The sequence below is a fragment of the Bos javanicus genome, chromosome 11 (assembly GCF_032452875.1).
Source record: "Bos javanicus breed banteng chromosome 11, ARS-OSU_banteng_1.0, whole genome shotgun sequence".
Taxonomy (NCBI): Eukaryota; Metazoa; Chordata; class Mammalia; order Artiodactyla; family Bovidae; genus Bos; species Bos javanicus.
This window is the reverse complement of record NC_083878.1, coordinates 1,951,689-2,020,087: the sequence shown is the minus strand read 5'-3', so window position 1 is coordinate 2,020,087 and position 68,399 is coordinate 1,951,689. Positions and strand designations below refer to the sequence as shown.

General features: G+C 49.6%; 1 protein-coding gene across 2 annotated transcripts; it reads right to left on the bottom strand.

Moving 5' to 3' along the window:
• Positions 1 to 29,734: 29,734 nt before the first annotated feature.
• On the bottom strand, positions 29,735 to 63,201 carry LOC133256658 (MAL-like protein). 2 transcript variants are annotated; one of them, XM_061431464.1, is made up of 5 exons: positions 63,039 to 63,201; positions 62,209 to 62,406; positions 39,069 to 39,236; positions 34,244 to 34,445; positions 29,735 to 31,281 (listed from the first exon to the last, which is right to left on the bottom strand). In XM_061431464.1, exons 2-5 carry the CDS (start codon positions 62,311 to 62,313, stop codon positions 31,070 to 31,072), a joined length of 687 nt encoding a protein of 228 aa, XP_061287448.1. In that variant the 5' UTR covers positions 62,314 to 62,406; positions 63,039 to 63,201; the 3' UTR covers positions 29,735 to 31,069. The 2 variants fall into 2 exon arrangements, with proteins under 2 accessions (XP_061287448.1, XP_061287449.1); XM_061431465.1 differs by lacking the exon at positions 63,039 to 63,201 and having other exon boundaries at positions 34,244 to 34,366; positions 62,209 to 62,576.
• Positions 63,202 to 68,399: the final 5,198 nt, after the last annotated feature.

The window sequence follows — 68,399 nt, the reverse complement described above, 5'->3', positions numbered from 1 at the left end:
CTTGATTTCTGGGTCTTGATTTGCTTGTCTATAGAATGAGAGTAATCCCCTCCCACAGGGATATTTGTGAGTTAAATGAGATAATGGGTGTCGTGTGCCCTTTGTGGTGCCTGCCACGTGGTCACCTTCGGGACTTGGAAGCCCGAATGAACCAGCGCTCACCAGAGTCCCCTGGGATGCGTCACTGTCACCGTGTGCCCTCTCACACACCTTCATTCTCAGCGGAGACGTCCTCTCCCTTACTGGACCCAGATTCCATTACAGAACATTCTGGCTGTTACTCACATACCTGCAGCCCCACCCCTGTTCCTGGCTGTCACCTCCAGTGCCTGAGGCTGTTTTTGTCCCTTCCTCTTTCTGCAAGTGGGGGTTTCTGTACTCATCGCTTGGGAGACGCCAGCTGTGAATTCCTGTCACTCAGAAGATGCCAAAGCTATGGAAGTCCATCCACACCGACCCCGAGACCTAAACCAAAGGGTGATCCGTGGGCGTCACCACCGCCTAACTTTGTGTTCCTAAAAGGGGTCCTCCTGGCCTTGCAACCCCAGGGAAGGAAACAGGTTCAAAAAGAAACTAGAATTTTCATGAGCAAACAAAATTTCTCAGCCCAGGAGAAACCCACCCTTGATGGACGTGCTTCCCCCGCAGCTCACCCCGTGATGCGCACTGTGCTGTCAGCTGGCGTCTCATCAGGATGTGAACCAGGCGCTCTCCCCCGCCCCCAGGGCTGCAGTGGGCAGATCCTCCTTTCCCTCTCCCCACCACAGTCACCCAGCCAGCCTGCTGTGGACGTTCCACCCTTGGTGGCCTCCTGGGACTGTGGGGTGAGTGAGACCCAGCCAGCTCAGAAGTATGTACAGAGGCAGCAGCCCCTTCGGGCTCAGTCTGGGGTCAGCCTTGGTCACTGGGGTTCTGAGCAGCTGCCTTCAGCCCAGAAGGTTCTATTTCTCCCCCATGAAAAGCTCAGGCCTCGGGTCCAGCTCAGAGGGTCTGGGTTCTCTCCCCCTGCGCACACCTGCATCCAGCTAGTGTCTGAGTCCTGGCCCATGGAGGTGGTGAGGGTGTGACCACCCTCCCCTCTCCTAACCCCTGGGCTCCCCACCCCCGCATTCTCCTCACTCTTTTCCTGCCCCACCCCTGCCGCTGAGCCACTGGGGAAGCCCTGGAGTAAGGTCACCACATCACACTTGTCACCCCATTCACCCCATTTTTTTTCATGGGTTTCAAGTGCTACTATACTTGTGTTAATTAATACAGCATTAGAATAATTTGGTGGAGAAGGCAATGGCACCCCACTCCAGTACTCTTGCCTGGAAAATCCCATGGACGGAGGAGCCTGGTGGGCTACAGTCCATGGGGTCACTAAGAGTCGGACATGACTGAGTGACTTCACTTTCAGTTCTCACTTTCATGCATTGGAGAAGGAAATGGCAACCCACTCCAGTGTTCTTGCCTGGAGAATCCCAGGGACGGGGAGCCTGGTGGGCTGCCGTCTACGGGGTCACACAGAGTCGGACACGACTGAAGTGACTTAGCAGCAGCAGCAGCAGCAGAGTTATTTGGGGCTTCCCTGCTGGCTCAGACAGTAAAGATTCTGCCTGCAATGCGGGAAACCCAGGTTCAATCCCTGAGTCAGGAAGATCCCCTTGGAGAAGGAAATGGTAACTCATTCCAGTATTGTTGCCTGGAGAATCCATGGACAGAGGAGCCTGGCGGGCTACAGTCCATGGGGTTGCAAAGACTTGGACACGACTGAGAGACTAACACACACACACTAGAGTAAGTTAGGTGGCACTAGCGATAAAGAATCTGCCTGCCAGTGCCGGGGATGTAAGAGACATGGGTTCAATCCCTGGGTCAGGAAGATCCCCTAGAGGAGGAAACGGCAACCCACTCAAGTATTCTTGCCTGGAAAATTCCATGAACAGAAGAGCCTGGTGGGCTGTGGTCCATGGGGTCGCACAGAGCCGGACACGACTGAGCGTCCTGAGTGAGTGAACGTGGAGTAATGAACTGCTTCTCCCACTGATTGCTTTGCTCCTGTGCCGATGCATCATTTCCACTGTGTTGTGGTCTTTGTGGCCACCAACTTCTCCCTGCATTGGAAAGCAGGAGGCGGTCTGGTGACTGGCCACTAAAAACTTCACAACTCTTGGTTCAAAAGCCCCCAGGCTGGGGCCAGAAGGGAAGTTGTATGTAATCTTGGCTCCTGGCTCTGGATTCTGTCTGCCAGCACATCCACTGCTGCTGCTGCTGAGTCGCTTCAGTCATGTCCGACTCTGTGTGACCCCACAGACGGCGGCTCACCCGGCTCCCCGTCCCTGGGATTCTCCAGGCAAGAACACTGGAGTGGATCGCCATTTCCTTCTCCAATGCATGAAGGTGAAAAGTGAAAGTGAAGTCACTCAGTCGTGTCTGACCCTCAGCAACCCCATGGACTGCAGCCTTCTAGGCACCTCCATCCATGGGATTTTCCAGGCAAGAGTACTGGAGTGGGGTGCCATTGCCTTCTCTGGCATCCGCTAGGGAAAAGTAGCAATTTGGGTTTGTTTTTATCAGCTGTGGCCTGATGGACAGAGCTAACAATGCAGAGAAGAGAGCTCGGCCCTTGAACAAACTGTAGAACCCTCAGCTTTGGGTGGGGCATGGAGGCAGGGCAGGACCAGTGCATAAATGGGTGGAGGGCATGTAGAGCCCTAGAAAGCAGAAGTGAGACTGAAGCCAGAAGGCACTGCTCTCCTGGTGGAACGCCGGGTCTGTGGACATCCCCTGGGCAGCTTGACTTCCCGCTCATCATCCTGACACCACGACCCATGGAGACTCCAAAAGGTTCCGCCTTCGGTCCTTTTGCTCCCTCTCCCCCACCGCCCTGGTCCGAGCCCGAGGACTCCGTTGCCACTGCCACGATGCGGCCTCCATGCAGGTCTGGAGGTGGTTTTCTCCAGCCATGCTCAGGGCACATCAAGCCTGCGCTTACAGCCTTCTGGTGGGCTCTCCTCCCCAGCGCCGCCCAGCTGCCCTGCCCACCCCACCCTCATCTCAGGGTCTCACCACCCTTCTTTCCACTCCTTGAGCAGAGGAAGTATGTTCCCACGTCCGGGCCTGTGTGCTCTCCCCACCTGATCACTTTTTCCTGGGGGACTCAGGCACCTGATCTCTCAGAGACCTTCCCTGACAAACCCGCCTTCCTACTTCACTTATTTTTTCCCCACATCATTTCTTATGGCACTTTCTTCAGTTGAAAATCAGCCACTTCTTCCCTGGCTGTCCAGTTGTTAAGACTTCACCTTCCAATGCAGGGGCTGTAGGTTCGCTCCCTGGTCAGAGAGTTAAGATCCCACATGCCAAGGGGCCAAAAAAAAAAAAAAAAAAAAAAGCATGAAACAGGAGCAATATTGTAATAAATTCAATAAAGACTTTAAAAAAATGGTACACATGAAAAAAATTTTTCAAAAATAAAATTACTGGTTTAATGAATATGATTACTATTTACAGGGCTTCCTCAGTGGCTCAAATAATCCACCTGTCAAAGCAGGAGCTGCAGGAGATGTGGGCTCGATCTCTGGGTCGGGAAGACCCCTGGAGAATAGAATGGCACCCCACTTCAGCCTTCTTGCTGGGATAATCTCATGGACAGAGAAGCCTGGTGGGCTACAGTCCATGGGGTCAAAAAGAGTTGGACACGACTGAAGCGACTTAGCATGCATGCATTACTAATTACTTGTTTAATGAACATTTGCCCTCTGGAACACCTGCCTTGTTCTCCAAGCCTGCAACACCGTTGGCACGGAGAGGGTCCTCAGTAATAGTTGCTGAGTGAGTAAAGGAATCTCAGCAGGTAGCATGGTGAGATTCTTTGAAAAGCCAGCCTAATTCACAAAGCATCACTGGTCGTTCACGTTTCTACACACAAGTACTGGGCTTCCCCAGTGACTCAGATGGTAAAGGATCTGGCTGCAAAGCAGGAAAACTGGGTTCAGTCCTTAGGTTGGGAAGATCCCCTGAAGCAGGGAATGGCAGCCCACTCCAGTATTCTTGCCTGGAGAATCCCATGGATGGAGGAGCCTGATGGGCTACAGTCCATGGGGTTGCAAAGAGTTGGACATGACTGAGTGATTAACACACACACACACACACACACACACACACATGCACACACACGCGAATTAGTCTGCAGTTAACGCAATCAATGCTGGAGCTGCCTTAGAGCAAGTGCTTGCAGCCACGCCCTGGGTTGGAAACCTTGGGCCTCTGAACAGGATCCGGAAGTGCCACTATCTGAAACATCTGAAGTCTGGGTTATGATGTGCGCTGCCTACATGAGGCTACCCTACTTTCTAAAATCTCCCATGGGCATCCTCATTTTCTCTGTTGATGTACATTTCCTCATCCTTGGAGATCAGCCAGAAATCCATCCACAGGCTCTCATTTTTCCCTTGACGTGATGTCTGATGTGATGCTCACAGGTGGTGAGAAACTTCCCTGCCTTGTCTGTGTCTGTGCATTCACCTTTCGCTTCTTCTCTCATTGGTGCATCTCGACTCCAGGTACACACCTGTGTGGCCCCATCACCTCTCCTTCCTGCACTCTAAGGCCGGCTTCTTCCCAGGGCTCTCCTGGCACCTTATGTCTCCCACAGTAATTATTTATTACCCGTGGAACAGGTCTAGGAGCTTTTCAAGGAAGGAGCAATCTTAATCATCTTTCTATCCTTATGGCCTACAGTGTACATGTTTGATGAACAAGTAGTGAGTCAATGTGTGAATGACCAAGCGTGTGGATAAGTGAGGGAGTGAATGAATGATCCGTCTTCCTGGCTGTCATGATGTCTCTCTGGTGGTTCTGACCCAGGACAAGCAGGGGAATAGTTTCGAGTGGGCAGCAACTTCCTTTGTCCTTTTGGGCTGCCCCTGGAGGCAGCCTACCCACATTCACCCGCACACGCCTTCTTCTTTGCTCAAGACCCAGATTTTGGTCAGGTCCCAGGTCCCTGAAAGCTCCGTGACACCCGCTCAGGCTTAGCGCTTCCCAGTCTTTCCTGAGTCAGAAAGGGTTTGGTCTGCTGGTGTTTTACAAGATTTAAAGATTCTTTTTTAGTATTTATTTATTTGGCTGTGCTGAGTCTTAACTGTGGCATATGGGAGCTTCAGTCTTTGTTGGGGCATGCAGGATTTTTGGCTGTGGCATGCAAACTCTCAGTTGCAGACATGTGGGATCTAGTTCCCTGACTAGGATTCAAACCTGGGCCCCCTGCATTGAGGGCACAGAGTCTTGGCCACTGGATCACCAGGGAAGTCCTTAAAGATTCTTTTGAGAGTGGACACAACACTTGGATGCACATGCGCACACACACACACACACTCGGGTAGATGAAAAGCAGAATTTTTTCTTACTTACAGCTCCAGGTGGGAGAAGGCCTCCAGGCAGGGCCAGTCTGGGGGACCCAGCACCTAGGGGTAGAAAAACAGGCAGCTGGAGCTGTGGGGAGCAGCCTGGGTGTGGCAAGTGGGATGGGGCTAACTAGATTTCACAGGCTCCCCACGGACTGGCTAATCTGAATGACCTGGCATTATAAACCCCAGGGCCTAGGGCCTACCCCTGGTTGTCCCGTACGAGTGGCACCTGGTCACAGGCCATGAAGCAGAACCTGATAAGGGAAGTGGCTGGAGTGTGGACTTGATCAGCTGCTCAAGAAAGGGAAATGACAAGCCTCCAACCGCGGCCTCAAAAGTGGGTCAAGAGAGTGTTCAAAACAAAGCTCTATTGCAACTGAGCCCTTTAATGTGAGTCCCACAGTGAGTTACGCAACCATAAAGCACCCGAGCAGCATGCACAGTGAGACGAGGATCGTTTCTCTACCTCGGGGGGTCCAACCAACAACAGAGAAATCAGGGTCCTGCCCCAAAGGACTACTTAAAACAAATGACTCTGGAGATAGGACGAGGTTCTGGATAAATGCAGGTTCTTCTGGAGACAGAGGAACGACCAACCCAGAGAGTGCTGCTCGATCAGCCACATCTCCCCTGTGGCTCTAGAGAGGGCTGCCCGAAGGCACGTGCGGTCCTGGTGCTTGGCCAGCGAGCACCCTTCACGTGGACATTCTCGCGCTGAGGATGCTCGGGCGAGGGGAGAGTCGCAGTCACGGAGCGGCAGCAAGCCCGACCCAGGAGCCCCATCTCTGTCTCAAGCCCTCTCCTCTCACCGTGGACTAGAACCAACAAATAAATTGAGAGCGGTCTCCCTACAGAGCTGTCCAAGGGCCCGCGGTCACGGCCACGCCATCCTGCTCACAGCACCAATTGTTCTCTGAGACTTAAAGGTCCCTTTGATGGTGCCCAGCACAAAGGTCCTCAGATAGATGAAAGGCAGACTCTTTGTTACTTACAGCTCCAAACCAGAGCAGGCTGCCAGCAGGGCCACGCAGGCGCTCACACCCGCGGACCAGGGACCAGGCAACCGTTGCTGCAGAGGCCACTCGTGTGTGGCAAGTGGGGTGGGGTCAACTAGGTTTCTCAGGCTCCCTGTGGATGTGCTAGCTTGAGTCACTTCTCATTTCTTCTGGAGTCAAATCCTAGGCTTCCCATCACAGTCACGATGACCCCGCCGTCTTGGCTCTCCCACTGCAGAGCATCTCCCCCACCACCATGGCCTCTGACGTGCGGGGACTGGACAGGTACCAACTATGTACACACAAGGGTGTCCACACACCTCTTGCGACCAGCTCCAGGGTGCACGGCTGGATGAGAGACCCTGGAATGTGATTTGGGTTTCCAACACTCCACAGCTGGCGCAGGACTGGCCATTGCCAGCGTGTGCTGGGCTGTGCCACTGGTCACTGGGTGCCCTTAATCCTCCGTCTGGGTGGAGAACTGGAGCCCACGAGCCCACGGCGGGACTGACTCAGGGCGGGCTGGGCCCTCAGCCCTGCAGCTCTGGTTACGGGGAGGTTTGTCCCGGCTCCTGGTCCCTGGACTGGATATTGTCGTAGCTGTGGGGACCTCAGGAAGGGGCCCTCAGCCAGCGCTGGGAGGGCTGCTGGATGTGGGTCACGTATCGTGAGTTCAGGTCTGCTTCTGTCACCAGAGGCTGTGTCGTCATTCCACCTCCCCCCACCCCCAGAAGCCTCAGTCTCCTCACTTGTGAAGTAGACACACTCGTGGTGCCACCTCTTGAGCTGCTACAGGGTTAAGCCAGCCTTTCCTACCTGGAGCCCATCCAGATGCATGTGTGATAAGTCACTTCAGTCGTGTCCAACTCTTTAGTGACCCCACGGACTGTAGCCTGCCAGGCCCCTGCGCCCACGGGATCTTCCCAGACGAGAATACTGGAGGGGGTTGCATGCCCCCCTCCAGGGGACCTTCCCAGACGAGAATACTGGAGGGGGTTGCATGCCCTCCTCCAGGGGACCTTCCCAGACGAGAATACTGGAGGGGGTTGCATGCCCTCCTCCAGGGGACCTTCCCAGACGAGAATACTGGAGGGGGTTGCATGCCCCCCTCCAGGGGACCTTCCCAGACGAGAATACTGGAGGGGGTTGCATGCCCCCCTCCAGGGGACCTTCCCAGACGAGAATACTGGAGGGGGTTGCATGCCCTCCTCCAGGGGATCTTCCCAGCCCCGGGACAGAACCTGTGTCTCTACATCTCCTGGGTTGTTAGCAGGAGGGGCCAAGTGCAACCTAGTGGTGGCTAGAGGCCGGGTTCTGCACTTGACCGAGGGCTTGGAGAATGTTAGGGTGCAACACGCAGCTGCGCGAGATGTTCTAAAAAGTTCAAGAACAGAGACCAGAGTGGAACCAACTTCACGGGAGTGAGCGTGGGACTGTGAGGTCATGGGTACCTGATGGGGAAACCTGGAAAGGGCCCGGAGGTCAGCTTGGCAGCAATGTCATGGCTTTAGGTCACACTAGGGGCGCTTTGGCCGGACAGACAGGGAGGCTCTTGTGGGAACCCCCAGGCGTGCATGTACTACAGCTTGGTGATGCAGTGGTGGAAATCAGTTACAAGACCCTAACTGTGGGGTCACATCTCAGGGAAAAAGGCTGAGATTTGGAAATGAGAAGGAGTTTGGCGGGGGGCGCCTGGAGCTTATCTCCAGGGGAAGGGAGCGGGGACAATCTGCTTCAAGTTCAGGCCTTGGAGCCTGCTTGAAGAGTCTAACCTGTGACTGCACAGTCTGAGGGACACAGGGACTGGAATCAAATTTGAGCCTGAAAAGTCCAGAGAGGGAGGGACTGGCTGGTGGCCTGCTCCCCTGCTGGAGCCCAAGTATGGGTGGTGTGGGGAGTGGGGTGTGGGGGGCAGGGATTTGGGGGGATGGCGGCTAAGGGGGTAGGGGGTGGGGGGTGTCAGCGAGCGAGGGCCCTGGGGTGGTCTTGCCTCTGGTGGGAAGGGGTCACACTGAGGGACTGGAAGGACTGGAGGCCAGGCTGGCTTCCCAGGGTCCCTTAGTAAGCAGAGTAAGCAGCAGGGCGGACAGAAACACAACCTTCCTCATGTAGGGTCTGCGGATCACAGCTGCCCTGCAAAGCCCTTGAATCTGGGGGTGAAGAGTGAACTGAAGGAACAGAGGAAAATTAAAATGCAGCAACCTCCCTGCTGAGTCCAGTGGCTGAGGCTCTGTGCACCCCACACAGAGGCCCCGGGTTCAATTCCAGGTCAGGGAGCTAGAGCCCACACACTGCAACTAAGACCTGACACAGCCAAATAAATAGACAGACATATTAAAAAATTAAAATGCAGCTGCTTTTCAATTGCCTTGCACAAATGCTCATGAACGTCAGTCTATGGGAGGGGCTGGGCTTGCTAGGAGATATAGAAGCTACTTTATTTCCTTCTTCCTCACCCTACCCTTCAAACACCATGCAGAGTCCTTCTTCTCCTGACTCCTGGTTGAAATCTCAGCTTCTCTCCTCACAGCCTTGTTGTCCAACAAAAAGATAACACGAGCAAGCCACATGGCTGCACGTTTAACTCTAACATTCTAGTAGCCAGAGTAGAAAAAGCAAAATGGGATGAGTAGAGTTAATTAATTTTAATAAAGTATTTTATTATAATGTATAACGTATGGGCTACCTGATGTGAAGAGCTGACTCAATGGAAAAGATCCTGATGCTGGGAAAGATTGAGGGCAGGAGGAGAAGGGGATGAGAGGACGAGATGGTTGGATGGCATCACCGACTCAATGGACATGAGTTTGAGCAAACTCTAGGAGATGGTGAAGGACAAGAAAGCCTGGCATGCTGCAGTCCATGCGGTCGCAGAGTCGGACACAGCTTAGTGATCGAACAACAATGATGACAATGTATTTTATTTAACCCAGTATATGTAAAATATTATGATTTAAACAGTTAATGTAAAATAGGAGATATTTTACACTTTTTCCCCATACTAAGCCTTTGAAATGCAGTGTTTTTAAACATTTTATTTTTTTGATGGTTTTCTTGGCTGAACATAAGCTTTTTAGTTTGATGTAGTCCCATCTGTGAATTTTTGCTTTCATTTCCAGTGCCTTTGGAGTCTGATCCAAAAAACTACCGCCAGGAGCAAGGTCAAGGAGCTTACTGCCCATGATTTCTGCCAGAGGTTTTACGGTTTCTGATTTGACATTCAGATCTTCCATCCATTTTGCCTTAGCCTCGTGTGTGTGGTGTGGGGTAGGGATCCAGCTTGGTCCTCTTGCACAAAGCTCTCCAGTTTTCCCAGCACCAGTCATTGAAGACACTGTCCTTGCCCTGGTTTGCATTCTTGCCTCCTTTGTTGTAAATTAACTGACCATAAATTTAGCATTTATGTCAGGGCTTTATGCTATTCCGTTGATCTATGTGTCTGTTGCTAAAGAAAACAGAACAAATGAACAAACAAAACAAAAAACTCATAGCTACAGAAAACAGATGGGTGGCTATCAGAGAGCCCGGGCCTGTGGGGAGGACAGAAGGGTGAAGGGGCCAGTCATGCGGCGACAGATGGGAGCCACACTTTTGTGGTGGCCACTTTGCAGTATACATGAATATGGAATGGTTATGTTGTACACCTGAAGCTAATATACTGTTCGTATCAGTTTTATGTCAATTAACAAAATGAAGTGCAATATGTATTTTATAATTCTAGATTATCTTTATTCAGACGGGCCTCATTTCAAGAGCACAATAGCCTCATGTGACTCTCAGATATCGAGGAATGGTTTTGTTTCCAGGTATTTAAAGAATCCGGTCCAGTCTGGAACTAAAACTGTGATTTATTCAATTCAAAAGTCCCTTCCCCACCCTGGACAGCTCTGGGCTTGGAAACCAGCAGTAGAAGAAGGTATGTGTGTCAGGGATGGGGGGAATAGGTGGTCTTCCACTAATGGGTGGTCTTTCTGCCCCTTTGCTCCATCCCTCTTCCTCTGCCCAGGGCTAGGGGCCAGGGACAATTAGAGGTCAAGGACAGAATCCTGGGCGTGTGTATCTCTCCGATGTTGTACCTGCTGGAGTAACATCCTAGGCCGCCTTCTTCCATCCTGTGCTTCTGTGCTGGGGAACAGTCACCTGCGGTTCCCTGATGCTTGCACTCAGCTCTGGGCTGCTGGCTGTCCTCCACTCCTGGATTCCCTTTGGGGCGGTCACCTTGCCTCTCAAGGCCTCCCGAGCCCTTCAGAGATGCCCATTCCTCTGACTGCCCCAGCGGCCCACCTTCGGGGGCAGTGCACACCCGCCATTCCTCTCCCATTTTGCTCCAGGAGCAGCGCCAGCCCTTTTCTCGCTCTTAGACGCTCCAGGGACAAATCTGGTGCTGCTCCCTGATGCCCACTCCCCCACCCCCAGGGGACCCAGTGACTCCCTTGATGCCCAATTGTTTGGTCTGCGATCACTGTCCTCCCTTACCTTCTACCTTCAAAGTGGATAACAGAGAATAATAGAGGCAGAACCTCCCTTTGCTGAAACCTACGTGATTGGATTTCTTGTCTCTCTATGGGGACGCCAAGACCCCTTATCAGCCTGTGACATTTACAAATACAGTCAGGAAGGGTGCGCCCGCACCAAAATATTAACATTGGCAGTCCCCAGGTATAAACATTCCAAGGGATTTTTATTTTTGCATCTTGGAATTTCTTATTATATAAATGTTTGATATTTATTATTTTTATTATAATTTAAAAATTATAATAATGAGATTATATAATCATAATAATTAAATTATAATTTAAATTTATTATACTTTTTTGAGGAAACCAATGACTCTGGGAGTCAAGTAAGATAAAAATATGAATATTTAAAGAAAGCATACATCAAGAGTGAAGTGCATATCAAGTGTTTGTGTTCCAGGTCTGTGCTCACATGTGTAAACAGGATGCTGTGTATTCGGAGAGGAAAGCTTCTCTGCTCCCCTCCCTGACTCTGTTCTGCGTCATCTCCCAGGCTCCTCGCTGGCTGCTGCTGTTTTATTACCTTTTCTAGTGGCAGAATCTGGCCAGACGTTGGAAGGTGATGCAAGGAAAGAGGAGTTGTTCTTTAACCTCTGCTTGTAGTGGTCGTGTGGCTGCTACTGCTGCAGCCCAGGACTCCAGGGGCCTCGGGGGTCCCCCTGGAGCAGTGGTCCACAGCAATGCCTCCTGGCGTGGCCACCTTCCCTCTCTGCTCCCCTGGCACTTGCCTCCTGCAGTTATAGTCTCTGAGATACCTCTCATTCCCCTTTTTGCTCTTCAGCCCTTCAAACCATGTGTAATGTCAACTACAAATTGGCACTTGCCATCCATCTCTACAAGGATTAAATCATGTGCTGCTGCAGCTGCTGATTTTCAACACCCCTTGAAAGGAGTTCAGGGTGGAGAGCAGGAATGAGGCACTCTGTACTCTGGGAAAAACTGGCAGGACAGGTCTTCAGATAATTAGATGCTTTCAGGAGCTGATTTTATGAGCCCAGTTCTTGTGTCTCCCCATACCTGTTGTTGTTCAGTCGCTAAGTCATGTCCGGCTCTTTGCGACACCATGAACTGCAGCACGCCAGGCTTCCCTGTCCTTCACCATCCCTGTGCCCCATATCTAGAAATGCACTAAATCCTTCATGATGGTGACTGTTTCTCCTGACTAGCAGAAGCTTCATGAGACTAGTAGAAACCTTTTGCAAAAACTTTTGCAAAGTACATGCTTGATTGCATGTACTCCCCCTTCACCAAAATCAGATATGCACTGACATTTCCTCCCTGTCTCTTGGGAGCAGTTTCTTAGAGCTATCTCAGGTGCTGTCTCCTGGGCTGCAGTCCTCATTTAGCCCCAAATAAAAATTAACTTGCAAGTCTTGTGCATTTTTTTAAGTCGACAGAAGAACTTTCCTGAGTTAAATCCCATCTCTTTGAAACACCTAGCATGGCTTCATTTCTCCGCACTGGACTCTGGCTGTTTCACAGTCAGCCGAGTGCTTTCCCATCATCAGCCCATGTAGCTATGTGGATGCAGCATCACGGTCCACTCTGCACCTCCTGGCTGGGTTCTCCACTGCCCGGGGGGATCAGGTGTGTGGTTGTAACATGGCACACTGGCCCTAGGTCAGCCTGGCCCTGGACCTGCAGCAGCAAGTGACCCCTCAGGCCAGGCCTCCTGAGCTCTGTGCCTAAGGTCTTCCCTGGGACACCACCTCTACCCCCAGCGGTAGGGCTCACCTCTGGAGATCTGTCCCATCGACCTGAGGAGCCTTTCACATTTGGCCTCGGGTCACGCTGACACCCCAGCTATGACTCCAGACGGTCTGCACTGAAGGACACCTTTGGGACATTTAAACCTTCATCTTCTGGATAAGGAAATGAAATTGACACAGAAGTGGAGAGAAATGACCTGTCCAGGGTTACACAGGGACTTGATGGAACAGCCACTGCCAGATTCCAGGCCTCCTACTTCTTGATCCAAACCACTTAAAAAAAATAAAAACAAAACTTAATTTTAGATCATTGTAGATTGCTATGCACTTTTAAGAATAACACAAGAGAGACCCTGGTACGCTCTGTGCAGTCTCCCTCTGGAATAACAGGTTGCAAACCATCATGTAGCATCACAACCAGGATGTGACATTGATGCAGACCCCTGGTCATGTTTAGATTTTCCTACTGCTATTTCCTGGAGAAGGAAATGGCAACCCACTCCAGTGTTCTTGCCTTGAGAATCCCAAGACGGGGGAGCCTGATGGGCTGCTGTCTATGGGGTCGCACAGAGTTGGACATGATTGAAGCGACTTAGCAGTAACAGCACTGTTTACTTATTTGTGTGTGTGTGTGTATTTAGTTCTGTGCAGTTTTACCATGTGTATATTAGTGTCTCCACCACCACAGTCAAGATACAGAACGTTTCCGCCACCACAAGGATCCCTTGTGAGTCCTTTTTTTTTTTTATAGCACAGAGAACTGTATTTAATATCTTGTAATCACTGCAGATGGTGACTGCAGCCAAGAAATCAGAAGACATTTGCTTCTTGGCAGGAAAGCTATAACAAACCTAGACAGTGTGTTGAAAAGCCGAGAGAGACTTTACTCTGTCGACAAAGGTCCGTATAGTCAGGCAATTGTCTTCCCAGTGGTCACATACGGTTGTGAGAGCTGGACCGTAAAGAAGGCAGAGTGTGGAAGAATTGATGCCTTCAAACTGTGGTGCTGAAGAAGACTCCTAAAGAGACCCTTGACCCAGGAGATCAAACCAGTCAATCTTAAGAGAACTCAACCCTAAATACTTGTTGGAAGGACTGATGCTAAAGCTGAAACTCCAGTATTTTTGGCATCTGATGCAAACATTAGAAAAATCCCTGATGCTGGGAAAGATTGAGGGCAGAGGAAAAGAGAGAGTCAAAGGATGAGATGGCTGGATGGCATCACCAATGCAATGGACATGAACTTGGGCAAACTTTGGGAGATGGTGAGGCCTGCAGTTCATGGGTTCGAAAGAGTCAGATGGGCGACTAAATAACATCAAGAACAACAAATAACCTATAAGGGCTTCCCAGGTGACGCTAGTGGTAAAGAATCCACCTGCCATTGCAGGAGATGCAAGAGATATGGGTCCAATCCCTGGGTTGGCACAGTCCCCTGGAGGAGAGCACAGCAACCCACTCCAGTATTCTTGTCTTAGAAATCCCTTGGACAGAGGACCCTGATGGGCTACAGTCAAAGGTATGATCATAGTGTCACAAGGAGTCAAACATGACTGAAGCAACTGACTGTGCATGCTTTAAGTTATGATGGAAAAGAATATATAGGTAGGGGCTTCCCTGGTGGCTCAGACAGTAAAGAATCCACCTGCAATGTAGGGCACTCGGGTTCAATTCCTGGGTCAGGAAGCTCCCCTGGAGAAGGGAATGGGTACCCACTCCAGTATTCTTGCCTGGAGAGTTCCATGGACAGAGGAGCCTGGGCTACAGTCCATGCGGTCATGAAAGAGTCAGACATGACTTAGTGACTAAGCAACAACAACAACAACATATATATGTGTATATATACAAAACTGAATCACCCTGCTGTACACCTGAAACCAACACATTTATAAAAATTTATTAAAAATTTATAAAAATTTATTAAAAAACACTATAAAATTTTTTAAAACAAAAAATATGGTTCTCTAATAAATATTTCTAACTGGATCAGTAGAAACTTTGCCTTACTACCTTCTGAATTTAGCACACTCATTTACTATGAAACCAATGGTTTACCTGACTTATGAGTCCTTTATAACCACACTCACTACCCGACTGCCCCACCCTCTCCTCAGCCCCCAGTCCACTGATCTGTTCTTTATTTCCATAATGTCATTTTAAGATTTTTTTTTTATAGAATCATATGTAGTATATGGGAATTTTTTTTAACTCAGCATAATTCTCTGAAAATTTATCCAGGTTGTTATATGTATCAATTATTCCTTCTTTCTAATTACTGAGCAGTGTTCCATGGTATGGATGTACTACTGTTTGTATAACCAGTCACCCGTTGAAGGTATCTGGGTGGTTTCCAGTTTGGGGCTGGTACAAATAAAGCTGCTGTGCGCACTCATGGGCAAAGAGTTGTGTGAATGCAAGTCTTCGTTTCTCTGGCACCAGTGCCCAGGAGTACAATCACTGAATCATAAAGAGGTTGCATGCTTAGTTTCACGGAGTGCTATGTCATTTTACATACACTCCCATCAACAACGTGTAAGTGATCCAGTTTTTCTGTATCCTTGCCAGCATTTGGTGTTAGTCATTGTTTAAAATTTTAGCCATCTTGATAGGTGTACAGGTTTAATGAGCATTTTTCTACTGGTGAAGGAAGAAAAACAACTTCGCATGTGTTTATTGGCCACTTGTATATAATTCTTTCTTTCTTTCAGATCTTCTATCCGCTTTTTAATGCAGTTCTGTCTTTTTACTATTGAGTTGTCAAAGTTCTTTATATAGTCTAGATACGAATCCCTTATGAGATATATAATTTGCAAATACCTTCTCCCATTCTGTGAGTTGTCATTTCACTCTTTCAGAAGCTGTCCTCGGCAACTTCCCTGGAGGCCCAGTGGATAAGAATCTGCCTGCCAGCACAGGGGACACAGGTTCGATACCTGGTCTGAGAAGATCCCACATGCCTTGGGGCAGCTAAGCCCATGTGCCACAGCTATAGAGCTCTTGCTCTAGAGCCCAGACACTGCAACTACTGAGCCCATGAGCTACAATTACTGAAACCGAGCACCTGGAGCCTGTGCTCGGCAACAAGAGAAGTCACTGCAATGAGAAGCCCACGAGCTGCAACTAGAGTGTAGCCCCTGGGCAACAGCAAGGACTTGGGACAGTCAAAAATAAATAAATAAATAAATAATAGAATCCTTTGAAGCCTAAATGTGTTTAATATTTAGCAAAACCAGTTTCTTTCTTTCTTTCTTTTTTTTTGCTTGTAGCTTTGGTAACATATTTAAAATTCCATTGCCTCCTTCAAGGTCATGAAAATTTATTCCTATGTTTTCTTCTAAGACTTTAGCAGTTTTAGCTTTTACATTTAAGTCTTTGATTCATTTTGTGCTAATTTTTGTATCTGGTGCAAAGTAGGGATTCAAGTTCATTCCTTTGCATGTAGATAAAGCACAACATTCAGAAAACTAAGATCACGGCATCTGGTCCCATCACCTCATGGCAAATAGATGGGGAAACAGTGGAAACAGTGGTTGACTTTATTTTTCTGGGCTCCAAAATCACTGCAGATGGTGAATGCAGCCATGAAATTAAAAGACGCTTACTCCTTGGAAGGAAAGTTATGATCAACCTAGACAGTATATTAAAAAGCAGAGATATTACTTTGCCAAGAAAGGTCTGTCTAGTCAAGGCTATGGTTTTTCCAGTAGTCATGTGTGGATGTGAGAGTTGGACTATAAAGAAAGCTGAGTGCTGAAGAATTGATGCTTTTGAACTGCAGTGTTGGAGAAGACTCTTGAGAGTCCCTTGGACTGCAAGGAGATCCAACCAGTCCATCCTAAAGATCAGCCCTGGGATTTCTTTGGAAGGAATGATGCTAAAGCTGAAACTCCAGTACTTCGGCTACCTGATGCGAAAAGCTGACTCATTGGAAAAGACCCTGATGCTGGGAGAGATGGAGGGCAGGAGGAGAAGGGGACGACAGAGGATGAGATGGTTGGATGGCATCACCGACTCAATGGATACGGGTTTGGGTGAACTCCGGGAGTTGGTGATGGACAGGGAGGGCTGGCGTGCTGTGGTTCATGGGGGTCGCAAAGAGGCGGACACGACTGAGCAACTGAACTGAACTGACTGATCCACTTGTCAGCACTGTTTGTTGAAAAGACAATTCTTTCTCCGTTGAATTGTCTTGGCACTCATGTCAAAAAACAATTGACCATAAATGTTAAGAGTTTAATTCTGGATTTTCCATCCTGTTAGTTTGATCTGCTTGTCTAACCTTTTGCCAGATCCACACTGTACTGATTATTATCCTTTGCATTTAGTTTTAAAATTGGGAAACGTAAATCTTCCAGCTTTGGTTTTTCTTTTTCAAAGTTGTTTTGCTTATTCTGGGTCTTTTACATTTTTGTATGAATTTTGGGGTCAGTTTGTCAGTTTCTACAAAACTGCTACTGGGATTTTTGATAACGATTGCACTGAGTCTGCTGGTTAATTGCAGGAATATTGCTATCTTAACAATATTAAGTCTTTTGATCTATAAACATGGAAGTTCTTTTTTTTTTTTCAGGTCTCTTAAAATTTCTTTCAACAATGTTATGTAGTTTCCAGTGTATACAAGTCTTGCAATTTTTAAGTTAAATTTATTCCTAAGTACTTTTTTCCTTTTTTTATACTATTTTACAATGGAATTGTTTTCTTAATTTTATTTTGGATTGTAAACGGCTAGGGTACAGCCAGCAATCACTTTTAATGGGCTTTTGATTAGCATGTGTTTTCAATTGCAAACTTAGTTAAGGAAACATCTTCTGGCATTGAAAACTGCATTTGTAAGTTTAACATGTGTTTTCCTTAAGTATTTCAATGGTCTGATAACAAAGTCATCTTGAATGAATTTGGAATATGATGAAACTTATATTCTCTTAAATGTTCCAGCACTGTTTATAAACTTAGATTTCAGCCTAAACCAGAAATTTAAAGCAACTACACACCAGAGTGTGAATCCCCAGTCTCTACTTGCAGAAAAAAGTTCCAGACCTGAGATCCCTTTCTGACACCCAGACCTTAATACTGAACCATTTCTGAATTCATGCCTAGTCCTTCCGATCTGAGTATCTGGGTGCCTGCTGAGAACAGTTCCTGCCCCAGTTACCTGCAGACCTTAGGGGCAAATGCACTCACTCAACTGAGGAATCAATTAACAGCCTAGATCAGGAGCTGATTGTAGCCAGTTCAAACAAACAAGGTTACCCTGCAAAGCATGCACATAAATGCAAGAGCAAGTTTTTTTTGGAAACATATTTTGATGTTTCATACCAATTCCACACTTAATATCGCCTCCAAACTTTTAAATTTATCTTTATCATAATTGTTTATAAAGATAACGTAATGAATTTTTTTCCACTAAGCCCTATATAGTTATTCAGTTTATCCCAATGTGCAAAAAGTTGTATTATTTTCTGTGTTCTGTCATGTGAGACTCCCCTGGTGGCCCAGTGTTTAGGACCTCGCCTTCCAACTTGGGGAATGCGGTTTTGATCTCTAGTGGGGGAGCTAAGGTCCGACATGCCTCTGGCCCAAAAAGCCAAAGCAAAAGACAGAAACAATATTGTAACAAATTCAATAGAGACTGTACAATTGGTCCACATCAAAAAGTCTTTAAAAAAAAGATTGGGAAGTAAAATGTAAGGATGTTCTGCTGTGTGCCTGTCTGTCAACTCCGGGTTACCTTGCTTCTCACCTGATAGCGGAACACCTGGCTGTCAATATTTGCTAAGGAAGGAATGACCCCTGTCTGTCATTTACACTTTGAGCCAGTCAGGTCAGTCCCCAGTCGTGTCTGACTCTTTTCGACCCCTGGACTGCAGCACGCCAGGCTTCCCTGTCCATCATCAATTCCCGAAGCTTGCTCAAACCCATGTCCATCAAGTCAGTGATGCCATCCAATCATCTCATCCTCTGCCATCCCCTTCTCCTCCTGCTTTCATCCTCCTGCTCTCAATCTTTCCTAGCTTCAGGGTCTTTTCTAATGAGTTAGTTCTTCGAATCAGGTGGCCAAAGTATTGGAGTTTCAGCTTCAGCATCAGTCCTTCCAATGAATATTCAGGACTGATTTCCTTCAGGATGGACTGGTTGGACCTCCTTGCAGTCCAAGGGACTCTCAAGAGTCTTCTCCAACACCACAGTTCAAAAACATCAATTCTTCAGCGCTCAGCTTTCTTTAGTGTGAATTTATTTATAAGGTGGTTATTTCACTTCTCGGTGGGACAGGAAAGGCAAAGGTTCTGTTTACACTGCACCAGTAAGAGATGCCTGTGGGGTTGGATGGTTTCAATCACACAAGTGTTTAGCTTAGACCCAGAGCTGCAGAATACTCTGAACTGATTCAGCACCAAGAACAGAAAGTTTGTCGATTTTGGGCAGATGACTCCACCTTCCTTGGGACTCATGACTGCATTTCAGGCCAGAAGGGAATCAGCAGCTCTGTGTGGGAAGTCCAACGCTTTGCAGACAAGCTTGCTCCTCCCTCACTTTTTTCCCCTTTCTTTCTTTTCTTTAATTGAAGTATTTAGTTGATTTACAATATTATATTAGTTTCAGGTGTACAGCACAGTGATTCAGCATTTTATAGATTTTACTTCATTAAAAGTTATTATAATAAATGTATATTATATAACATAATATATACAGAAGGACTATACAAAAAAGATTTTAATGACCTGGATAACCACGATAGTGTGATCACTCACCTAGAACCAGACATACTGGAATGTGAAGTCAAGTGGGCTTTAGGAAGCATCACTACGAACAAAGCTAGTGGAGGTGATGGAATTCCAGTTGAGCTATTTCAAATCCTAAAAGATGATGCTGTGAAAGTGCTGCACCCAATATGTCAGCAAATTTGGAAAACTCAGCAGTGGCCACAGGACTGGAAAAGGTCAGTTTTCATTCCAATCCTAAAGAAAGGCAATGCCAAAGAATGCTCAAACTACCATACAACTGCACTCATCTCACATGCTTGCAAAGTAATGCTCAAAATTCTCCAAGCCAGGCTTCAACAGGACATGAACCGTGAACTTCCACAGTCAGCTCCTGGTCTTATTTTTGCTGACTGTATAGAGCTTCTCCATCTTTGGCTGCAAGGAACATAATCAATCTGATTTCAGTATTGACCATCTGGTGATGTCCATATGTAGAGTCTTCTCTTGTGTTGTTGGAGGGTGTTTGCTATGACCAGTGTGTTCTCTTGGCAAAACTCTGTTAGCCTTTGCCCTGCTTCATTTTGTACTCCGAGACCAAATTTGCCTGTTACTCCAGGTATCTCTTGACTTCCTACTTTTGCATTCTAGCCCACTGTAATAAAAAGGACATCTTTTTTTGGGTGTTAGTTCTAGAAGGTCTTGTAGGTCTTCATAGAACTGTTCAACTTCAGCTTCTTTGGCATTAGTGTTTGGGGCATAGACTTGGATTACTGTGCTATTGAATGGTTTGCCTTGGAAATAAACAGAGATCATTCTGCCGTTTTTGAGATTGCATCCAAATACTGCATTTCGGACTCTTTTGTTGACTATGATGGCTACTCCATTTCTTCTAAGGGATTCTTGCCCACAGTAGTGGAAGGGGATGACAGAGGATGAGACGGTTGGACGGCATGACCGACACAATGGACATGAGTTTGAGCAATCTTCGGGATTTGGTAATGGACAGGGAAGGCTGGCTTCCTGCAGTCCATGGGGTCACAAAGAGTTGGACACGACTGAGCAACTGAACTGAACTGAATCCCGTACGGTAGTCTGTCCCTCCTCACTCCCCTCTCCCACTGGTAACCACTAGTTTGTTTTCTATTTCTGTGAGTCTGTTTCTATTTTGCTAGATACATCCTTTTTTTTTTTTTAATGTGGACCATTTTTAAAGTCTTTATTGAATTTGTTACAATATTGCTCTTGTTTTATGTTTGGGTTTTTTGGCCCTGAGGTATGTGGGGATCTTAGCTCACCTGCACCTCCTGCATTGGAAAGTGAAGTCCTACCACTAGACCTCCAGGGAAGTTCCTGCATTTGTTATATTTTTTAGATTCTACATCAACACATGGGGACTAAACCACATGCTACTAAAAATCCCAGTGGGTTAACGAAGAAACCAAAGCGGAAATCAGGAAACGCCCTGAGACAATTGAAAATGGACACACAACTTAAAAAATCTAAAATCTGTGGAACTCAGCAAAAGCAATTCACAGAGGGACGTTTATAGTGATACAAGCTGAACTCAAGAAACAAGGAGCATCTCAAACAGACAACATAACCTACGACACCCCGCTCTCTCTTGCCTTTCTGGGATGTATGCGAGGGGCCACCAGCCCGTCACTCACACAAGCTGTCTGAGGTTAGCGGAGGAGTCCTGCGCCTCTCCATCTTCCCCTCAACTGTATGAGCCCTGGTGGGGGGTGGCTACGCTAGTCAGACCCAGGCCTGAACCCCGTGGCCCCACTGGTCATGGGTTGTGGCCTGGCTGTGTCCCTCCTCCCACTTATCCAGGAGGGAAGCAGGTAGGGCACACCTTTAAAGAATGACATAGCCATAGGGTGTGACACAACTCGGTCCAAGATGACGGAAGACACAATTTCCAGTGAACCCTGCGCTTCAGCATACCCTCATTGTAATGCATTGCCATCTAAATGACACACCCACAGGTGCCAACACAGTTCTGAAGCCAACCATCAGAGGCCAAAAAGTGGGCAGTGGCCCAATTCCTGGAAATCCCCACCCCTTCCTGAAATAGTTGGAATAACCCCACCACTCATTAGCCTATGAAATTACCCAGCCCATGAAAAGTAATCACCCCACCTTCTGAGATGACCCATACTTTGTCTGTGGAGTGCATTTCTCTCTAAATAAATCCACTTCTTACCTATCACTTTGTCTCTCACTGAATTCTTTCTGCAATGAGACATCAAGAAACCAAGCTTCATTAAGTCCTGAGACCATGCGTGATCTCTGTTAAAAGACAGTGGGTTCAAGTCCCAATCAGAGTTACCTGCTTTTACTACCACCCATGGGGCTTCCCAGGTGGTGCTAGTGATAAAGACCAACCTGCCAATGCAGGAGACATAAGAGGCTCGAGTTGGATCCCTGGGTCAGGAAGATCCCTGGGGCAGGGCATGGCAACCCACTCTAACATTCTTGTCTGGAAAATTCCATGGACAGAGCCTGGTGGGCCAGTGCCATGGGGTTGTAAAGAGTCAGACACGACTGAAGTGACTTAGCACACACACACACACCACCCATGAGCCCTCAGCGAAAACTGAGTGAGGCCCAACCTCCTTTCCAGCAAAACAGGCGACTGACTTGGCGGGGATCCCGCCGGTGTCCTGGGAACAAGGCTGTATGGAGCAGGGCTGTGCAGGGGGCGGGGCTGTGCTGGGGGTCGTGTGTCCTTTTTTTTTTTTAAATAAATTTATTTATTTTAATTGAAGGCTAATTACTTTACAATATTGTATTGGTTTTGCCATACATCAACATGCATCTGCCATGGGTATATACGTGTTCCCCATCCTGAACCCCTCTCCCACCTCCCTCCCGGTACCATCCCTCTGGGTCATCCCAGTGCACCAGCCCCAAGCATCCTATATCATGTACCGAACCAGGACTGGCAATTTGTTTCATATATGATATTATACATGTTTCAATGCCATTCTCCCAAATCATCCCACTCTCTCTCTCTCCCTCTCCCACAGAGTCCAAAAGACTGTTCTATACATCTGTGTCTCTTTTGCTATCTCGCTTACAGGGTTATCATTACCATCTTTCTAAATTCCATATATATGTGTTAGTATACTGTATTGGTGTTTTTCTTTCTGGCTTACTTCACTCTGTATAATAGGCTCCAGTTTCATCCACCTCATTAGAACTGATTCAAATGTATTCTTTTTAATGGCTGAGTAATACTCCATTGTGTATATGTATCACAGCTTTCTTATCCATTCATCTGCCGATGGACATCTAGGTTGCTTCCATGTCCTGGCTATTATAAACAGTGCTGCGATGAACATTTGGGTACATGTGTCTCTTTCAATTCTGGTTTCCTCGGTGTGTATGCCCAGCAGTGGGATTGCTGGGTCATAAGGCAGTTCTATTTCCAGTTTTTTAAGAAATCTCCATACTGTTCTCCATAGTGGCTGTACTAGTTTGCATTCCCACCAACAGTGTAAGAGGGTTCCCTTTTCTCCACACCCTCTCCAGCATTTATTGCTTGTAGACTTTTGGATAGCAGCCATTCTGACTGGCGTGAAATGGTACCTCATTGTGGTCTTGATTTGCATTTCTCTGATAATGAGTGATGTTGAGCATCTGTTCATGTGTTTGTTAGCCATCTGTATGTCTTCTTTGGAGAAATGTCTATTTAGTTCTTTGGCCCATTTTTTGATTGGGTCATTTATTTTTCTGGAATTGAGCTGCAGGAGTTGCTTGTATATTTTTGAGATTAGTTCTTTGTCAGTTGCTTCATTTGCTATTATTTTCTCCCATTCTGAAGGCTATCTTTTCACCTTGCGTATAGTTTCCTTCGGAGAAGGCGATGGCACCCCACTCCAGTACTCTTGCCTGGAAAATCCCATGGACGGAGGAGCCTGGTGGGCCACAGTCCATGGGGTCGCTAAGAGTCAGACACAACTGAGCGACTTCACTTTGACTTTTCACTTTCATGCATTGGAGAAGGAAATGGCAACCCACTCCAGTGTTCTTGCCTGGAGAATCCCAGGGATGGGGGAGGCTGGTGGGCTGCCGTCTATGGGGTCGCACAGAGTTGGACACAACTGAAGCGACTTAGCAGCAGCATAGTTTCCTTTGTTGTGCAGAAGCTTTTAATTTTAATTAGGTCCCATTTATTTTTACTTTTATTTCCAATATTCTGGGAGGTGGGTCATAGAGGATCCTGCTGTGACGTATGTCGGAGAGTGTTTTGCTTATGTTCTCCTCTAGGAGTTTTATAGTTTCTAGTCTTACATTTAGATCTTTAATCCATTTTGGGTTTATTTTTGTGTATGGTGTTAGAAAGTGTTCTAGTTTCATTCTTTTAAAAGTGGTTGACCAGTTTTCCCAGCACCACTTGTTAAAGAGATTGTCTTTTCTCCGTTGTATATTCTTGCCTCCTTTGTCAAAGATAAGGTGTCCATAGGTGCATGGATTTATCTCTGGGCTTTCTATTTTGTTCCACTGATCTATATTTCTGTCTTTGTGCCAGTACCATACTGTCTTGATGACTGTGGCTTTGTAGTAGAGCCTGAAGTCAGGCAGGTTGATTCCTCCAGTTTCATTCTTCTTTCTCAAGATTGCTTTGGCTATTTGAGGTTTTTAGTATTTCCACACAAGTTGTGAAATTATTTGTTCTAGCTCTGTGAAAAATACCATTGGTGGCTTGATAGGGATTGCATTGAATCTATAGATTGCTTTGGGTAGTATACTCATTTTCACTATATTGATTCTTCCAATCCACGAACATGGTATATTTCTCCATCTATTAGTGTCCTCTTTGATTTCTTTCACCAGTGTTTTATAGTTTTCTATATATAGGTCTTTAGTTTCTTTAGGTAGATACATTCCTAAGTATTTTATTCTTTTCATTGCAATGGTGAATGGAATTGTTTCCTTAATTTCTCTTTCTATTTTCTCAATATTAGTGTATAGGAATGCAAGGGATTTCTGTGTGTTGATTTTGACGTTCTTCCAGGTTTTGCACTGCTCCTCACCTGGCCCACTCGGCCCCTACCTCTCGAACAGATGCTGCCTCAGGTAGAAGCGCTTTCCTTCAGCCCCTGCAGGTGTCCCCTGCAGGTTCCAGCCAGTCCCCACAACACAGCAAGGGGTGACAGCTCTTCTTTGCTTGGGGGCCTTTGTTTGGGGGCTGAACAGAGGAAGAAAGGCAGTTGGTGTCCACAAGTGCAAGTTCAGGCTCAGAGATCTCTCTGTGGGCAGCACCCCATGCTGAGGGTGTGTGTGCATGAGTGTGTGCGTGTGTGTGCGTGTGTGCAGGTGTGTATTTGTGTGCAAGTGTGTGGGCTTCCCAGATGGCACAGTGGTAAAGAATCCACCTGCCAATGTAGGAGACACAAGAGACGTGGGTTTGATTCCTGGGTCAAGAAGGTCCCATGCAGGAGGAAACGCCAATTCACTGCAGTATTCCTACCTGGAAAATTCCATGGACAGAGGAGCCCAGCGGGCTATAGTCCATGGGGTCACAAAGAACCAGACACAACTGAGTGACTGAGCATGCATGCATACACATGTATGTGTACAGGGGTGGGTGTGTGTATGTGTGGGTACATGTGAGCTATGCAGGTTGTAATTTCCAAAACTAAAGTGGACTTTTTCCTCTTGGCACATTGTTTTAGATGAAAAAATTTTACAGAAGCATAAAAATGAAATCATATTTAGCTACAGTTCCAGTGGATTGCCTTTGAAAAAAAAGAAAAAAAAATTACCTTCCATGAAATTAGGGCTCTTCTAAGAAACTCCAACATCCACAGCAGTAAAGATACCAGCTAAAGACAAACTCGGCCGATGGTCAAATGGCTGGAATGGTTACAGGGCTCACTGTGGTCCAGAGCACGTTGGTCAGGGGAAGTTTCCATCCCGGTGCCCTCCTCAGAGCAAACCCCCAGCTCCTTGCTCAGCGTCTTTTCCCTGGTTTCTCAGAGTCTGTGAGCTCCTCAGTAGCAGAGGCCATTTCTTATTCATCTCAGCATCCAGTGCCCAGACTGGATGCCGTAGGTGCCCCCAAATTGTCTAAGAGCATCTGAGACAGTGTCCTGGGTTGGTGGGAACATAGATGGCCCTGACTCAGTGCTTTGACCTTCCTGAGATTCAAACTCTTCTCACTCTGCTCCTTCACATCTCCAGTGACCTCCAATCAGAGCCTGATGTGAAGAGCCGACTCATTAGAAAAGACCCTGATGCTGGGAAAGATGGAGGGCAGGAGGAGAAGGGGACAGCAGAGGATGAGATGGTTGGATGGCATCACCAACTCAATGGACATGAATTTGCACAAACTCCAGGAGATGGTGAAGGACAGGGATGCCTGATGTGCTGTGGTCCATGGGTCACAAAGAGTCAGATACTATTGAGTGAGTGAATAGCACCAAGGCCTCTCAGCCTCCTTGGAGACTCAGGCTCCAAGTGGACTTGGGAGAGGGCCATATTCAGAGCAATCCCCAACCCCCTTCTGAGCTGAAGCCTCCTGGGAGCTCTGATGTGGGGGTGCATCCGGGGGTCTTGATGGTGTGGCCGTGGTGCGAGCCCTCACCCCTGCCTGGAAGCCCCGGGCAGAAGATGATATTTCCCACTCACTTACAGTGAGGGTGGCACTTAATACCTGTCAGGTCTCCTCACAAGTAGACACCCCCATGGCCAAGGGAAAGGTGGCCGTGTGAGGGCTTGGGTCTACCAGCTTCTATGAGAGTGTTGGCCATTATTCTTAATTACTGATAGAAATGACCAATTTATTACTAGTATGAAGAGTGTGATCCTCCTTGTAGTTGTACCATGATGGGGAATCCAAGGTAGTAGTCAGATCAGATCAGATCAGTCGCTCAGTTGTGTCCGACTCTTTGCGACCCCATGAATCACAGCACGCCAGGCCTCCCTGTCCATCACCAACTCCCGGAGTTCACTCAGACTCACGTCCACTGAGTCAGTGATGCCATCCAGTCATCTCATCCTCTGTCGTCCCCTTCTCCTCCTGCCCCCAATCCCTCCCAGCATCAGAGTCTTTTCCAATGAGTCAACTCTTCGCATGAGGTGGCCAAAGTACTGGAGTTTCAGCAGTAGTGTTTTGTTTTTTGGAAAATTCAAAGATACAGATTATTTTTTTGTTTTGGTCACACCTTGCGGCTTGTGGGATCTTAGTTCCCTGCCCAAGATTGAACCCAGGCCCTTGGCAGTGAAAGTGTGACGTCCTAACCACTGGACTGCCAGGGAATTTCCAAGGATGTTGTTGTTGTTTAGTAGCTAAGTCATGTCTGGCTCTGCAACTCCATGGACTGCAGCCCACCAGGCTCCTCTGTCCATGGGATTTCCCAGGTAAGAACACTGGAGTGGGTTGCCATGCCCTTTTCCAGGGGATCTTCCTGACCCAGGGATCGAACCCACGTCTCCTGCACTGGCAGACAGATTCTTTACCACTGAGCCACCAGGGAAGCTCCATTCTCAAGGATGTAGATTCTTAATGAAGACATGTCTCCAAAGATCCTCTGGTCACCTCCTGAGAGGGTGGCCAGTGTGGGCACAAGGATCTGCACTCCTTGCTTAACCCCCAGGTCTCCCCCCAGCTCTTCATCTCGGCGGGAGAACCAAGGTCACAGCTAATATCTGAAAGCCCAGGCTTGCTGATATTACCCGGGACCGGCTGCTGTTGGCTCCTGAACCACGGCCGCTGTTGGACTCAGAGCCCTTCCTTACACTGTTGCCTATCCCGACTGCCCTCTCCACCTAAGACTGCATCTCCCCTTTAGACCCCCAGCCTGTGACTCTAGGCAGGGGAAGGGCAGGTGGCTGATGGTTCTGATAACTTCCTGGAGGTCCCATTTCCTGGGAAGCCTTTTGTAAATCCCTCCCTGCTTCTTCCAGTTTGGGTCAGTGCCCCATTGCCCTAAGACATGAGCCCTCTCCCCCCAACACACCTCACTCCCAGTCCTTGAGAGCAGAGCCCCACCCAGGCACAGAGCAGATGCTCAGCAAACACTCAGGCAACAGAATCAAACCTGTGAGATGCGCTCTGGGCAAACATGGAGGTTGCCCCACAGAAGGCAGGTGCCCTGGCACCAGGCTCTCTGCTGCTCCCACCGGTGTCTGCTGTATCTGCACCAGAGGACCCTGAATCGGAGGGGAGGGCTTTGTGATCTGCCCTCCCACTGCACACAAGTGGCCCGGGGAATCCCTCAATTTTCTCCTCCACCTTCCCTATCTCTCTAGGAGGAAGCAGTGACCCCAGAGGGCCTTCGAGGGCATCTTTGCCACAGAGAAGCAGGCCAAGGCCCAGAGAGCAGGCAGACGTTCAGGGTTGTTGGATGTTAGTGCACTCTGGGGGCCCCTCTTCGGATGCAGCTGTAGAATTTCAACAGAGGTGGGGCTACATAGCAGATGTGTGTGTGTGTTAGTCACTCAGTCGTGTCCGACTCTTTTGCAACCCCATGGACTGTAGCCCACCAGGCTCCTCTATCCATGGAATTTTCCAGGCAAGAATACTGGAGTGGGTTGCCATTTCCTTCTCCAGGGGATCTTCCTGACCCAAGGATCAAACTCATTGGGGCCCAAAACCCCTACATAAAGGTTTGGGGTGCTGGAGGGAGCTGGGGAGCTGGGTGGGCAGGGTCAGGGGTGCCCCTGAAAGCTTCTAGAAACCTGGGCATATACCTGATAGGCAGAAGCTGATGAAAGGAAAGGTTAGGTGTTAACACTGTGCCTTAGTGGGATCCCCCACGCTCTGCCCCACCTCCCTCAGTGGTCCCTGGGAGCAGCCTTGGGTCAGCTCGGGCCAGCGTGGGCCCCTCCCCAGCACAGGTGCATCACTCCAGGGCCCAGGAGTCTGCGTGTCCCGGTGAACTTGGCCAGGCACAGAGGGTACAGTGGGGAGTGACGGCTGTAAGAATATCAGACAGAAGTCCCTCCCCCCGCCCCTACACCCCTTCAGGTGGAGCAGACCTTTCCCCTGGCTCGGGTCCAGCCATCACCTGGCCACATTGATGGTGGATGGACCGAGGGGCCCTCCATGTGACACCTGCCCCCTCACCTTCAGCCTTAACCCAACAGGCAAACTGTGCCAAGGCAGGGCCCCGGGCCTCTTTCTCCACGGAAGCTCCAAGGACAGGGAACATCCCTGTTACCCCCTGTGGCAGGGGCAGCCTTCTCTGGCAAAATCCCCAAGGAAGCCACTGGGGATCGGGATTTTCTGCAGCCTCCCGCCCTGACCGCTTCCCACCACCGGGAAGGCCTTCTGTTTCCTCATGGGAGTGGAGCCCGCGCGCCACCCAGTGGAGGGCTTGGATAACTGCACCGACCTCTCAGTTTTCCACCTCTATCTGGCTCCTTAATTATTTCCCCTTAAAAGGCGTCTTGAGCTTCCCTGGTGGCTCAGTTGGTAAAGAATCTGCCTGCAGCGCAGGAGACTCAGGTTCGATCGTGGGTTGGGAAGATCCCCTGGAGAAGGGAACGGCAACCCACTCCAGTATTCTTGCCTGGGAAATCCCATGGACAGAGGAGCCTGGCGGGCCACAGTTCATGAGGCTGCAAGAGTGGGACACGGCTGAGTGATAAACCACCACCACCGCAAAAGGCGTCTTAACACTGAGAAGAGAAATAATTTCACGACCTTAATGGTGGTGGAGTCATTTCCTATGGTTGCTGGAGAAAAAGCCCTTAACTCAAGGGGGCCCTGGTGCGTTCCTGCGGAGTTTGATGATGCAAGTCTTTAATGATCCCACTCACAGGGATCACAGGTTTCATCCTGCTGGCACCACTGCGTCTACAGGTGCCCCAGAGCTGACCTACACCTTGCAATAACTTGCTCTAAGTACACCTGAACCCAAGTACATCTTAATCCATCAGCACCTTGACATAACCCCTCTTGACATATCTAATCTTGCGTAACTGCTTCTTAACGTGGTGCACCTTAATGTTACCCCACTTCCTCATAGCAACACCTTAGCCCGCCTGTGTGTGTGTTAGTTAGTCGTGTCCGACTCCTTGCGACACGGACTCTAGCCCACCAGGCTCCTCTGTCCATGGAACTTCCCAGGTAAGAATACTGGAGTGGGTTGCCATGCCCTCCTCCAGGGGATCTTCCCCACCCAGGGAATGAACCTGTGTCTCCTGCATTGGCAGACGGGTTCTTTACCGCTGAGCCACCAGGGAAACCATTCTTACTGAAGTGGAAATGATGTCACAAACCCAAACGCTGGAGCCAGATGTGGCATCTCGGGGCAGCTGCCCGTGAAGCAAGGCTGGGTGGGCTGGGCCTTGGACTCTCCACGGGCTGGGGGCGTGGGGTCTCAGTACAGCTGCTGTTGGGACCTGTGCCGTGGTGTCCAGCCCCAGTGGTGAGGCCACAAAAGAGACGAGCTCCAGGTGTCACACTGTAGAAACCACTTTTATTTGGATGTGACTGCTCAGGAAATACTGAACATCCCACACAGATGACGGGCCAGAAAGTCATAGATGAATGGTGACTTTTCAAGCTATGGGGTGATTAGAAGGTGAGCCGTCAAGGCATGAAGCCAATTTTCTCTCTGGTGATCTCCCCGCCTTCCTGACCCTCTCTCCCCCAGGAGCAGAAAAAAGTTGATCCAAAACTGTAAGCCCTCGAACCGGCTCAGACAAATCACTCCCACATAATAACTTATTGCATTTCAAAATGGCAGCAGGTCCACGCAGCTGGGGGCTGAGCACTGACTCTCCTCAGAGACTGAGCCAGACAGACGCCTGGACCCCCAGCACGGGGCCAGAACTGTCAGACAGCACAGCCTTCCTTTGAAAACAGTTCAGCGGGGGATCCAGCACCGTGGTTTACGTTTCTCTGTGTCTTTTCTTTGCGAATGCCCTGGAACACACATGCCTTTGCACATCCCGGCCCCCTGGAAGCCCTCCGCTGCAGGAGGCTGGCTGGACAGTCCAGGCCCCACCCAGCTGGACCACTGTGGGGAGGAGGCTCGCGAAAGAGCAGGGACCCTGGGATGGGGTCCTTTCCAGCCTCCTTGATATCCTCTGTGTGACCGGAGCCCAGAGGAGAATCCTGGCATGTAATGTCCTTCTTGCTTCCTTGATGGTCTTTTCTGAGGGACAAGGAGTGGGTCCCGCAGGCCTGAAGTTCTCTGAGCAGCCTGACTTACTGAGAATCGGAAAAATGGGTTGTAGCCTTCCCTGTCCGACCCCTCCTCCCCTCCCTGGTCTTGGTATATAACAATTTTGCGGTCAGTCCCTTATTTTCCCCACAAATCTACCCTCAGATTTCCCTTGGCTCCTATAACTGTAGAGGAAAGAGGAAGGGGACATGAATTGGAGTCAGGCAGTGTGGGAGGGGGTAGCGGGTTTGTACCACCACTGCACCGAAGAAGCAGGATCCCGGGAAGGAGCAAGGTCTGTGGTTCTTCAGAACCGAAGGCGTTGACAGCACCATTTTGATTTTAAAAAAATAATGAAGGTTCTCATCAGTCAGCTGTGGGGACGCTCGTTGCCGAGGCAGATCCCCAAACAGGCAAGATGGTGGTAGACCTGGAATTTTCCACATGAGATGTTAGTTTTCTAGAAGAGCGAGGGTCATTGTCAGATAATCCCAAGAGACAATTACTTTCCCTGGGCCAAACAAAACAAAATGAAACAGCAACAAAGTCCTCCCCCCACCAGCCTTTTCATATTCATCACAATGAATTAAAATGTCCAAGCAGATCTGCCAGCGTGTGATTTCATCGCTCAGTCTGAAAAGATGGTCTGTGGATCCCGTGATGTCATCGTTGGTAAGCTGTTTATCATCCAGATGGCGAAGGCTGAACACCAGTTTTGGAAGCTGACACTCCTGGTTTTGAAAGAGCATCTTCCACGTCGGCTGGTCCCCTGCTTCTTCAGTGGTAATAGATGCTGAAGGCATGCAGGATGTAGAGCAAGGTGGTGACGAAGGCAAAGAACTGGAAGAGCCAGGGAGTTACTGCCTTAGAGATGCTGGCAGTCACTACCTGCTCCCAACCCCACACAGGCCCATGGCAGCCTGGATGGCCCTTGTTTTGACCCTGCTTCACCCGCTGTCTGCCAGAGCCCTGCCTGGCCTGAGGGCAGCAGCCACGGGGCAGCCCCTCCACCCCCTCGTCCCACGGTGGCTGTGCAGCAGGACTCTCGCCTGCAGACCTGGGCCCCTCTACCTGTCAAAAAGTGGGCCCGTCTCCACGCCCGCCCTGGGTGCCCTCGCCTCTTTCTGGTCACTCTCCCCTTCCTCCACCTTCAGCCACAGTCTGTGCTCAAACGACAGTTGCACTCACAGGTCCAGAACTCAATTCTAAGTACCACCTCTTAGATCTTCAGAGGCTCAGAGGCCCCACAAGCTCTCTGGTCAAACTGAACTCCTGAGATTCCCTCACAAGCCCAGTTGATCCCAGGATCCTCATCTCGTCCAGCTAGTCAAGCCCAAAACCTGTGCTCCCCCGGACCCCTCCCTCCCCCACGGCCATGTCCAAAGATACCCCACTGCACTGTCTAATGATCTCTCAGTCCAGCGGAGGACTCCATCTTCACTTTGCCCCACCCTGTCCAATCACACTCTGTTTCATTCATTCATTCAACACATATCTTGTAAGCATCTGCTATGGGCTTCCTCGGTGGCTCAGTGGTAAAGAATCTGCCTGCAGTGCAGGAGACGCAAGAGAAGCAGAAGACGCAGGTTCAGTCCCTGGGTTGGGAAGATCCCCTGGAGGAAGGCATAGAAGCCCCCTCCAGTATTCTTGCCTGGAGAATCCCATGGAGAGAGGAGCCTGGCGGGCTAGGGTCCATGGGGTCGCAAAGAGTCGAATAAGACTGAAGCGACTTAGCATGAGCATGCGTGCTTCAAGCACAACCATGGATCTAATGGTGAACAAAAATTCAAAAATTCCTATCCTCATGGAACTTGCATTTTAGTGGCACATGCATAAAAGACCCAAGATAAACCAGGAGAGAAGTAGGAGCTTCTACTCTGAGCGGGGCTGAGTGGCGGCCTCACCGAGAGGTGACAAGTGAGAAGAGAACAGAAGGAGGTGAGGGAGCCGGGAGCTGAGGCCCAAGTGAGAGCATCCAGGGACAGCAAGGAGGCTGGTGTGACGGGGCCCCTGAGCAGGGCGAGCAGCACCCCGAGTGGCGGGAGGAAGAGTGGCGCTGGGCTGGGGGGCAAGGAGGCAGACAAGCAGGAAAGGCATCCTGGAGGGTCACTGCGTTGGCCTGGTATCTTTCTGACAAGGACGGCAGCACCCCATATCACACCCCCTCCTGCTGCTGCCCGATCCCTGGGGAGCCCGACTGACACAGGACTTTTCTGGCCACAGAGACTGGAGCTGATGGGCTGGGACCCAGCCTGGGCCTTAGATCTTCCTGAGAAGGAGTGAGGAGGGTTAGGAGCACTTGTGGGCACACAGATGCACACTGCCGGTCATGTGAGCCACCTGCCACCTGAGGGCGCCATCCCCCCAAGAGAGGGAAGCAGCCACACTCGGCCTGGAAAGGCTGTCGGGCAGGCAGGCAGTGAGCCCGAGGTCCAGAAGTCCTGCTCGGCCCACACCTCGTCTGGACCACCTTGCCTTGGATTGCATCGGCCAATATGTAACCTCGTGGATGTCTGTCACTGAAATAGAAGGACGCAGGAACTTGAGCCGTGATGAGCAATTGAGCTCCATTCCATCAGCAAAGGGAGCCACTGAAGGATTTTCTTTCTTCATTTTTAAAATAAATTTTTATGTGGGCCATTTTGAAAAATCTTTAGTTAATTTGTTACAATATTGCTTCTATTGTTTATGTTCTGGTTTTGGGGCCATGAGGTATGATGGTCTTAGCTCCCCGACCAGGGATTGAACCCACGTCCCCTGCCTTGGAAGGTGAAGTCTTAGCCACTGGATTGCCAGGGAAGTCCTAAGGATTTTCAATAAGAGATGTGCATTTTGGAAAATTTATGTTTGGAAAAACATATTCTGAGGGCAGCGTAGTTGGTATGAGTGAAGTGTTAGTCCCTTGGTCATCAACTCTTTGCGATCCCATGGACTGCCAGGCTCCTCTGTCCTGGAATTTTCCAGGCAAGGATACTGGAGTTGATAGACATGCCCTTCTCCAAGGGATCTTCCCGACCCAGGGATTGAACTGCATTGAAGGCAGATTCTTTACTGTCTGAGCCACCAGGAGGAGAGATGACACCTGCACGAGGGCTTGGCACCCTGTGAGCTTGGGTGCCACCCAAGCTGACTGCCAGCACATCTGCGTGCACGCATGCGCTCTCACACACACGCACACAACCCCTCCCATCCCGCAAGACTCCTCCAGTCTGAGGATGTAGGGTCATCTGTTCCAGAGGAGACAGAATCGAGCCCCTGGCTCTCCCCCCCGGTGGCGCCTGCCGTGATCTTTCCCAGCGTTCACGGAGGCCGAGCCCCTGGCTCTCCCCCCCGGTGGCGCCTGCCGTGATCTTTCCCAGCGCTCACCGAGGCCGAGCCCCTGGCTCTCCCCCCCGGTGGCGCCTGCCGTGATCTTTCCCAGCGCTCACCGAGGCCGAGCCCCTGGCTCTCCCCCCCGGTGGCGCCTGCCGTGATCTTTCCCAGCGCTCACCGAGGCCGAGCCCCTGGCTCTCCCCCCCGGTGGCGCCTGCCGTGATCTTTCCCCGCACTCACCGAGGCCGAGCCCCTGGCTCTCCCCCGCTGGTGGCGCCTGCCGTGATCTTTCCCAGCGCTCACCGAGGCCGAGCCCCTGGCTCTCCCCCCCGGTGGCGCCTGCCGTGATCTTTCCCCGCACTCACCGAGGCCGAGCCCCTGGCTCTCCCCCGCTGGTGGCGCCTGCCGTGATCTTTCCCAGCGCTCACCGAGGCCGAGCCCCTGGCTCTCCCCCCCGGTGGCGCCTGCCGTGATCTTTCCCCGCACTCACCGAGGCCGCAGTATTTATATAGTAGTTTTTCAGGTCCTGGGTCTCCGACACGATGGTGGCGTGCACTTGTAACACGGCGGCGCTCATGTACAGGATGCCCGTGGTCCCGTGATACAGGCTGTCCTGGAAAGATGCAGCAGAGGCCATGGCCACTGTCACACGGGCACGCAAGCAGGTAACGCCTTGTCCTCTGACTCAGCCGCTGGGCAGAGGGGGCCAAAGAGACAAGCCTGCTCCCGAAACTCCTGCTTTTTCCTTTCGCAGTGTTTCGAGTGAAATTTCTATGTCGTGAGCAATAGTGGATTAAATAAATGGCAATACCAGTATGAACCAAGATTTATTGAGTGCTTCTTCCCGGTCAAAGTGTAGGCTAAATCTTTTCCTCGTTTATCTCATTTAACCTTGTGAACTATGAGGTCGGTTCTATTTATCGTTAATGCCATTTTGAGGAAATAGAAGTCCAAGGTTAAAGTCAATGACCACAGGCTGAGCCAGGATTTGAAACCAGGCCACATTACCACCAAGCCTGTGCTCCCCAGCTGTTAGTGCTATGAAGGCCTGCTGTTTGCTGGGTGCTTTCCTAACTGTATATACTTGTGTCATTAAATCTTCACAGCTGATTTCATAAGGCAGCTACTAGTAACATGCCCACTTTAAAGATGAGAAAACCGAGGCTTAGCTGACACATGGCAGAGTCAGGCTAATCTGACTCTAGGTTCCATCCATCGTTGAACCTTTATGCTAAACTCTCAGCAGTGTCCTTTAACATCATAAGAATACCATAGTATTCTGGAAGGAATGTCGTAAGGCAAATTGGCATTTTGCAACCCCTAAAGAATATTCATCAGAAGATGAAAGAGGACATTGGAGAAAAGAGTGATGGGGTAAGGTTGTCACAGTGAAAGAAGGACCCCCAGTCACCATGTGTGACGTGACTTGGAGACGCTTACGAAGCATCCTTGCCAGAAAGGTTTAACCCATTTCAGTTTAGCCTTTAGATGCGAACTTCTGGCTTACAGAAAATTCAGGGACCAGAGGAGCAAATCACACCAGGAAGAAGCAAACAAATCAAAATGTGGGCCCTTCTACAGCAGCGGTCCCCAGCCTTTTCGGCAGCAGGGACTGGTTTTGTGAAAGACAATTTCTTTTCATGGACCGTGGGTGGGGTTGGTTTCAAGATAATTCAAGTACATTATATTAACTGTGCAATTTATCTCTATTATTATTACATCAGCTCCACCTTAGATCATCAGACATTAGATCCCAGAGGTGGGGGACCCCTGGTCTACAGGAAAGCTGACCACCCAGTTTTTTCACCAGCAGGGAGAACCATGATAGTAAGAGTGTAATAGGCAGGAAGGCCAGGGGTCTCCAAATGGAGGAAATAAGCTGTAAGTGTCAGACAGTTGAAAGCAATGGCACCCCACTCCAGTACTCTTCCCTGGAAAATCCCATGGATGGAGGAGCCTGGTAGGCTGCAGTCCATGGGGTCGCTAAGAGTCGGACACGACTGAATGACTTCACTTTCACTTTTCACTTTCATGCATTGGAGAAGGCAATGGCAACCCACTCCAGTGTTCTTGCCTGAAGAATCCCAGGGATGGGGGAGCCTGGTGCAGCAGCAGTAAGCGGCAGGAGGAAACAAACAAGTGTTAGGTTTTTTCCCCCTTCTCTATACAAATTTAAAAAGAGGTTTCTCTTAAAATTCTCTGCTGCCATGAAGATACCAGGCTCCACCTGAACTTAACTTTTCTCAAACCTGGAGCTAAGCAATGCGTGTTTCTCCTGGAAATGTTTGTCTTAAGCTATGTTAATGAGCTATGTATTTACCCTAGACTCTGTCTTCAAGTCGGTTCTGCCTAAGACTCAGAACCAACTAGACAAACCAGAATGTTTTACTCATGCAAATGTTCTCTTAAGCTATGTTAATGAGACTGTTTTTGCTTGGAAACCTGCCTTTCTTCAAGAGTCATGTCAATCATTTTATGGCCTGGGACAACTCACCTTGGGCCAATGTTATCTCAAAATGCATGTTGTGGGTGAGGGGCCTGGTGCCAGTCTCTGAGTTTTGAGACATCTCCTTTCTCTAATTTCTTTCTGCTGATAGGTATATAACATACCACTTAAAGGCTAGCAGGGGGCACTCTTTCTGCCCCCTTCTGATGTCTATGTCAGAAGCGTTCTCTATCTCTTTTATACTTTAATAAAGCTTTATTACCGGAGAAGGCCCACTCCAGTACACTTGCCCGGAAAATCCCATGGATGGAGGAGCCTGGTAGGCTGCAGTCCATGGGGTCGCTGAGGGTTGGACACGACTGAGCGACTTCCCTTTCACTTTTCACTTTCATGCATTGGAGAAGGAAATGGCAACCCACTCCAGTGTTCTTGCCTGGAGAATCCCAGGGACAGAGGAGCCTGGTGGGCTGCCGTCTAGGGGGTCGCACAGAGTCGGACAGGACTGAAGCGACTTAGCAGCAGCAGCAGCAAAGCTTTATTACACAAAAGTTCTGAGCGATCAAGCCTCGTCACTGGCCCCGGATTGAATTCTTCTCCCCCGGAGGCCAAGAATCCTGGTGTGTTTCGTGGTTCGGCAACCACCTACTGAAAAATAGATTAAAGGTACTCAAGAGTCACCACTGCCAAGTGCAAGTGGGCCTGTGAGGACCCTGATCAAACAGGCCTGTGAGGACCCTGATCAAACAGGCCTGTGAGGACCCTGATTCAAACAGGCCTGTGAGGACTCTGATTCAAACAGGCCTGTGAGGACCCTGATTCAAACTGCAAAAACATATTTCAGTTATAATGGGAAAGAAACTGAAGTCACTCACTTGTGTCGGACTCTTTGCAACTCCATGGACTATAGCCTACCAGGCTCCTCCGTCCATGGGATTTTCCCAGGCAAGAGTACTGGAGTGTGTTGCCATTTCCTTCTCCAGGGAATCTTCCTGACCCCGGGATCCACCTGGGGTCTCCAGCATTGTAGGCAGATGTTTTTACTGTCTGAGCCACCAGGGAAGTGGCTGTGTTATAATGGGGGACAGTTATAATTTTCCAGAACTGTGACCCGTGCCTTTGATGATAATGAGGAATTATCATTAACTTTATGTAAGTTTGATAATGTAAGAAAGCTTGTATAGTTTTTGGAGGCATTCTGCAGTGAAGTGTGTAGAATGGAATGACATGGTGTTGGGGATTTACTTTAAGATTCTTTAGGGGAAAAAAAAGCTAGGTGAAGCAAATGTGATAAAGTCTTGAAAATGCTGGAATCTGGGTTATGGTTACATGAGGATCCATAATATCAATACAATCCTCCCTGCTTCTGTTTTGAATTGTTCAATAGAGAAATATTTCCAATGGTTATCAGGATGGTGTGATGACATGAAAAACATTTAATGGATGGCATAATAATAAATGAAAGACTCTACATCTAAAATGATTGCTTCAGTGAGATTTATACATTTTGCATAAAATTTGCCAGGAATAGGGAAGAATGAATCGTGATAGGTGGTTGTGGTTAGACCTTGAGATCGGGGTTATTCTTTTCCTACTATATTTCTTTCAATACTGTTCAAATTATTTTACCATAAATTAAAATTAGAGGGGAAATACTACAGGGTGTGCTTGCTACAGGAGGAGCTGGGCTGTGCGTATATTACCTACAAAGGGAGGCAGTGGAGGGGAATACAAAGCAGGAGGATTCCGGCAGAGGAATGCTTTTATTCCCATCTAATAGTTGTTGTTGTTTAGTAGCTAAGTCGTGTCTAACGTTGCAACCCCATGGACTGTACTCCGCCAGGCTACTCTGTCCATGGGATTTCCCAGGCAGGAATCCTGGAGTGGGTTGCCTTTTCCCTCTCCAGGGGATCTTCTCAACCCAGGGATCGAACCCCTTGTCTCCTGCGTCTCCTGCATTGGCAGATGGATTCTTTACCACTGAAGCCCTCTCTAATAGGTGTTGTTCAGTTGCTAAGTCATGTCCGCCTCCTTGGACTGCAGCATGCCAGGCTCCTCTGTACCTCACTATCACTTGGAGTCTGCTCAAACTCATGTCCATGAAGGAGGAAACAGACAGAACAGGCTCCACCTTGAAAGCAGGACTCCATGATGGGCCGGACTGTGGACTTTGAGCTCTAGGCCTAGTATCTATGGAAACGACATACCAGTGGAAAACCAGACCCCCGAAGTAGGAGCCTCTGGACTCTCACCTCGACTCTCTGTCACCTAAAAGAGTATGGTAATTATCTCTGTAACAGAACCAAGTCGTAAATCCCATTATGCTTTGGGGGTATCGCCACAGGCCTGTTGATAAAAGTCCACTGTTTAACTATCTAGGCTTATGACACATGAATCATGGGTTAACTTTGATCGTATCTCTCTTTTACCTTGTCCAGACTAGTTTCAGGGAATCTGGGGAGGTGGGTTTGAGCACGTACACTTAGGGTATGTAAGGTTTTACAGAAACTGGTCGGGGTCCTTGGCTAAGAGGAGACCACCTTGGGCCCACTGGTGTAATAAACTGCTCTCCACTATCTGCATTGTCCTTCTGAGTGAGTTTGTTTCCTGGAACGGGTGGCTACAGCACATTGAGTCGATGATGCCATCCTACTCTTTCATCCTCTGTTGCCCCCTTCTCCTCCTGACCCCAGTCTTTCCCAGCATCATGATCTGATAGTAAACACTTTCAGATGAAAGGTTGAGATTCCCTAGGGGCCCAGCCCAGGAAGCGGCTCTGGTTCCTCCTCCCACCCGGGTTTGTCCTCAACCACGCCCAGGACGTTGGTCTGGGAGGAGCCTCAGGCCCTGGGACTCTCTCCCTGATTCTTACCAGAATTTTCCAGGACTCATATCTTTTGTAAAATCCAAACACATAAGACAACAGGAGCATCAGGGAGATGAGGAAAGAGGTGAGCGAGACGTACATCACCCATCCTTGTAGCAGCGGGCTTGCTACCTGCGTGGCTACCACCAGGATCCAGACCCAGACCCCAAATATCTGTAAGAGAAAAGCACAGGAGAAGGCGCTTTAATGGCTGGCACTGAGTGTGATGCTCTTTGCATATTTCCCACCTCTGTCCTCCTCTGGATTTGGTTAAGCACTCTTCAGGGGCTTCCCTGGTGGCTCAGATGGTGAAGAATCTGCCTGCAATTTGGGAGACCCGGGTTCGATCCCTGGATCAGGATGATCCCTTGGAGGAGGGACTGGCTACCCACTCCAGTATTCTTGCCTGGAGAATCTATGGACAGAGGAGCTGGGGGCTACAGTCCGTGGGGTCACTAAGAGTGGAGCACGACTGAGTGACTAACACTTTCACTTTCATTTTTGGTCTTCTACAGTTTGTGCAATGGGGATACAGTGTGTTGAGGTATGGACATTTTTTATTAAATATGCTTGTCTTCATTTTATATTCAATCTGATGATCCCTTTGTCTTGGTCTTGAGAGCCTGATTCTGTGGTTTGTGGCTTCTGTTAATATTCATTCCTGTTCACCTTTTCCCTCCTATATTTGTTGAAGGTTGATTGTGATCATGACTGTAGGCTTAGCTCAGTTCTAAATGATTCTTTTAGAGACTTTCTGTATAAAGGGCTCCACTTACTTCTGTCTGGCTCGGATGAAAGATACACAGCTTTCAGGTCCTGGGACTAGCAGCTCTCATCTTACAGATAAATGACATAGACGCAGATATGGGGCTTCCCAGGTGGCTCAGATGGTAAAGAACCTGCCCGTAATGCAGGAGATCTGGGTTTGATTCCTGGGTCAGGAAGATTCCCTAGAAAAGGGAATAACTGACGACTCCAGTATTCTTGCCTGGGAAATCTCACGGACAGAGGAACCCGGCAGGCTACAGTTCATGGGTTGCAAAAGAGTGGGACTCGACTGAGCGACTAACACTTTCACTTTCAGACATAAATTAGTCACCCCATCCCTTATGGGGCTCCCACTGCTGTTGTCCTAGAGGCAAAATCACTTTTGAATTTGTGGAGAATTCTCAGGCTTTCCGAAGCGAAAGGCAACAGGAGGAGAAGCCAGAAGAGACCAGGGAGTGGACCACGAGGCAGAGCTTCCCAGCCTCTTGCAGGGTTGGGAAGACCCCCGGGAGCCTGGCTGCCTCTCAGAGCACACTGCCCCAGGCCTCAACAATCTCCAGGTGAATTGTGGAAGCCCTAAGCTGGACCCGGGACTGCCCATGAGCGAGCTGGGGCCGCCTCGTTCCAAGCAGGAAGAGAGGAACAAGAGCCGCTGTCCTCCTGAGCTGGGCTCTTGCATGTTGATTGCAGTGACCAGGTGGCCGATGCCAAGGGAGGTGCCAGAGCATGGCTTGGGGGCACCTGCCAAGCACCTTCCCCACCAAGCCATGAGAAATGCCTGAAGATGCTGGCCCACTGCCAGTACCCAAACAATGCTGGTTGTTAGTTGCAATGGCATTCAGGACTTAGTGACTGTGGAACCTATAAAATTTTACACTCACATGAGACCTCTGAGGGCAGAGAATGGTCTGTGCCATTCACCGATGATTCCTGGTGCCCAGCCCAGGGCCTGGAGAAAAGCAGGTAGGGAGGGTGTCAAATAGCATTCTTTGGAATGACTCAGTGATAAACCCATGGGCTTCCTGCTGGTAAAGAGTGCATGTGATGCAGAAGACCCAGGTTCAGTCCCCGAGTGGGAAGATCCCCTGGAGAAGGAAATGGAAACCCACTCCAGTATTCTTGCCTGGAGAATTCCATGGACACAGAAGCCTAGTGGACTACAGTCCACGGGGCTGCAAAGAGTCGGACACAACTTAGCAACTAAAGCACCGCGATGATAAACCCGCCACCACGACCTCTCGTTCACTAGGGGCTTTAGAGTTTATAAAGCGCATTCACAGAGGTGCATTCACACTGGTGGTCCAGCGGCTAAGAGTCCAGCTGGACATTCAGGGGACATGGGTTCCATCCCCGGCCCAGGAAGACCCCACCCACATGTCTGTGTACCTCGACTACTGAGCCCCATCTTTAGAGCCCGCACTCCGCAACAAGTGTAGCCCCCACTTGCTGAAACTAGAGGAAGCCCACACACAGCAATGAGGACCCAGCACCAAAAAAATAAATCTATAAATAAAATGCATTCACTCAGATGGCCTCATTTCATCTGTACAGGAATTCAAACTCCCATGGGCTTTCTACAGAGAGCGGCCACTTGATACCTGCTGCCTCTTACTGCCAGCTTCCCTGCCTCAGCCCTACCAGGCCCATCAGTGCTGGCAAAGGGTCTCCTCACCCCGGCTCCTGCCATCAGAGGCCGCCCTGGGCAGACACTGCCACACGCGCCCCATCTATGTGTCCACACTTCATTCTCAAAGTGTGTGAGACGCTGCCCTCCTGGGGAGCATCTGGAGGAAATGGAAGGAGGGACTGAGGTCTGAGGCCGTGTGGGACATAGAACGGGGCGCTGGTGGGGCTCTCCACCTCACCAGATTTCACGCCCCAAGGTGGGGCCCTGAGCATTTGGGAGAATCTACTCAAATTGCCCCTTCTTTTTGGCATAAAGGTTGCACAATCAGCTTTACGCAAAGGAATGTTATTCACTTTTTATTTCCACACCCTCTATCTTCTGAACATTATAAGGAAACCAAGGCCAAGGCCAAACTCCAGGTGAATTTAAAACCAGTGGAGTTTGCTATCCTGTTTCTGTCTCAAGCAGCCTCGGTTGAATTCATTACAGGGAAAACAGTTTTGAATATTTATCTTGACTTTTTTTTCTAAATTTATATTTAGCTTTCCAAATTTGCTTGGCAACCTAAATCATTCTCTACTTTTAACCCTCGGTTTTTGATATCTCAAGAGCTGGAGATATTTTTAGATGTTGGGGGCTGGCCTTCAACGTGGAAGAAGATTGTATTAAAGCAAGTGTATTTCAAGTACGATTTTGGCGGTCTGTTTCTTAAGAACAAACAGATTACTCACCTGTGCATTTTCTAAAGGTTGAACTGAAACTGGAAGGGATCACTTAAGGGAGGGTAGAACTTAATAAGTTTATTTATTACTCATTCTTCTCTACAACATGGAGAATAGGCCCCTCACATTTAGAGAGCTGGTTAAAGAGCTAGAGGATGAGAACTGGGGTAACAGCACCCAGATGCAGTCAGGAGCAATGGCCAATTCCAGATCGGGGCTGGGGAAGCTGACATATCATCAGAGCAGACCGAAAAATATATTCAAAGGCTCTTGGGCTTAGGTCAGAAGGACTCAGAAGGCTGCTGCTGACTAAAGATGGGGCAATTTGACCTTCAAATAAATATAATAACGACTGTGATTGCGCCTAGTCGCTCAGTCTTGTCCGACTCTTTGTGACCTCATAGACTGTAGCCCGCCAGGCTCCCCTGTCCATGGGATTCCCCAGGCAAGAATACTCGAGTGGGTTGCCATTTCCTTCTCCAGGGGATCTTCCTGACCCAGGGATCGAACCTGTGTCTCTTGCATTGGCAGGCGGGTTCTTTACCACTGCACCACCAATGGATTGGACTGTATCAACCAGTTGAAATCCATGAGTTGAAAATGATGCTTTTTAAAAGGTCTACTTTGGTCATTTTTGGAGGATGCTTATTATTTTGGAAGGCAGTTCACCACTATACCGCCAATAATTATTCTTTTGAAAAATGCTTAATAAAGGAAAATAATCATACCAAAGCATGGCATAAGGGTTAGGCGCTTCTAAAACACATAATTTCCTGAGCCTGAACCCTCAGAGCCACACCCTGAGTCCTGCTACACCTGGGACCATCCGGGGACTTCGAGGAAGCCCCATGGTCTGGATGTTGCCCCAGAGGTGGTGAGGGAGGCTGCATTGTTAAAAATGTCCCAGGTGATGCAGTGAAGACTGAGAAGCCCCAGGGCCCATCCTGTTGCTTCCAGGCTCTTCCACTCCAGTTCATGCACAAGCAGTTCTGATGCTTCCGGGTTCAAATCCTAGCTCTGCTAAAGGGGCAGATTATTTAACTCATTTCTGCATCCATGTCCAGTTCATCAAACAGAGGAGGCGGGGAGGACTCCTCTTTCCTGGTTCCTGTGAGCATTAGATGAGTCTCTCACGCACGGGGTGAGTGTTGAGCAGCCACTGTTGGCCGTGTTATTGGCTATAAGGACATGGGAGAGAATCTTCCCCGAGAAAGACCCAGGAGAGGGAAAGACCAAGGCCAGTCCTCCTGAGGGATAGGAGGTTCACTTCTGGAAGAGCTGGGACACCAGTCAGCGAGGAGATGAGATAGCACTGAGGGCCACAGACCCTTCTAAGGAGTTGATGAAAGCTTTGGTCACCTAGAAAAATGTACCTGCATACACGTGTGATTTTATCTACAGATGCGGGGACTCACAGTCCCTCCAAGCCCACCTGCAGCCCCCAGGTTGAAGTCCGTTACCATTTCCAGGATAGATGATGGTGCCATCAGCCAGTCTACTATTTTGACGCTGTTGATCAAGACATTAAATGCATATGCTCTTTGACCCAAGAATTTCACGTTGGGAATTTGTCCTATAGACAACGCATATGCACAAGATGGTGAATGTACAGTGTTGTTTATTGAAGCCTGCTGGTTACAGGAAGATAAAGAAGCATCCCAAATGTTTCATCCGGTGTGAGGGGGTGTCGTGAAAGCAATTATGTCATACAGTGGAAAACTCAGCAGCCTTCAAAGAGAATGAAAAACTCTGTATATCAGAATAGAACAAACCCTAGAATTGTACAAGGCAGAGAGCAGCGTGCCCAGCATGCTATGATTTACGTAGAAGAAGAGAACGTATGAGCGTATGTATGTATATATGTGCATTGGTTTGAGTATTTCTGGAATGAGACCCAATAAACCAATCATGCCCTGACCTCCCGGGAGGAGAATTTCTTGGCTCAGAGACAAGATCTTTTAAATGAATCCAAATCACCAACATACACATTGAAAAAGAGAGAAGAAAGACACTGGGCTGGATGATGGGGGCTCACTTCAAAAGTCAAGAGATTTTGCAGCAAGATGAATGGACCTAGAGACTGGCATACTGAGTGAGGTAAGTCAGAAAGAGAAACGCAAATATCATATGATACCACTTACATGTGGACTCTTAAAAATGGTACAAACTTATTTACAAAATAGAAATAGAGTCACAGATGTAGAAAAGAAACCTATGGTTACCAAGGGAGAAGGGGGAGAGGGAGAAATAAATCGGGAGATTGGGGTTGACACATACGTACTACCGTATACGGACAGCTAGCCTGGCGGGCTACAGTCCACAGGGTCGCAAGAGTTGGACACGACTGAGCGACTGAGTACAGGGAGCTCTACTCAATACTCTGTAATGACCTATATGGGAAAACAGTCTGACAAGAGTGGATATGCTGTGTACAACTGATACACTTGGCTAAGGCAACATTGAAAATCAGCTATACTTCAACAAGCATTTTTGAAAAGATTTTGAATGGGAGAGGCAAGAAGAGGATTGCCTTTCCTTTGGGGAGAGTGGATCCGTCCTAAGAGGACAGAGCAGGAGGGGAGCCAGGGGCCTCCGAGGGGCTAGGGGCAGGGCCTGGGTGCACTGCCACAGGCTGGGAACTTCACTCTGATCGCCCGTGAGGACAGAGCTGCCCTTGCAATGACCCTGTGTGAAGGGGGAGGAGGGGCTGAAAGACACCAGGCTCAGGGCCGAGCCTGGGTTCCTGGCCGCTGCTGGGAGGCGTGGTCCCAGTGGGGCCAGTCAAGGGGTTGGGAGTAGGAGGAGATGCTGGCCATACGATACTCTGGGTGATACCAGTGGCAGGTTTTTCTGCATAGCTGGGTGTTACTTCAGCCTGGCTGGTCCATTCACCACTGACACTGCATTCCTTTCCTTACCACTTGGCTTAATCTTCACAAAGCGTTGGTGGCCCCTCCTCCCCTTCACTGGTACTTAGGTGAACACAAGCTGCAGGAAAAAGGCGAGACTCTTTTTCTGGGACTTCCTGGGACTTCCCTGGCAGTCCAGTTGTTAAGAATCCACCTTGCAATGCAGGGGACGAGGGTTCAATCCCTGGCCAAGGAACTAAGATCCCACATGCCGTGGAGCAAGTAAGCCCACACTGCAACTACTGAACCTGTGTGCTGCAACGGAAGACCCAACGAGGTCAAATAAAGAAATAAACATTCAAGAAGCAAAAAAGAAAAGGCCAGACTCGAGACAGGGAGGCCCAGGAGGGCAGTGGGGCCAAGTGAACGGGGGGCTCCTGCTCCCTCTGATGGCCCGGGAAGAATGAGCTGAATGAAGAACAAGGTCTGGCTTGTCCACGATGGGAACCAGGACCATTTCGGGGCCCCTTCTGATGCTGAGATGTTTCAAGATGAAGAAAACTATCGTCCCACACGTTCAAGTAGCCACGGCCCACATTGTGTGAGTCCAAGCCCCTTGGCCATTGTTTACCTTCCCCAAATTGTGATAAAATGCACTGAACAAAGTGTGCCATTTTAACTGCTTTTAAATGTACAGTTCAGTGGCTTCCCTAGGGGCTCACACTGGAAAGAATCTGCCCGCAATGCGGGAGACCTGGGTTCGATACCTGGGTCTGGAAGATCCCCTGAAGAGGGGAATGGCTACCCACTCCAGTGTTCTTGTCTGGAGAATTCCTCGGACAAAGGACCCTGGCGGGCTACAGTCCATGTGGTCGCAAAGAGTTGGACACAACTGAGCGGCTAACACTCACCTTACTCAGTGGTATTAAGAGCATCCGCAAGGCTGTGTACCATCTCCACCACCCATCCATCTCCAGGACACTTTTCATCTGGCAAAACTGAAACTCTGTCCCATTCAACACTAACTCACCATACCCCCTCCTCCAGCCCTTGACAACCAGCATTCCTCTGTCCCTAAAAGTTTGACTACTCGACTTTGTACAAATGGAATCATAGAGTATTTGTTCTTTTGTTTCTGGCTTATTGCACTCAGACTATTATCCTCAAGCTTCAATCATGCTGTCAGAATTTCCTTCCTTTTAAAAGCTGAATAATATTCCATTATGAGGGCTGCTCAGATGGCTCGGTGGTAAAATATATAAATATATATATATAAATATACACATATATACATCTGCCTGCTGATGCAGGAAACACAGGAGACGTGGGTTCCATCCCTGGGTCGGGAAGATTCCCTGGAGAAGGAAATGGCAACCCACTCCACTATTTTTGCCTGCAAAAGTCCATGGACAGAAGAGTCTGGCAGGCTACAGCCCATCAGGTCACAGAGTCAGACAGAACTCAGTGACTGAGCATGACAACATTCCATTATACGAATATACCACATATCTATTATATTTCATTTGCAAAATATGTATTTACTTACTTATTTTTGGCTGGGCCAGGCCTTAGTATTGGCATTCGGGCTCTGGAGTGTAGGCTCAGTTGTCCCACGGTATGTGGGAGCTTAGTTCCCGAACCGGGGATGGAGCCACGGGATCACCAGAGAAGTCCCCTCATGTTTATTTTATTTACTCATCCTTTGACGGACACATGGGCTGCTTCCGCCTTTCAGCTACTGGGGGTAGTGCTGCTGGGAACATGAATGTACAGCTGTATGTTTGACGCACATCCTTTAGAAGGGAAAAAGAAGACGAGCCCCATGCAGGAGCTGCTGTTTGGAGCCCATCTGGCAGTTCTGGTACAAAATGCCCAGAGAGTCACAGCCCCTTCAAACAGAGCACCCCGTTCGTGTCACCGAGGCCAGCACAGGCGTCCCTCAGGACTTTGGTACCGCCCACTCAGCATGCCTCAACCCCAGGGTGATTTAACGGTTTAAATGGTACAACAGGAATCAGATCTGTGTTTTATTTTCTGATCATGTGGCATGTGGAGTCTTACTTCCTAGACCAGGGATCAAACCCGTGTCCGCTTTAATGGAAGCGTGGAGTCTTAACCACTGGACCACCGGGGAACTCCCTAGATCTGTTAATCATTTTTTCAATCCTAAGATTTTAAATCGCTTGTAAAATTAAGGTTAATGTTATCAGCAGAGGAATTCTTCTGTGTTATGTTCCTTTCGGGGCCGAGTGCTGGTTGCAAACTGCGGGGAACATACATTTTGTATTCAGGTTTTTTTGCATTTTTCCATTGTGCTACGTGGCTTAATGATATCGTCGATTCTTGGTAGTTCTGTCAAGTTGCCCTGAACGCTGGCATGTTTAGCTGTGAATCGTGAATCATCACTCCTTGGGAAATACAGACTACATTCCTACAAGCTTGTGGTCAAAATAGCGTCATCAACTGATCAACAAATAACTTTGTTTTATGTATCTTTCTGTTTAAAGACGCATTATTCAATATAGTTAATATGTAATGTTAATCCATTAATATCGAGCTGTCACCAACAGCTCTATAACTATGTGCCTACCTAACACTTACTGTGTAAGGCAAGTCACTGCCTTGCCAAACTTAGGAACACTAGACATAACTTCAGCAGTGTACTTGCACTATTTTGAATACTAAAATCAACAAAAAGCCAAGCACAAAAATGAGCAAGATGGGGCACTAAACAGACTTGGGAAAGGACCCTGTTAACACTCTGAGCTGTAAGAAGGCAAGGGCTTCCCCACTGGCTCAGTGGGTAAAGAATCCACCTGTGATGCAGGAGACGTAGGAGCTACGGATTCGATCCCTGGGTTTGGAAGATTCACTGGAGGAGGAAATGACAACCCACTCTAGTATTCTTGCCTGCAAAATCCCATGGACAGAGGAGCCTGGTAGGCTGTAGTCCAAACGGTCAAAAAGAGCTGGACATGACCGAAGAACCAAGCATGCATTTAAGAAGGCAGGTATTGACCTCAGGTTGAAATGTATGTGTCTCAGATTTGTGACTCGAATTTTTTTCTGCACTGCCTTGAATGACACGTCCTCGAATCTGCGTGACAACACCTCAAGTATGGATTGCGGGGTTACAAATAAAGTTTAGTGAGCAAGGGAACTTGGAAACGCAGAATCCGTGAGTAATGAGGCCCGCCTGTACTTTCAACGGCACCATTACGTTCCATCACGTTGGTAAAACTTCACTTAGTGAGGCCCCAGGGCAAAGAGGGTGGATGTTTGTGGATTTTCCCTGTTATAGATGATGCCACAGTAGATAACGTTGCAAAGAGAGTTGTCTTTTTTTTTTTAATTCTTTCCATGGGGCTTCCCTGGTGGCTCAGTAGTAAAGAATCTGCCTGCCAATGCAGGAGACACAGGTTTGATCCCTGATCTGGGAAGATCCCACATGCTGCAGAGCATCTAAGCCCGTGCACCACTACTGAGCCTGCGCTCCAGAGCCCGGGAGCCTCGCAACTGCTGAGCTCACGTGCTGCAACCGCTGCAGCCCGCCCGCCCTGGAGCCCACGCTCCACAGCAAAAGAAGCCCCTGCAAAGAGCAGCCTGAGCACTGTAACGAGAGGGTAGCCCTGCTTGCTGCAACTAGAGAAAAGCCCGAAGAGCGATAAGATAAATAAATAAATCCTTCCTATGGAATAAACTGCCCAACTGGGTGTACTGGTGGGCAGTGGGGTGGGATGGGGATAGGAGATGTAGCAGGTGACTTTCCAGCATCCGTTAGGCTCAACATATCTCTTGGCTGGGACACATATGTGACCACCCTGGACAATGAGATGCAAGGCTTCTGGGTCCTGGGAAGGGTTTCTTCCTGCCTCGGGGATGAGACAGTTCTGTCCTTGCTCTGGCCGTGGCTTGTCTGGGTTTAGGCCTGGAGCTATGATGAGGAAGAGGAGAGAGACGGGAAGAGGCTGGGTTGGATGACACAACTGTGCTGCCAAAGAACCAGCCTGGGCAGAGCCTGCCAGCTCCTCCGGGCTTCCGGGGATGTGAGGTCTTCACTTCCCTTCTGTTCCAGCCGTTCTGAGCCAGTGGCAGCCCTCGCCACGGCACTGCTAAGGACCTGCGATGAGAGTCTGCTCACATGACCTATGCCCTTCACCACCTCTTAGAACCCCACCCCAGCTGGCTTCCTGGAATCCCCAGGCCAAACTCGGCCAGCGCCCAGCAGTCTCCCGAGCCTGTGCAGTGCCCCCAGTGCCCAGCCTTCCAAACGGCAGCTGAGATCTGTGAGTGGCTGATGAAATCCCCCTGCTCACTACCGGCATTAAAAGGTTAGGCAGGGACTTCCCTGGTGGTCCAGTGGCAGGGGGCCCGGGTTCAACTCCTGGTCAGGGAGGTAAAGATCCTGCGTGCCGTGATGAAGACAGAAGACCCATGCCACAGCCAAGACCTGGAGCAGCCAAATAAATAAACAAATACATATTTTTTAAAAAAGTTAAATAGACTAGCAGCAACATGAATGGACCTAGAGATGGTCCTCCCAAGTGAAGAACGTCAAAGACAAATGTCTTATGATAGCACGTACACGTAGAATCTTATAAAGATGCAAATGAGTTTATTACAAAGCAGACTCACATAGAAAGCAAACTCACGGTTGCCAAAGGAGAAAGGGGTTGGGAGGGATCCATCTGGAGTTTGGGATTAACAGATACACAGCACTATATATGAAAAAGATAAACAACAAGATATACCTACTGTACAGCACAGGGAAAAACCATATTCAGTATCTTGTGAAAACCTATGACGGAGGGGGACTTCCCTGGTGGTCTAGTGGCTACTCAATACAGAGGACATGGATTCAATCCCTTGTCCAGGAAGATCCCACGTGCCTGAGCAGCTGAGCCAGTGCTCGCAGCTACTGAAGCCCTCTCGCTAAGAGCCTGTGTCCTACAGCAAGAGGAGCCACCGCTCGCTGCAACCAGAGAAAGCCCACCAGAGCGCCGAACACCCTGCTCAGCCAAAGATAAATGAGTAAATCCATCTAAAAAAAAAACATAATGGAAAAGAATCTGAAAGAATATATATGAATCACTTTGCTCTACATCTGAGGCTAACACAACATAGTAAATCAACCTTACTTCAATAAAAAGTAGCTTGTTTTGAAAAAACAGGTAAGTAGACCACTGAAGAAAATACAGTGCATTGTTCATAGGAAAGGGAAATACTGTTTCCTGAATCTTCTGTTTTAATTAGTCACACACAGACACACACACACACACAAAGTTGCCACGGAAACACATTTTTCCGTGCATCACAGCCAGGAGTGGACCCCTAGCTCCAGTCTTCCTCTTTCTGTCTGAGAGCCTCAGTCCAGGCTGGTGCGGGTGCCCTGCCCCCCACAGCCCCCCGTGCCGTCCCCGGCGTCAGCTCCCAGCTGCGGTGGCTACCGCAGCAGGAGCCTCAGCCCTGGTCCTGGGGGATCACGCTGAGGTCTGCGGGAAGCTGAGCCTCTGAGAGGAAGCGAGAAGGGATGAGGGGCTGTCAGACACTCAGAGGAGTTCCTGGAATGTCTTCTGTCTGCGGTGATGGAACTTGGCATAAAGGCACCAGGGCCTGCACAGCTGGGGGGTAGGGGCCCAGCCTCTTTCAGGCCCTCCCAGGGGTTGGGGCAGGCACCCCTGAAGTCCTCACCTAGCTGCGGCCCTCCCTGTGGGCGGCGCAGGAACCCCAGCGCCCATGTGGGTTCTGATTACCACCATCTCTGCAGCCTGTGAAGCTCTTTGGGCTGGCATGCCACCTCCTTTGATGGGGAGAGAAGCCGGTTCTGAGAGATCAAGCTACTTCCCCCAAGTACCCATGAGCAGGGGGCATGTGGCAGGCCTGGGCTGCAAGCCGGGACTCCCAAACCACTGGCTTTATGAGGAAGCTCTAGGCGCCATAATTCAACCCAGGATCCTTCCAAAGACCAGTCACTACGTACTGACTCTTGCAGTGAGAATTTTCTCTCTGTGGCTTTAAGGGTAACAGGAAATTGCCTGCCCAGGCCCCTTGAATACCACGAGGACCCCTGTCTTATCCGGTCCACTCCAGAAACAATGGTGCGGGCCAAAGCTCCGTCCACCCACCCCCTGCAGAACAAGCCATATTAGGAGCTCCTGGTACCCTCAAGGGCTCTCAGGCCTGGGCTGGCCCTGCGCCAGGGAAATCGGTGCCTGCCCTGGGGTGTGAGCCCGGGAGAGGCAGGATGCCGTCGGGAGGGGCTGGTGAGTCAGTGGCCCCGCCTCCTCTTCTTTCCTCCCCTCCCTCCATGGCTTCCTCCCCTAGGACCGCACCCACCCATTCAGACCCCCCCGCCCCCCTTCCCACTGGCCCAACTTCTCATTGACTCAACAGCACAGATTTACAATGTGACATAAACTAGGATAATAAAAACATTCTTATTCCTCCAAAGTCTAAAGGGCTTTTCCTTCCAGTCTCAAAAAAAACAAAAAAAACTAAGCATTTTGGGGAACACATTCTCCCCCACATTTTTAAAAAAGCTTGTGTACCTTAGAAAAGTTAGAAAGTATGGGAAAGATGTAAAGAAGCAGTATGAATGCATCCTGCTCCCCACAGTGGCCTCACAGACAGACTTCCCCATTCCCCAGCCCCACCACCTCCCTTCTTGGCTCCACTATGCTTATTAACCTTGTGACCCTTCCCATTGTCCCCAGAAGGTCCCCCGATGAGCCCCTGGGCTCAGGGGAGGTCCCCACCTCCTTCCCACAGGAACCGCAGACATCTTGTGACCAGTGCCGTGTTCCTGCCCTCAGTCGGGCACCGAGGACCCAAGGATGTCACCATGCACTCTAGTCCCTGGGACTCCTGCCCAGCTTGCTCCTTCCCTGCTAGTCTAAGACCAGATCCTCGAAAACAGGTACTGGACCAATGTCACCTCCTCCAGGAAGCTGCTCTTGTTTACTCCTTCCTAGGTCCTGGATGGAGGACTCTGCCCTGTGGTCTTCGAGTCCTTGGTGTGGGGCAGGGAGCCTGGCATGGCGCACAGGTGCCCAGCGTGTGCTGTTGATCGCTTTGAGCAGGAGGCAGGAGGCAGCCTGCTGGACTCTCCGCTCACTGGCAGCTCAGGCTTGCCTTTGCGGGCCTGATGCCCACCCAGCTGGCTGCCCCTGACGCCTCTGGGCCACTGGCTGGCCCAGACACGACGGGCATTTCTGCCAGGTTGCTGTTGTTTAGTCCCTAAGTCGTGTCTGACTCTTGCGACCCCATGGACTGTAGCCCACCAGGCTCCTCTGTCAGTGGGCTTTCCCAGGCAAGAATACTGGAGTGGGTTGCCATTTCCTCCTCCAGGGGATCTTCCTGACCCAAGGGTGGAACCTGAGTCTCCTGCCCATTTCTGCCAGGAGCTGGGACCAAGTGGGAACAAACACCCATCTGTTTTATCCTCACCCATACCCTCACACACAGGAAGGACTAGCCAGGAACATGCTGTCAAAGAGGACAGTGTTCAGGGAATTTCTTGGTGGTCCAGTGGCTAAGACTCTGAGCTTCCAATGCAGGGCACCTGGGTCTGCTCCCCGGTCAGGGAACTAGATCCAACATGCTGCAACTAAGACCCAGCGCAGCCAAATAAATTTTAAAAAAGCGGGGAGGATGTTCAAATAAACACACCATTCCTCCCACCCAGCGTCATGTGGGCAGAGAGAGAGAGTCAGAAGGGCAAGTAGGGGCAGAGAATCCCTCCAACGGAAGGGGCTGGGGGAGGGGGTGTGTGCCACCTCTTTGAAATAGATCAGAGGACTCTGGAGCCCCACATCTGTGTTATCTGGACCCCCCGGGCTGGGGGGAATCCATGGAGACCCCACCCTGGGCTGCACTCTGGGTCCATCCTGTGGCAGGAGTGACAGAGCTGGGCACCTGAGGAGCCGTGGGCCTGTGGTCTGCTGCAGCAGAGCTGGCTGAGACAGAGAACATCTGACTAGGTAGGCAGCTGAGGGGACGGTTGGCTCACAGTAGGGGAGGAAGCAGGGAAGGGCTGGTGAGAGCAGTCAAGGCCAGGGAACCTGCGTGGGGCTCCTCTATCCCACCCACTCTGGTCTACTCCCTGCCCCTGCCAGTCCAGACAACACTCTAGAAACCTCTCCTCGCCCCGGGGAAAGTTCTCCAGGCAGAGCACCCCTGGTAGGGCGCTGGCTGCAGGTGGGGCCTGCTTATCACTGAGACTTCTTATCTGGGGCTCCACGGTCAGGGCACCCGGCTGTTTCCTTCAGGGCACCTGCTGTGAGAGGAATTCTCCTGGGGACTGGCCTTCCAGCAGCAAGGCTCGGTGGCCTGTCTTGTCTGAACTGAGAGAGGCCACCAGCTCAGGGAAGGTTGCATGTGGTTCAGCCGAATTCTTGGAGGAAGAACAAGCTGAATTCTTGAAGGAGGGGAGCATGCAAAACTGACGATGTGGGCTGTTAGTTCCGAGGGTCCCTCAGCTCAAACCTGTCCTGCTGTGGTCTGCTCTGCCAAGCGGGCGGGACTCTGCCAGCCACAGCTCCCAGCTCCCTCCAAAGCTGGATTCTTTTTCAGTTTTTTAAAAAAATATTTATTTATTTACCTGCACCAGGTCATAGCTAGGGGCTTCCCAGGTGGCACAGGGGTAAAGAATCTGCTGGCCAATGCAGGAGATGAAAGAGAGGCTGGTTCAATCCCTGGGTCAGGAAGATCCCCTGGAGGAGGAAGTGGCAACCTGCACCAGTACTGTTGCCCGGGAAATCCCACGGACAGAGGAGCCTGGCAACTTACAGTCCATGGGGCCACGAAGAGTCGGTCACGACTGAGCATGCACGCACACAATTTGACTCGGTCCTTAGTTGCGGCATTTGGGATCTAACTCCCTGACCAGGGATCGAACCTGGGCCCCCTGCACTGGGAGCATGGAGTCAGCCACTGACCATCAGGCAAGTCTGGAACCTGGATTCTTGCAAGGTTCTGGCACTGGGAGGACTTGAGTGGGTTCCTGTCACTATCACTCCTTGGGTCTCCAACCTTAAGCGATGATCTCCAACCTTAAGGTCCCTGTGCCTCTGCTCTGGGGAGACCAGTGGCCTCAGCACACCCTCTCCCCACAAGGCCCACAGCCCGCTGGGCGGGGCCCCCTCTCACGGGACTCCTGGGTGCGTGGCAGTCGTTTTGTGTGCTCATCAGCGTCTGGGGCTTCAGCTTCTTCTCTCTGCCCTTTCAGCCTTGCATTAGTGGTGCAAACAATCCCCTGTGCTGCATCCTATCTGTGGGCAGATCTTCCTGGGCATTCCGTTCTCTCCCAAACATGACGGGCACCACTTGCTGTCCTTCCCACCTAGTCTCCATCTGCCCCCGTCAGGCATCAGACTCCCCAAGGCGGGGGCCATGTCTATCTTCTGCCTCTTCACAGTCATGTGGTTGCCATGGGGTAGGGGCTCAATGAATATTTGTTGAGTGAATACATGGGATTTAAGTGGGATTGTCTTCCTCTTTCCTTGCAGTCTGAGTGTACAGGTTTGTATACATTTCCTTACAGTCTGAGTGTATACACTCCTCTGAGTCCTGGGAAGCCCTGGTCTGAACAAGCGAATATCTAATCCCTTAATCCAAACCCTGGAAAGAAACCAAATTCTCACCCTGAGCAAGCTTGTCCTGACAGCGTCTCTAAACTCCAGGAGCCTTTAACAAGTGAGGCTGTGCACCCTTACTTTTTCCCTGTCTCAGGGTGCTCTCTAATGTTCATGCATCACCCCTTTAAGACAGGATCCATGACTTACCATATCCTTTTTATTATTGTCTTTTTATTCTTGTAACCCCCTGAGAGCAAAGCATGGGTCTAGAATAATAGTAACACCTCAGTAAATATTTCTTGGTTTGCAGCTGAAATTCGTTCATGAGAGACTCACACTTTCTATAAAACTGTATTTATTTATTTAGCTGTGCCAGGTTTTTAGCTGTGGCATACAAACTCTTAGCTGTGGCGTGTGGGATCTAGTTCCCTGACTGGAGATTGAACCTGGGCCCCCTACACTGGAAGTGAGGAGTCTTAGCCACTGGACCACCAGGGAATCCCAAAGACCCGCGCTTTTTAGTAAGAGGTTTAAACATACCACCAACAATAATGTGGTGTGGGCTCACATTTCTTGTGTGGATGCTCCCAGGAAAGTCCTTACTGCAAACCCAGAGTTGTCTGAGGAGATCTTTGCTGATGCTGCCCTGCCGTTGAGGCTCAGAGTGGTTCAGTCACCTGCCCACGGTCCCACAGCCACTGGGCAACAGAGCCAGGCTTATCCCTCTCAACTGACTCTGTGTGACTGAACCTGAGCACATCAGGAGCCTCCGAGGGTAAGGGCTGGGCTTGGGGCCAGGAAGCCAAAGAGGGCCCAGGCCCTGGGGAGGTTGGAATCTGGGTCCTTCTTACATGGCCCCTCTCTGCTCCTGCTCTGCTCCTCTGCCGTCCTTCTCGGGAGCCTTGCTCTCCCCCAGCCTCACACTTTTCCCTCCCTGTTCTCTCTTCCTGCTGCAGCTTCCCAGGGCCTCCATGGGCATCATTTCGTTGCGTCTCAGTGGTACCCTGGCCATGGAGGCCTTTGGTCCCCTGGTCCTGCAGGGGCTGGGTGAGGTCAGAGGGGGCGAGGCCAGGGACCAGGCATGGAATGAAGGGAAGGACAGATGCCCCGACGATGAAGAAAAGCTGGGGCAAACTGAGTTTGCTTTGCTGCTTCCCAGAAGCATAGAGAATTGAAAGCGGGGCAGAAGGGAGCAAGAGGTACGACTTTTCCTTTTGGAAAACTCAGCTTCTAAAGAAGTTTTGCAACAAAGAGGAAGGAACCTGCTTGTCCTGAGCCAGGCCTGAGCGGAGCCCTGCCTCCCTCTCTCTCTGCCCCACGCAGTTGACAGATGGCTCCAGGGTCCAGAAAGTTCCCAAACAGCGCTTTCACATACAGCCTTGCCTTACGTGTGTGCTCTGTCGTGTCCAGCTCTTTGTGACCCCACGAACTGTAGCCCTCCAGGCTCCTCTGTCCTTGGGATTTCCCAAGCAAGAATACTGGAGTGGGTTGCCATTTCCTCCTCCAGGGTTCTTCCCAACCCAGGGATCCAACCGCATCTCCTGCATGGCAGGTGGATTCTCGACCACTGAGTGAGCCACCAGGGAAGCCCATTTACATACAGACAGAGCAGAAAAAGAAACCGGCTGAACTGCAGGTGAAACTGGGGATGTGGGAAGCAATGTGAGCTTCCCAGCTGGAAGGTTCTGGAACGAGCTTCTGGGGGAGCGGGTGGGGGAGTGTGGGTTGGGAGAGGGGGTGGGGGTGTCAGAATATTTCCTTCTGACCGTTGTGCAGGCAAGTTAAAAAGCTGAAAACATTGAACACCGAACAGAGTGTTCATCTTTCCTTTTAATCAGCTGACTCTAGAAACCTTCTCAGCTGTTTCTTTATAATTAGTCAAGTATCTCATTAATAAGTGAACTACTGAAAAGGTTGAACGACTTCCTAAAACTCTCCCTCAGTTGTAGTCGCTGTTCACGCTTTCATCTTGTTAAAAAAAAGCCGATGAGCCAGCTTAGAGCAGCCAGGGCCTCAGGGGGCCACGTGCTCCCTGCCCCAGGCCGGACACCCGCACAGTGTTTGCTCTCAAGAGCCAGGCAGCGAGACTGTGAGTCACCTGGTCCCCTGCCCACCCAGCGCTGGCACCAGAAGACTCCCATGCTAACAGAGAGATGGAGAGAGGAAATAAACAACGTCTGCTCTCACCTTAAAATGCACGGATTCAAAGCCTCCTCAAGCTTGGAACTTAGGTTTTGAAATTAATACTGTTTTCAGATGAGAAATCTGAATTCAACTGTAAACCAAACAAAATGCAAACTTAAACATTAAACTCTCTAAAGGCTCATCCGTTGCCTGTGGAAATGTAAAATGGTCCAGCCACTCTGGAAAACAGATTGTCCATTTCTTAATAAAAAATGAAGCAGACACTTACAGAAATCATACTCACTCTGGCATTTACCCAGAAAAGTGAAAATTACATCCACCCAAAAGCCTATATGTGAACGCTCACAGGAGCTTTATCAGAATAGCTAAAAATCGCAAAAGACCAAAATGTTTCTTACTGTGTCAGTGGTTAAACAAACTGTGGTAAAGCCACACTGTGGAATATTACACAGCGATGAAAAGGGACACACTACTGAAATGCACCTGATTTGGATGGACCTCAGAGGCATTATGGAGAAGGCAATGGCACCCCACTCCAGTACTCTTGCCTGGAAAATCCCATGGACAGAGGAGCCTGGTGGGCTGCAGTCCATGGGGTCATGAAGAGTCAAACACGACTGAGCGGCTTCACTTTCACTTTTCACTTTCATGCACTGGAGAAGGAAATGGCAACCCACTCCAGTGTTCTTGCCTGGAGAATCCCAGGGAAGGGGGAGCCTGGTGGGCTGCTGTCTATGGGGTCTCAAAGGGCTGGACACAACTGGGCAACTGAAGCATTCATGCAGACATTATGGTGAGTGGAAGAAGCTAATCGTTAAAGACCAGGTACTGTATGATGCTATTCGCTTCTGTGACTTTCTTGAAATAAGAAAATTACAAAGACGGAATTAGCGGTTTCCAAGGGTGAGGAAGGGTGGTGAGAGAGGATAAGGTAGGGTGACCATAATACGGAAGCAAGGGTTTCCCTGTTGGTCCAGTGGTTAAGACTCCACACTTCCACTTCAGGGGGCACGGGTTCAATCCCCAGGCAGGCAACTAAGATCCTGCATGCCACCCAGCGTGGCCAACAAAATTTAAAACAGAAGCAGGAGGGAGGTCTTCACGGTGATGGAATGGTTCTGTGTCTTGATGGTAGTGATTACATCAATCTACACATGTGAGAAAATGGCATGGAATATAGACATAGCCTACGAACATTAGTTACCTGGTCGATATTGTATTAAATAGTAGAGAGTTATTATGAAAGCTGTGACTACTGTGTGGGAGACCTCTCTGAAATGTCTTTGCATCTGCCTATTAATCTATAATCATGACAGAAGTTTTAAAACGTGCATTTTAGTGTGAAAGACTTTAAAATAAAGTTATCTGGGCAAAGATCTGTAAGAGCAGTCTTCGGGGAGCAGAGCTAGCCGGGAACATGCAGACCCCCCACGTCCATGCTGTCCCAGTCTGTCGCCATCACTGATACAAAAGAGCCCGAGATTCTTGGCAACAGAGGTGGTGCGAGGACTCAAGGCCGCTTGTTGAATTCTGCACGCCTGGAGGTTTTGGCCCCTCGCTCCATGGGAAGGCCCTTGCTGTCTTGGGGAACAGTGGCTGGATGGAAGTACGCCTGCGGTCACCACAAGTGTACACTCTGGCCACCCCATTATGGACCACCTGTGAGTCCACATCACGAATTTTGCCTTCTCTGCCCCTTTTTGCTGTCCTGAGCTCCCAGTTTTAGAATCCCCTCTCTGGAAAAATCTGCTCTCTGCCTTAGAAAAGCACATGCCTGTCTGTGATGCCTTAGGTCCACAGACTGAGAATCTGCGACCCCAGGGCCTGGGGCTCAGTGGTCAGCTCTGTGGGTAGAAGCGGCCAGCATACTCAGGAGGCCCAGGACAGAGGAACTTCTGCGAGGCTGGCCCTGCTCTCTCCTCTCTAGCCCAGCACATCTGCTCATGGCGATCAGAATCAACCACCAAGGACTTCCCTGACCATCCAGTGGTTAAGATTCCAAGCTTCCACTACAGGGGGGCTCAGGTTCGATCCCTGGTCGGGGAACTAAGATACTGCGAGCTGCTTGGCATGACCCAAACAAAACAGAACAGCATCAGTCACCAACTGGAATTCTCCCCTCTCCTGTTTACCTCTCCATCCATGCCCCAGATAGGATGCAGGCTTGGTCTTACATTCCATGCTGCTGCTGCTGCTGCTAAGTCACTTCAGTCATGTCCAACTCTGTGCGACCCCATAGACGGCAGCCCACCAGGCTCCCCCGCCCCTGGGATTCTAGAAGCACTCATTTAAGGAGCAAGCAGATGCAAAAGAGCATGTACAGAATAAATCCATTGAACACACACATATGTGTATAAATGGGCTTCCCTGGTAGCTCAGCTGGTAAAGAATCTGCCTGCAATGCAGGAGACCCTGGTTCAGGAAGATCCCCTGAAGGAGGGTACCCACTCCAGTATTCTTGGACTTCCCTGGTAGCTCGGATGGTAAAGTATCCAACTAGCAATGTGGGAAACGTGGGTTCAATCCCTGGGTTGGGAAGATCCCCTGGAGGAGGGCATAGCAACCCACTCCAGTATTCTTGCCTGGAGAATTCCATGGACAGAAGAGTCTGGTCAGCTACAGTCCATGGGGTCACAAAGAGTCAGACATGACTGAGCACGCCTGCATACATGCATATATATGGATTATATTTCTTTCTGTAATCTTCTAAGTGTTCAATAATGAATAAGGATTCCTTGAGAATTAAAACTAAATTTGTGATGAGGAAACATCAGACAAGGCTGAATGGAGCGAGATGGTACACAATAATTGATCAGTATTCTTCAAAATACTCAAGACAAAGATGGTGGGAATTGGCCCAGATTAAAGTAGATGATGGACTCTCCTGGTGGTCCAGTGGTTAAGACTTCACCTTCCAATGCAGGGGGTGCAGGTTCAATCCCAGGGAGATTGATTCCACATGACTCGTGGCCAAAAAGCCAAAACATAGAACAGAAGCAATATTGTAACAAATTCAATAAAGACTTTAAAAATGCTTCACATCAAAAAAAAAAATCTTTAAAAAAAAAGTACTGAAATGGTCATGTACACATGGCTATGTTAAAAACAACAACCACAAGGACCTATTCTTTAGCACACGCAGCTCTGCTCATCGTTATATGGCAGCCTGGGTGGCAAGGGGGCTTGGGGGAGAATGGATACATGTACGCGTAAGGCTGAGTCCCTTATAGCTTGTATATGGCTATACCCCAATACAAAATAAAAAGTTTTTTTCTTTAAATGAAATGTAATCAGAAAATCAAGTTAAAATTAAATCTACTTAATTAAAAAAAAAGAGTAGATGAAGGAATTATGGCCACCAAATGCCACTCGGAATTCTGAGCTGGATCCTGGGTCAGGAGGAAGACATCTGTGGGGAGTTCAGGACAATCTGAACAATTGATAGTCTAATATTGATGCTAATTCCCTGATTTTGACAGTTGTACTATGTAAGATGTGGTCCTGAAGGGAAGCTGAGTAGGGAGTACCTGGGAGCACTCGGACTATTATTGCCAGCGTTGCTATAAATCTAAAATTATTTCAAAAGAAAAATAAATGAATGAAATGCTAAGTGACAGTCCCCCACCCCATGAGATACCTAAAGCCCTAGAGCCCAGCACAATCATGCACTTTTCTCTCCCCAGAAATTCCATCTGAGGAGCCCAGTATCCTGGGGGTGACTGACCAGATGGCCCTGCATTCCTTACTCTGGAAATCCCAACCCTCCAGCCTTCTGCCAGCTGGCCTCTCCTGGAGTCCAGGCCCTTCCCCCTCCTGCCCCCCAACCTGGAGATTCAGCCTGTCCTTTGAGGTCTAACTGCAAAGTTGCCTCCCAGGGGATATGCTGGGGCTCCTCCCTGCCTTGACAAGGTTGGGTGGCCTCTTCTTGCTTGTACCCGGCCCAGCAGTGGCCACCCCCCCACGAATCGGCTGACTGTATCGTGGAAGCGCTCAGGGGCCTTCCTGGGCAGATGGGGAACCTGCAGGGTAGTGGTCCTGTCACCAGTGGCTGGTGCGGCTGACATGGAACACATGCTCCAAATAAGTGGGGGAGTCCAGCCCCACCCCAGCCATTCTTGTGGTTGTTCCAAGGCGAGGGGCACACCTGGTCCAGAGAACTCTCGGGAGCACAAAGATGCATTAGTCTGGTGGGACGCCCTCCCTTGTACAGCCAGGCCTGGCAGAAACCTATTCTTGGCTGGGGTTTCAGCTGGAGCCACCCAAACGCCGGACCCACCCCGCCTGGCTTCCCTTTCTTATTGCCACCAATGGGCATCCTTTAGCCAGTTTATGTCAAAAGGTGCTCAATCAGGCTGGCCTTCTGGGCAGACGACAGGATGAGAGGACCTTCCCGCCCAATTGGACGCTGGAACCACGCTTTGTCTTTTCCTCCCTGTCTGAGGCCAGTGCTGCCAACTCAGAGCAGCACCACAGAGGTATGGAGAGAGTAACATGGCAACATACATTACCACACGTAAAGTAGACAGCCAATGGGAGCTCAAATCAGTAACAACCTACGGGGTAGGATGCGGAGGCAGGTGGGAAGGATGTTCACGTGAGAAGGGACATGGGTAAACCTGTGACTGATTCGTGTTGATGTTTGGTAGAAACCAACACAATACTGTAAAGCAATTATTCTTAAATAAACTTTAAAAAAAGAAAGAAAGAAAATACCTGCCACAAGCTAGATATTTCAGAAGGTGTTCCAAGACTGAAATAAACTCTGCCCTAAGTCGCTCACCAGGCTCGTGTCCCCGTCAGTGAAAAGGACGTGGTGACAACCGGCTCAGAGTGGACTCAGGTTCTGATGTCCCCTCTGCACTCGGCAGGCGTGGGGCCAATTCAGCCATAAAAACAGTGAAGGAAAGGAAGGCAGTGAGAGGTCGCAGAGAGCACCCAAGTGTCTCACTGTTTTATGGCCCATGTTGTCATAAGCAACCTCCCCTGGGGAGTCCACGCAAGTCAAAGTTCAGGGTCAATTAGGAAAATACTGGAAGGGTTACTCTCAGCAGGAAAGACAGAGTGCGCCTCCCTGATTTGAACTTTAAGAAAGTACAGAAGGCAGGTAGTTGGAGGAAAGAGACCACAAAATAGAAGTCCATTCCTAACATCCTCTTGAGGATCCAGGACGCTTTAGCGATTCCTCCAGGCCTCCGATCACCAGGTGGCCTGCCCACTACCCCAGCTGATTTCGTTTTGGGAGGAGGAGACCCACTCACTCTGCAGAAGCCCAGAGGCGCTCTGGGAGGGACTAGGGAACCCCGGGCCCTGAGCTCCACAGGAGACCAGAGGCCACGGCAGCTCTGGACCCAGTGCTCCTTCCCCAGGGGCCTGCTTCCAGCTCCAGGCCAGCCCCTCCTTGCTCCCTCCCACCCCTCACCCGGCCACACTCTGTGCAGTGGCCCCCATGGCCGCACTCACCAGCTCGGGCAAGAAGAAGGCGTAGGGGATGGTGAGAAACAGCGAGACCCCGGAGGGCACGTCAGGGGGAGCATGGCTGGTGGCGGGCGGGTCCCGGGAGGCCATGCTCTCACCCTCTGCCTGGCGCCCTGGCTTGGCAGCCCGTGCCCGCAGCCCTTCAAATATCACCTCCTGCCCGACACACCCATCAGACGTCGCCTGGAAGGGAAAAAAAAAAAAAAGTTCCAGCCAAGCAGGTCCTTCCACTGGCTTCAGCCAAGAGAATCCTCAGTGAAATGCGGTTTGTGTATCAGACAGGCCTTCCACCAGCTGTGGCAGAGCCGCTCAGGAAGGTGAGCAGGAGCCTCTTCCTAGACTTTTTCCTCCAAGGAAGTTCTGAATCCCAGGCATGCTATTCCAGGGGAGGCCAGCTGCAGTAGCTGCTTCCACCTGGTGCCCAGGACAGGACTGAGCTGCCCCTGTGACAAGGACTGTTTACTGAGGGCCTACTGTGCGCTGTGCTCAGTCCTGTCCGACTCTGCGACCCCACGGATCTAGCCCGCCAGGCTCCTCTGTCCATGGAATTTCCCAGGCAAGTATACTGCAGTGGGTTACCATGCCCTCCTCCAGGAGATCTTCCCAACCCAGGGATCGAACCAGGTCTCCCGCATTGTAGGCAGATTCTTTATTGTCTGAGCCACCAGGGAAGCCCTGAGGACCTCCTAGGAACCACGAAAACTTCAGACACCTCTGGGACCTACAGCCCGACTCGTGGCTGCTTTACTTCTTTTCCAAGCAAGGAGACCCAGCCTCTGCCCTGTCAAGTCAAGGTCACAGCTTGCTCTGCTTACCGCTGCTCATCCTTGAGGACCCCACGCCGGTTGGGCTCCTGCCCGGCCCTGGCAATGCGACACTTCCTTCTCTGTCTGCACTCTTTGTCACCGTCAGTCTCTCCTAGTGTTCTCACCCAGCAGATGGAGGTCTCTGTCTCTGGGATGAATCTACCCCAGTGGGCACCAGAGCCCTCCTCCCCTCCCTGCCCTGGCCCCCTCACTGGGCTGGTGCCTGGGAGCCGGGCTTGGAGCCAGGTCAGATCCTTCCTGTCTCCTGCCTGCCTGCCTGCCTCCAGGGCTGTGACCCAGCAGCCAAGAGGCTCCTTTCCCGCTAAAGACAGGGCCTGGAGATGTGGGCCCATTGCCTGCCTTCCTCTCGGCCACCCTGGAGAGTGGCCTAGCACCCCAGAGTCCGATGGGGATGCTCCGGGTTGGGGTGGGGGGTTCCTTCCCACTGGAGTGGAGGGGTTGCAAGAGGGCCGCCCTGCGTGCTGGGTCAGGAGGCGTCCACCACGAAAGGCCAGTTCCTGAGCAAGGACAGTGCCTGCCGGGGCCTGCCTCCCGCCACCTCCCCTTCTGTGGGGAGAGCTGGGAAAGAGCCAGGGAACAGGGGAGATGGACGAATGAGCCTACAGCAAAGACACGGCAAAGACAGGCAAAGTGTTCGTGGAGCAAACGTCGAACCAGCCTGGCTGTGCCCTCCTCCAGGCCTGCAGGATCTGGCGAGGGGAGTGAGGCCCTGGTCCCACCAGCCTTCCAGCCCCAGCTCTTCTGCAGGATGGACGCAGCACGCAGGTGCTGCCTAGGACTCCCACCCCACCTCTCCCGACTGCTGTAACTCACCGTGGCCACTGTCTTGAGCCGTAGGATACCTTGTACTTGGCCACCGACAATGCAGTGTTCATGGGAACAGCTCAGGGAAGGCAAGCAGGATAAGAATCTTTCTCCGGCTCATTTCACATCTGCAAAGTGAAGCTAATATCTGAGGCTGGAGCTCCTGAGAGATTGACAGAGCTTGAGCCACTTCTACCTTCTGACACAATTCGTATGTTAAGAAGTGAAGATGTGACAATGTAAAGTTGTAAAAAAAAATGGCATATTTTAAATATTCTATAGTGCTTTCCTGGTGGCTCAGTGGTACAGAATCTGCCTGCCAATGAGGGAGACGCAGGTTAGAGCCTGGGGTCGGGAAGATCCCCTGGAGAAGGAAATGGCAACCCACTCCAGTATTCTTGCCTGGAGAATCCCCATGGACAGAGGAACCTGGCAGGCTACAGTCCATGTGGTTTCAAGGAGTTGAACACAACTTAGCAACTAAACCACCACCCACAAACATTTTATATTTAGCCAAGTCATGTTTTATTATATGCAACAAAGTATGGCATACTCACTGGGATTATATGTATTATAGATGCATATGTTGAAAATCATATCAGATAATGTTATGATTTTTGCTTTCAACCATCATACATATTTTAAGAGAAAAAAATTATTATGTTTACCTAGATATTTACCCGGAGAAGGGAATGGCACCCCACTCCAGTACTCTTGCCTGAAAAATCCCATGGATGGAGGAGCCTGGAATCCATGGGGTCACTGAGGGTCAAACAGGACTGAGTGACTTCACTTTCACTTTTCACTTTCATGCACTGGAGAAGGAAATGGCAACCCACTCCAGTGTTCCTGCCTGGAGAATCCCAGGGACGGGGGAGCCTGGTGGGCTGCCCTCTTTGGGGTCGCACAGAGTCGGACATGACTGAAGCGACTTAACAGCAACCTTCCTTAATCCATAACTCTTAAGTCTTTACCAAATTTTAAAAGTTTTCCTTATTTCTTCAAAAAAAATTTTTTTTCTGCACCACACTCTTTCTGTCCTTCTACTGAGACTCTGGTGATGACAATGTTAGACCTTTTGGAACTGTCCCACAGATACTTAAAGATCTGTTTATTTTTTTCAGTCTATATCCTTTCTTTTGTTCAATTGGACAATTTGTATTGATCTATATATACTGATTTATATTGATCTATTGAACTATAAGTTTACTGAATTTTTTTTTTTTTTTAATCATCTCCATTCTGTGGTTGAGCCCATCCAAATTGATTTTTTCACTTTGGTTTTATTTTTTATTTCTAAAACTTCAGTTTGGTTCTTTTCATATCAAATGTTTCTCCAATGAGACTGTCTATCCATCTGTTCATTTTGGGGTTTTGCTCTGACTTCTTGGTGCACAATTGTAAGTAGCTACTTCAGTGTCTCAATTCGACTGTGTCATCTCAGAGTTGTTGTCTCTTCCTTTTTGTTGCTTCCCTTTGAAAGATATTGAGATTTTCCTAGGTCTTCAAATATCAAGTCACTGTGGATTGTATCCTGGAAAATTTGAATATTACACTATAGGATTACGGGGCTTCTTTAAATCCTGTAGCAAATGTTGGGACTTCCCTGGTGGTCCAGTGCTTAAGAATCCACCTGCCAATGCAGGGGACATGGGTTTGATCCCTGGAATGGGAAGATCCCACATGCCACAGGGTGGCTAAGTTCATGTGTCACAACTTCTGAGCCTGCGCTCCTCAAGGAGAAAAGACGCCACAGTGAGCAGCTCTCGCACTGCACCTAGAGAACAGCCCCCACTCGCCGCAACTAGAAAAAGCCTGTGCGCATCAATGAAGACCCAGTGCAGCCAAAAATTAATTAATTTTAAATATGTTGTTTTGTTTGTTTTAGCAGCAACGGGCCTGATTAGATGCAGGCTGCAAGTTCCTGCCTACCTTCTCTGGTATGAAATCTCCTGAACAATGTCAGCTCATCTTTTAAAGTTGTGCAGCGCTTTTCAGATCCATTTGGTGTGTGTGCTAGTCTTGGACCTGGGATCAGTCTGGGACCGGGCTGCTCAGTTATAAAGTCCTCTGGTGTGTTGTTTAGGGGCAGCTATGCTTCCCTGGTTGCTCAGCTCATTAACAATTTGCCTGCAATGCAGGCCAAAATGCAATAAGATATATTTATACAGAGAGAAATCGAGAGTGAGAGAAAGAGGGATTTGCCACCATGCTATTAGGACCACGGTCCCTTTGGTCAGAGAGAAGGGCTCTCCTCCTCAAAGTTTAGACACCTGTCTGGCTGCCACTGCCCAACAGTCACTAGATTGCCTAGGCTTGAGGGCAGAAGAGAACGGGGAAAAAAATATAAACAAACAGAGGTTTTCTATACTCTGACCAGTGGTGGTGGTGGTTTAGTGGCTAAGTCACGTCTGACTCTTTGCGACCCCACGGCTTCTCTGCCCATGGAATTTCCCAGGCAAGAATACTGGAGTGGGTTTCCATTTCCTTCTCCAGGGGATCTTCCTGACTCAGGGATCGAACCTGGGTCTCTTGCACTGGAAGCAGATTCTTCACCGATGAGCCACAGGGAAGCCCCCGTATGACCAGTACAGGCTCTCTTTCCCAGTCCTCAGCCCAGAAATGGAGCACTTTTTTGGAGATGTGTTTTGTCTGTATCCCACGCACATTCTGGACTTCATGTTGCTCTGAGCCCAGGCCTGGAGATACTACAGGGGGAAAAAAAGGGGATACTACCTACCACTAGTTTGGTAGTATTTGGAGTTCTGTTTTCCTTCCCAAATGTTCCCACTTCTACTTATTTTCAGAGTCCTTAGAAAACTGTTCCGTGCATTGTGTCTAGGACTTCTGTCACATTCAGTGGGAAGAAAATGCTGAAATACCCATCTCTATTTGACCAGAACCCAAACTCCACCAACCTGTTTTGATTCTCTGCATAGCACTTACTCAAAAAAATTTTTTAAATTTATGTCTTTATTTATTTGGCTGCATCGTTGCAGCATGGAGAATCTAGTTCCCTGATCAGGGATAGAACCCGAGCCGCCTGCGCTGGGGGCTCAGAGTCTTAGCCCCTGGACAACCAGGGAAGTCCCACTCCCTCATATTTTTGTTTATTGATTCGTTTGCCTATTGCTTGTCCCCCATCCTGCCCCTTCCTAAGATGTTAGCTTCAGAGCAGCTGTGACTTTATTCATATTGAATATTTCTGGGCACAAAGTAAGCACTCAATAAAGGCTTTCAAATGACTGACTCTACCCTCTTGGTCAGAAAGACTTTGAAGACTACTGCTTCTCTCTCTCTTTTTTGTCTCTTCTTCCTTAACTGACTCCTTGTGAGTAAGTTACCTTATACATTTTTCAGAAAAGATTTATTGGTTACCCAACAGATAAGGGGCAGGTCAGGAGAAAGCCAGAGATGCTTGAGGAAAGAACAGACGTTGTACCCATTCCTCCTACTACAAATGTTAGAATAACCTATCCCAGTTGGTTTTAACAACCAAGGAGGCATATTACCTTGGGTAGGTGAGAAGTTGAGGAAATGTTGGCTTCAGGTGAGGCTTGATCCAGTGGCTAAACAATGCTACAAAGGACCTAGATCATCTCCGTTTGTCAACCCTGCCTGTTGCTGTCACACTGTTGGCTTTTTTCTTAACCTCACTCAGCACACCTCCCACGCACACAGCTCTAGGCTCTGGATTTCTGGAAGTGAAACTGCTACAGGGACACTCATGTCCCACAGGCTCTGGCCTGTTCACTCAGACACAGGTGCATTGCAATTACTCTCTCAACCAATCAAGGTCACTTCAACCTTCAAATGAGGGAGTTAGAATACACATGCCCAAAGGACCAGGCTTGGGAGGAGGCTGTGGTTAATGCTGTGTCTGGGGCCATCTGGTTCCCAGTGCCCTTGCAGTATGGGCAGGCACAGAATTCTTCAAGGTCAGAGGGCAGCTGGCAGGAAGAGGATAGACTCATGGGATAATTTTGGGGTCACCCAGAGAGCTCTGCCCGGTGCAGAGCTCAGAAAGCCTTGAGTCCTTTTTGTTATTGCCCCAAGTGGCCTCTTCAAAAGGACAAAGTTCTGCAAAGTTAATCTTCGTTGGCAAAGTCAGGCGCAAATGAGATTAAGGTTCAGTCTGTCTCCAGAGCATGAGAAATGGACTGCACGTTAGCCGTGTTTCCGAAGTCCCGAGTTCAAACTGTCTTCCCCCGTGATTTCTGACCCCCACCTCGCACACTGCCTACACCCCAACATGCTCTCATTCAGCGTCAGCCACCGAGGCGTAAAATCCGAGGCTTCCGTTGTCCTACCGACACGGCACCGCCCTTCACTCACCGTTCATATATCACTTCTCCCACTCCTCCCCGTCCAAATCTGAATGATTACTCAACTATTGCCTTCAAATATCAGAATTTCAGAGGATGAGATGTCTGGATGGCATCACCAACTCAACGGACATGAGTCTGAGCAAACTCAGGGAGAGAGTGAAGGACAGGGAAGCCTGATGTGCTGCTGCAGTCCATGGGGTTGCAGGGTCAGATACGA

Coding starts and splice junctions, on each gene's coding strand:
- LOC133256658 (XM_061431464.1), bottom strand. CDS start 62,313: ATGGCCTCCCGGGACCCGCCCGCCACCAGCCATGCTCCCCCTGACGTG. Junction 39,237..62,208: donor CCTTCTTCTTGCCCGAGCTG/GTGAGTGCGGCC, acceptor TTTCTCTTACAG/ATATTTGGGGTCTGGGTCTG. Junction 34,446..39,068: donor ATGAGTCCTGGAAAATTCTG/GTAAGAATCAGG, acceptor CCCTCTGCCCAG/CGGCTGAGTCAGAGGACAAG.